The sequence below is a fragment of the Vidua macroura genome, chromosome 1 (assembly GCF_024509145.1).
Source record: "Vidua macroura isolate BioBank_ID:100142 chromosome 1, ASM2450914v1, whole genome shotgun sequence".
NCBI lineage: Eukaryota > Metazoa > Chordata > Aves > Passeriformes > Viduidae > Vidua > Vidua macroura.
Window position 1 is genome coordinate 49,709,080 of NC_071571.1, and position 60,948 is coordinate 49,770,027.

A 60,948-nucleotide genomic window follows, 5' to 3' on the forward strand; every position below is an offset into this window, starting at 1 on the left:
TAATTTCTGAAAGAACTTCATGGATACCTGGCCTAAAGAACATGGCATGGAGTGGCTGTATCATGTGGCCTATAATGCACCAGCCTCCAGGAAAATCTACTAATACACTGGACTGTTAAAGATGAAACATGGCAACGGATAGTGGGGCCTTCAAACATTGGGAGCCACTGATCACAGCTGGGAGATGTGCTGGGCATCAATCAAGAGGGGGTGAGCAAATATGCATCATTTGTTTTTCTTGGGTTTTATTCCCCACTCTCTCTCTCTCCTTTTCATTACTATATTATTATCACTATCATCATCATCATCACCACCACCATTATTATCAGCTTTATTTCAATTCTTTAATTGTTATTAACCCATGGGGTTAATCTTTTTTTTTTCCCAGTTCTCCTTTCCATCCCACCAGAGAGGCAGGGGAGAGTAAGTGGGTGGCTGTGTGGTAGTTAGCTGATGGCTGAGGTTAAACCATGGCATAACTTCATGAAGCAAATGCTCTTTGGTTAAACTCTAGGATCCATGGTAGACATCAACCCATGGCCGGAATGCAACCTTTTGGAGATCTGCAAGAATTACATGCAGACAAGCATTTGCTTGCTCTGTGATATAACATTGACCTTTCTTATCTGAAAAGTTGATCCAGCTGTGGGCAAGGTTTCTGTTTCCATGTATTTGGCCACCCAAAATAAATATGGAATGATTTAACTCCTACTTATCTCCCAATATTGTATTTCAATATTGCATTCAGATCATCCAATATAAAATGTACTTTGAAAAGAATTTAAATGTTTCACAAGTAAGTTTCCACTCTAACAATCATATCCTGAGATCTGAAGCCTCCTTTTCTCTTGGCATGAAAAGCACTTTATTAACATTCATTAATCCCATCCTTATTTTGAAAATGTGAGAATTAGCACATGCAAATGTAGTTGCAAAAAAACACAAAGTAAACTAAAGGAAGAGTAAATCACATCTGTTCCCTGGACCATCTACTCCTCACAACTCAAGTTCCCAGCAGTTAATCATAAACTGAAGAACTAGACTGAAATAACCTATAAACCCTGTTCTTTGAAACACAGTACATTTCATAGAAAGGTTATTCAGCCTTCTCTATTCAGTAGTACTGTTTGGAATTGTTAGAAGGAGACAGAGTCTCAGAAGAACATCAGCCAATTTTCAGTTCTTAATAAAGTGGCTGCTAACAGTAGCCTTAGATAGGAATACATGTTTTGAATGAAAAAGAATTTTAAAATATTTTAACCATCAGTTTAAAACAGAGACTGATAATTCACTGTTTTCTATAAACACTTCTGCCATTTAAAACTTTTTCAATAATTTTAACCTTTGTTTGTTCCTGAGTTTCTTTTGTCATGAGACCTGAATGAAATCCTACCCTAGTTTTACCACTGCCTGGATAACTAAGGCATACTTATGTGACTTCCATCAGAGCATAAGTCACAAATTTTTTACCTTTGGCATTGGGCTTGAACATACATCAGTGACAATTTTGCTGGTAAAGTCAGATAGCTTTTTTGGCTAGGAAAACCCACAAGAATCCTAAAACTGTTACTCTCTATAAAGCTAGCCATGTAGTCTAAGGCATTTAATTCAAGACCAAATACACTTGGAAAAGATGGCAGCATATGCAGAACATCAGCATTTTGCTAAATCACTTTGTTTGCCAAATCATGTCCTTCTCTGGAGGACTGCCATCTAAACCTGGAGGATGCAAAAAAGCAAAGGATTCATGCTTTTTAAAGAATGGCAAAATGTTGTCAGATCATAAGATATATGAAAAAATACTGCCAGCTGTTCAGTTTACTGAAACATTCTGAGAGAGTGTAGTGCAGATGAGAGGGCAGAAATTGGCTTAGGATCAGGAAATATCTTGTACGGGAACAATTGGCCAACATGCGAGAAAGAGTCTGAAAAAACTGCAGGATTAATTATGTAATATACATATGTTTCCCATAAACTTGACTTTCAAATTCAGAATAATTTACAATAAGTAAAAGCATTCTCCAACTCAGGTCAAGACATCAGAGCTGTTGAAAAGCTGGTAGCAACTAGTGCTTGATATATTTTCTTTGACCTTTTCTACTACTGGAATTTATGTTTTTTCTTTTTTTTTTTTTTTTAATTTTTTTTTTTTTTGAGAAAAATGGAAAGATAAGCAAGTCTTCAGGAAGAACAAAAAAGCCATAGGGGAAAAAAACACTAAGTCTTTCAAAATTCTAAACAACTTCTTTATATCACACCTATGATTTGATTGAATTTTAGCATAGTGTTGACTCACGTTCTCTTAATTGCAGGCAGCTATTGAATGAAAAGTGACAACAGAACATGATTTGTATATGACATAATAGAACTAGGTTTTTTTTCTGCTTCTGTTTGTGCTATTTGAAGGAATAAGCTTTTAGGGTGCCAAAATTATTGCTAGCCTTGTTAACTACTTTGGAAGCAAAATAGTTGACATAAGGATAGCCAAATCTGTTCTTTTATGAAAGTGTAGTAAGACAGAAAATCATTTCATTGTCACATAATGCTTCAGTTTATATGACACAATTAGATTTGCAATAAACTACAAACAGATTTGATAATGTCACTTACAACAATAATCCTGGAAGAAGCAATAGTGCAGCATTCAGCTCCCTGACACCGATGAGCTGGAAGCAACCTGCCAGGGAGCAGCTGATTACCCAATCCAGAGTTACATGTATGAAACTGAAAACAGAATTTGACAGGCTATAGATCATATTCTTTTAATTTGTCTCACAACTACATAACAAGTTTAGCTCTAGTCTACATGCATTAATATTCCAAACACTTGGCTCATTAGTCTAATCAAGGGATGGGAAGACCACACAAATGTATGGATTGTTCAGCAACCCTGACCTGCTCATTCACACACATGTAATAGCCCTGCCATTCACTCATGCATAGAAATGATCACAAAAGCAAACAATGCCGTGCTCACTCATTCACTTAATTAGTTAGTCACTGTTTCACTCACTTGGTTGACTCAGTCCTTCTTACTTACAGCCTTAGAATCTCATCTCACTTTCCCAGTGAGTAATACCAATTAAAATTCACTTAAGGCCCACATAGATTGAGAAAATCAGAATTACACCCTCAGTCTGACAGATACTAAACTTCATAAAGCAATCCTTCAATTTGACTTGGAGTATCTTAAGATCTTCAGTAGAAATTTAGTGCAGCACAGGCCTTGCCCAGCCTTCTCCTTTTCTCATCTTTAACTCTCATGCTTTGAAAGCAAAAGATGGGTTTCTGCCCTCAGTATTATTTAAGCACTATTGAGAGAAAAATCTGACTTTTTAAATGTAAATTATAGACAAGGTTTCAACACTTATGTAGTTGTGAGCCATCTAGCCTTCAAAAAACATTTCCCAACATCAGTCTGTGTAGACGCTCAGTGATTTCATAATTTTCTTGGCTAAGGTCCAGTTCCCTTAATTTCTCTTAATTGTATGTTTCATACCCATCATGAAGGCTTCAGAGAAGAAAGTGATATGTAACATTTTGAAATTGTTAAACCAATGACCTTTTTTATCCTATGATACAAGTTGGATACAAATTCAAATGGGTCATTCTCTCCATTAGATATCTGACCAGCATATTCAACTGACACATAAAATGTAATGTTGTCTGTCAGTCTCATGACCAAGTCTTGCATCACTGCATGACTGATTTTAATGTACAGGTCTCTCTGTATTTGTACATGCATATAAATCACTGCAATGGTGATCCTTTCATAAAGCATGGTCATAAAGCATAAAAAGTTTATCATCTTCTGATTCTAGAAAAAGATTATTTTCCCAGTAACAGCTTTCTCAGACCAGCAGCAGAGTATACTTTTTTTACCATTTTGATCTTCAGAGATGTATATATTGCAAAGAACTGCATATTTGGCAAAAAGTAATTAGAAATAATTGGAAATCCTTATACCTAGGAAGTAAACTCACTGACACAATGTCACAATAGTGAATGGGTCTGGGTAATCCCTTTTGTAAATTTGCATTGATTTGTGGATGTTTTTATTGAGGGCTAAGACGGGAAAAGAAAAAGCCTGGGATGCAAACGTGATAGATATTCTGTACTTTGTACATCTCCATAAACTTTTGTGAACATTTTATTTTTATGACTTGCATTAGTTTATTTAATAGGTAGATGAATATCATTATCTTTTTACTTTCACTGGAAAGTCTTTCCCATACATCTTCTTATACTGATTTTTGATGATATAACTTACCATTCCTGGCTAGATTTAGCAGTTTATCAAATCCACTTTCAAACTATAGGTATTCCTAGTTTTCTCCCATAAAGGCATTCAGTTTTTCATTCAGTTTAATCAAGTCTGTGTTGATAAATATTATTTTCATTTTTACATTTATGAATTTACTAACCTTGAATATGTCAGATCTTATGTGTATATACATAACATAATATGCATTATTTCAAAAGAGGCATGTAGTGTTGCCTTAAGTGCAAATACCTCCTACTATTTTAGATGTCAGGATTGTGTAATTCTAGGACAGAACAGGACAGGACAGTACCCTTACAAAGAAGGAGCTGAAAGTAGACGTGGCATAAATATCAAAGAGAAAATGAGGAGGGGTAAATGATTTCACAACTGCATTTGCTTTTGCAAACAGTCTGACTTATCACTACATGTATGTTGCCACGTGGCTGTCGGAAGAAGTACATTCTGCAGCCAAACATGAAGATTTGATTCTAGTCAGTGAACTCTGTCCATCTGCTAGGGTAATTTAGCCACTGCCTCTGGAGAACTTCAACATATCAGAAACACAATATTCAAATAGAGCTCAGGTTTTTAATCTCGGATTTGGCCTGATGGGAGACCATCATCCATCAACACTTATTGAATACCCACTTGAACCTTTAAATTTGCAGCAAAATTCTCCCCTGTGAGTGGTACACTCAGCAATATCATACAGCTACGCTGCCAAAACCACCTTGAAATGGGGCCAGGGCTTTGCAATTTAAGTTCTCAGGCATATGTCTTCATGGCAATTTTGTGATATTATACCACTTAGACCTTTAAGTGGTTTGAATATAAGCATAAATGCAGGTCAGGTAAGGAATAAAAAGAAAAGCAAAATGTAAGCAGAAAAGGAAGAGAAAGTATTTTTCTCACACAACTTACTTAAGCAGCTTCTGTGACCACAAAATAATCAAAAGTAGATTATTTAAGGTGAAAGAATTTCCTATAGCTAGTCTTAAAGACAAGTTCATTTCCAGTTGAAGGCAGGGGAAGTCAATTAACCCCTTTGAAAAATTGAAATGGATGATCATATGCAATAAGCTTCATCTCTGCGTGTTAAAAAAATTAACAGGAAATCACTTACAGTGCTTAAGTTGTTGCATAAAAACAACACTGGAACTTTCCTTTCAGCAACATTTCTCTTTAGCCAAAAGGATACTGTCCTGCATTTAATATAGAACCATAGTTTGTGTCAGCTGTTTGCATCACTCTTGCTCCCACCTTTATTTGTCTTGCATCCCCTATAAAACCTTGAACACAGTATGACAGACCTGAGGTGGCACAGCATAGAGAAAACACTTATACCCAGTAAAAAATATATTACATACCTTTATCGTGACACATGAGGCAAACACTCAGCGAAAGGACAGGTACCTTTCTGTTACTTGGGGATGTGTGAGAGGGCTGTATGGGTGGCATTGATGATGTATTTGCAGAGCTAGGAACCAGCTGCATGCATTACCATTCACAGCATCAGATGCAGGCAGCCCGTAAATGGCAGAGAAATCTGCATTTTCGTGTAACAGCACTGCATCAAATCCTGGCTATGTTTAGCAACGTACTCCCTGTTACACCTTTTTTTCCATGCATGCAGTCTGTTTAATTGTCATTGTTAGACAATATGCCCATACTTGCCACTGAACATGTTTGGCACTGAGAATTTCTCCTTTGGTTGGGTGAGTTTCCAGGTACTGGCTCTTGTGAAAAGTGCATCAAGTGAATTGGCAGCCACTCCTTTAGTTGCACAGCAGGCAAAGAGTCCACAGCAGGAGTAACTTCTGCTAGCAGGCACCCACAGAGCACAGTGTGGTGCTTCTTTCAGGGGCATGTCTTTGGTGATGGGTCTGTGCTGCTGTCCTTTCCAGGCCCCAGGCCCTGTGCCTTCAGGCCACAGGACCCTACTTTTGAGAGTGAGGGAAGCCAGGAAGGACAGTGCAGGACCCTCAAGCACCATTCCTGAGACATGGCAGGTCTGACAGATGCTGTTGTATATGTTATATCTTGCAATGACTTGTCTCCTCCTCATTTAGCCTAATGAGCACCATACCCACAGTAATGTTGGCCTATTTTCTGATTAATCAATTCAATTCTGCAGAGAAGCATATTGCAAATGGGGAAAAAAAGAGGTCAGAAAGGATGTGCAAAATCGCTCATAAGGTTGCATTTCTTTCAGGGAAATTGGTCCATAAGTACCAGTAAGATATTAATGTAAAACATTTTAAAATAGCTTATCTCAAAGTGGCTAGTTACAAAACATAGTCATTAATTGCTTGTTAAAAGTTAACAGAAACTTTTTTATAATAATGGTAGAAGAGACCAATACTTTAAAAAGGTCTCTGATATGCCTTTTTATGACATGCCACTTTATATGCTGATTTCTGTATAATTATTGCTGTGCATAAGAGTTAAATGCTATTACAGATTTAGACTGTACTTACTTTAGATTTTAGACTGTACTTACATTTCTACGTATGTAAACATTTTGTAAAATTTCATCAAATTCACATGGACCAAAATGCAGAATTTCAGACACACTACAAGCTAGGGTCTCTGGAAAAGTACAGGGTTAGGAAAACACAAAGAAACAAAGATCATGCTCCTAAACGTTCTATGGGATGAAATACTACTTGCAGTGCTACCGGCTTTGATTGTAGGGGTAGGTGTAACCAGGACAGGGCGTGCATCCCTCCCTTCCAGCTAGCAAGGGAGATCAAACACGAGCAGGCTGAACCTCTAGAGGCTGTGTGACCGATCCGTGGAGCCCGAGCTCTCGTTATAGCCCGAGCCATGGAGGAGAGCCAGCCCAAAGCCGCACACAGCTTTGTTAACGCTGCCATTCCGGAGCACAAAGGAAACGACGTTGCCATCAGCAAGTCACCAGCTTATCTACAAGAATTACAGATGCAGCTACCGGCGTGTCTGCTCCGGGCTGCCGGTGCTGGGGACAGCCTTGCTGTGCCTCGCCTGAAGAAAAACGGTGGGCAAGGGGAAAACTGGCCAGCATCTCTCATTATTCCAGGCCAAGGTAGTTCCCAGACAGGTCTTGCTTGGTTCCCCCAGCCTGATGGAAAAAAAATACCATGTGATTCTGACTACAAGGAAATCTTGGGATAATAGTGCATAAAGAATAACGTACGCTTTAGAAATAGCACCTTATTTGAGATATTAAAAACATCTAAAAGAAACTACTTAATTGTTAATTTTGCTTTGTAGCAGAATTTTGTTCGTACCTTCTTTTTCCTGGACTCAAACACCACTCTTTAAAGGGTGAAGAAAAGCACATAAGTATCCCCCCATGGAAGCAGTCATAGGAGCATCCTCTAATGCTGTCAAACAATTATTTTTATGTCTAATTGGTGCTGGTGATCTAGCAAATCCTTATTCTACATAATCATACATGCAATATGAACGTACATGTTACATTCATGTGTTGGGAACATAGAAAAAGCTCTTCTACAGTGTGTTAGCTATAAAAAAGGGCAAATGCTTTCAACAGTTGCAGAAGGATCTAAAACTGATACTTTTTTTTTGAGCCTGATTTTATTTCATTGTCATGTATACATTGTTGTGTATATTTCTTCAATGTTAGCCACTTTTCTCAAAAACACTGTCCCATGCTGCAACCAGAATTCACTCCTTTGAGAAGGGCTCCTCAAAATACCAGGTTTTGTAATTCCTTCAAAAATTGTTGCATTATTTTTGCCTAAAGATCCAATCTGAATGTCTCTGCATAATACATATCCTTGTTCAAATAGTTGCACTTTAATCACAGAAATATGGCAGAAACAGAAAACCACTTGGGTGGTTTATTCTGTGAAAACAGCAAGTCTGTATGGAGCTCGTTGCAACATTAAACTCCTGGTGTAGAGAATAAAACTGTTACTAAAATTCTCCAGGATGTTTGAGGCAGCCTGAACTATGGATCAAGAGATCAGCACTTCATGGAGTTTCTCAACAGAAGTTCATTGCTTTAAGAGCCTAGAATGGAGCCTTGGTGGAGAGGTTGTTTTGTACAGTGGAAAGGACAAAGAGTAACTCAGTTCAAAACATGTTTGGTTTTCTAGTAAGCATCAGTTTCAGGTATAGCAGATGAATAATCTGTGCAAGAGAGGAAAAGGATGTGATCAATGCTGAGGTTTAGTTCACAGGGTAGGTTCTATAATGCAAATCTTTCCACCTTGTGGCTAAGCGTATTTGCTGCATTAAGTTACCTCACCCTTATCTAGCAATTGTTATTTTTCTTTTTGACCAAAACCAGATCTCATGAAGTGCAACTTGAAGGATCAAAATAAATTACAAACCTAAATTGTGAAGGGACTGGGTAGCCATTTTGGTGTGGCAGCCATCTTGGGGCAGAGTAGATTCAAAATAGCTGTATTTCCAGAAATTACTAATATTTTTCAAATGTAATATTTAAAAGATAATCTTCCCAATTGTCAACAACTCCACCAGAATTAGAGGAAGGTTATAGCTATCTACCATGATATGACATGTAACTGTAATAGGAAATAATTTCTGCTGCATGTTTTTTGTTTGTAACTCATGAAACTACAGAGATTTACAAGAAAAGAAAAGAAAAGAAAAGAAAAGAAAAGAAAAGAAAAGAAAAGAAAAGAAAAGAAAAGAAAAGAAAAGAAAAGAAAAGAAAAGAAAAGAAAAGAAAAGAAAAGAAAAAAAAAAAGAGCTACTATTAGAAACTTCTTTTCAAGGCCATGAGGTAAATCAAGAACATACAGTGTAGGAATGCCCGCACTTGAGACCTCACTGCAAATTTAATACACAATGAAGTCTGGAAATTTTAAGTACTTTCACATAGAAAGAGACTATAAAAACACAAAAGGACATTGCTTTTAAGTAGGAGAACACTGAGCCTCACTTGGCACATAAGCCAACTGCATTATTTGGGGATGAAGGTCCATTTGTGATTTATTTCCCCGCAAGAGATTTTTATCACTCAGGACCTCATTACAGTGGTCATTTTTTGAACTTTGACCCTGAAGAAGCACTAAGGTAGCGCTAGGAAGCACAAGGAAGAGGGAAGCTGATCTTTGGTGAGGAAGGATGATGGAAACAAGGATGTGTCGATTGCTCCAGCGCACATCAGAAGTGGCAGTCGATGTGGGACGCACGGGAAAGGGATCGGGTCACAAGGGAGGTGGAGAATATCATTAGAAAACTTATCTTGGCAATTTTATTTTTCTCTGCTGAAACAGAGTAAAGGCTGGAGCGACCAGAGAGCAGGACGACAGCAGAGTAAAGGTCACGAACCCTCAAGGTTTAAATACAATCTCGGCTGCAAGATTGATGAGCACGGCTCGTGGATTAGAAACGAGGGAAAACGACAGCAACCTTAGAGACTGGAGACAGCACGTAGCCAGCAACAGGATGCGAGCCTGATGCAGAGAGAGCACTTTGCTGCCGCTGCTGCGATTTATGACATCCCCCCACGACAGGGGGAAACCGCGCTGGATGCGGAGCAGCGAGAGAGAGGAAGCTGCCGGCGCGCTGCACTAAGGGAGGGCTGGCGGCGGTAAAGTTTGGGCAAACAAAGGTCAAACAGGCGGACGCGAGGCAGCGGCGCTGCAAAGTGACTCAGCCGGCCGAGACATCCGCCGGGGAGCGGCGGGGCTGCCCCGCAGGCGTGGGCTGTCCCCAGCCTCCAAGGCTGATACATCTTCGTTTTCCCTACGTGTCAGATCTGTGAGACGCACGCCCACGGCATGATTTGGCAATGTGGGCGCGTTTGTGATTTATTTCCTCCGTGAGAGACTTTTCTTAGTCAGAATCCCCTTACAGTGGCCGCTGCTCATTTCTGCCCCTGAAGATGCGCTGAGGTAGCCACAAGGAAGAGGAGAGGTGATATTTGGTAAGGAAGGATGACGGGACTTGTATAAGTAAGGGTACGGCTCTAGTGTATCTCGGAAGTAACACCCGATGCGGGACGCATCGGAAAGGGATGCGGTCACAATGGGAGGGCTAAGTACCCGCTAGCAAAACTTATCTTGGCAATTTTATTTTTCCCTGCTGAAGATGGAGAAAGGCTGAGTGACCTCCAGCGGCTGAGCTCCCGCGCCGGGGGAGCAACAGGCGGAGCGGCGGCGGGGACGGAGGGCCCGCTCCGGACATTCCCGCCCCCCGGGACCGTTACGGCCGTTACACCTCTCCCGCTCTCGGACCGATTCAAACTCGGCAGCGGCGCCGAGAGGGAGCGGGCCCCTCCCGGTGCCCGCCAATCCTCTCGCCTGCCTCCCTCCCCTTTCCCCTCCCTCTCCCCCTTCTCCACGTGAGGCGGACGGAGAGTTTCAAGCCTCCCCGGCGCGGCGCAGCCCCGGGCCCGGCCCCGCCGCGCGGCGAGGGGGGGGGCGGGCGCGCGGGGGGCGGGGGGCGGCGGGAGCGGGGGGAGCGCGAGCCCCCCGTCTCCCCGCGCGGGCAGCGCGAGAACAAAGAGTTCTCCCCACCCCTCCCTGCCCCCCCCGCACGTGGGGAGCGAGGCCGCGCCCCTCGCCCCGCCCCTCGCCGCGCCCGATTGGCCCGGCGGGGCCCCGGCCGCGTCCGTCCGTCCAATGGGGGCGGCGCTCCGCGCTCGCCAATGAGCGCGATGGCGATTGGGCCGGCGTGTTTGGCGCTCGGTCCGGGAGGGTGAATCCGGCAGCCGGAGGCGGAGGGAGGCAGAGCGGGAGCGCCGAGCGGAGCTGGCGGCGGCACCGGCGGGAGCGGCGGCGGCGCGGAGCCGGGGCGGCGGGGGGGCGGGTGAGTGAGCGGGCGAGCGAGCGAGCGAGCGACACCTCGCGGGCTTGAGGCGGCGGCGGCGCCGGGAGCGGCTATTTATACCCGGGTCCTTTGTCATGGGGGAGGGGAGGAGAGGAGGGGGCGGCAGGGAGGGAAGGGAGGATGGGGGCGGCGGCGGCAGCAGCGGCGGCAGCTCCCGGGGAGCAGCCCTGTCCCCATCCCGCGGGGCTGCGGCGGGCAGACACGCGGGCTCCCGGCCGGTGACAGCTAGAGGGGGGAGACATGGAGTCTGGAGTGCCCTTTGTCTAAGTTGGCTCCGTCCAGCCCGCCCGGCGGCTCCGATCCCCGCCCGGCGGGGCGCAGACCCGGGCTGGGGGCGAGCTCGCCGTCACTCCTTCGAAGGGCGGGGGGTGGCGGGAGGGAGAACGGGGGCAGACCCGGTGGTTCCCTTCGCCTCCTCTCCGCTCCAGCCGGCGGCACGCGGCGGCGGCTCCGGCGCGGGCAGAGGGAGGTGTGCGTGCGTGTGTGAGCCCGGCGCACGCCGGGCAGGGGAAATCCGTGTGCCCGCCGGTGGGCAGCGCGGCACGCAGCTCGTCCCTCTCCTCCCGGGAGGCTGGGACAGGTCCGCCCGGGCTCCCGGAAGCCGGGGCCAGCCGGGCGGGGAGGCTGAGCGCGCCCGGGCCGCCCGCCCGCACCCGCGGGACGGCGGGGCTGGGCTGGGGGCTCCCGCCTCGGCTTTGGGGCGCTCCAGGCTCAGGGAAGGAGCTCAGAAGGGGCCAGGGGGGAGCTCGGTCTGGCGGCCGCTCCGGCGAACTTCCTAATCGTGGAGAACACCGTGCGATCCCGATCTTCCAGAGCGCCGGGAGAAAGTTCATAAATAGCTGAAAATTCTGGGGTTTTGGGTCTCATATCGCCAAGTACGGCGATACGGAGCACTGTTTAAAGCTAGGGTGTCTGGGGAGGTGCGAAGGAGAGTACTGAGCTGAGCCATCCGTGAGCAAGGAATGTGTGGTTGGATAAAGAAATCGGTGTGTTGTGGCATCATGCACATGTATTTAACATTACCAGGTCTTCGTGGTGATTCCAAATTTGTTATTTATACACGAAAGAAAAGCAATGCGTGCACAGATGTACGGCAGGAATGGGACAACACACTTGTGCATACTTTCTAACTTACAAAGCAACATACTGGTTTTATTGGAGCAAGAGAAAAGTTTTTTTCATTTTAAAGCTGGAAGTTCAGATTCTTATTCTCTCAGATGAGAAGCATGTAACAGTTTGGAGAAGGTAATTTAATTCTAGCAAGGATAGGTTTGTCTTTGCTTAAGTCTAGCAACACTAGTTTCAGCTATTGTGAGTTTGGTTCTTACTAATGGAGATTTCAGCAAAGAGTTTTTACCAGCACGTTTAGTGTAATCTTCACATCTAAGTGGGGATTTTTCTCAAAGATAGGTTAATTTTTTTTTAGGGGTTGGTACATTCAGATTCTTTATGCAATTTATAAAAATTTAAAGGTCATTCCTTGTTTGTCCCCAGTGTCTATATCAAATTGAGAGTCCCGGGAATGTTTATTTGTGGTAACAATAAAGCATCTGCAGAAGGGTGAGTATTACTTGTACATAGTGTACTATAACTAGGCTCACTAGTGATTATTAAAATGTGAATATTTGAAAGCTACTAAGTCTTTCAGAAAATGCACTTCCAGTATTTTAGGAGATTTAACTCAAAAGTTTTCTGTGATGTGTTGAATATTTTTAAGAGCTAGTACTTTTACAAAGTACTGAATAAAAAAGTCACATTTCTTGTTCTGGAGTTTCCTTTGCAAGAAGCAAAAAGGAAAAATATTTTTTTCCTTCCTCCGCCTCCTTGAGAAATGAAAGTAACAATTAAAGTTAAACAACCTGTGCAGAAATCTGTGACAGTATAATGTTCCATGAGATGCCAACTGTTATTTTTGTCTGGAACTTTGGAAGGATTCAAGACTTTAATTTAGGAGAAAAATTGGGAAGAGCTTATGAGTTCTTTCATAGATTTTTTAATATGTAATTTCACCTTCAAAAATGGCAGATGCTGGAACTCTGCACCTTCAAAAAGTCATAAAATGTCATAAAATGAGCTGAAGTGGTGGTGTGTGAACCTAGGCCAGAGACTTGAAATTCAACCTCAAATTTTTCCCCCTGCTCTGTTTTTTTCCTTTCTTGCTAAAACTGCCAACAAGCTGAAATATGGTGATTTCTTTGAAGACATGCTTTCAAACTGGTTTTTGTTTGTTCTGTAACATTGCAACCTTCATAGGTGACATGTAAATATTCCTGTGCTGCTTCTTACCTGCAAAGAAACTTTGGCTTAGGGAGAAGGGGATTTTTGTAGTGCATTATTGAATGCATGAGCTGTATTAGATACAGAGTGAGTGCAAGCCCCTTTCTGTGAATAAGCTACATCTAGAATCCAGTGCCGGACAACATTGCTCCCAGGAAAGTTGGTTCACTCTAAAATTCCTCTTGCAATTAGTCAAAAGAAGTGCTCTGTCACCATTTACAAGACAGTTCAGCTTCTGTAGCTGTATAGATCATGTATGTGTTTTAGTAAGTTCACAGCTGTAATGGTAAAACTGAATAACAATTTTAGATGAAGGTTCTATATTCATGTGATTGAACAGTGAGAGTTAATTTTTAAAAATGGCTGCAACACTGACAGAAGGCACATTTAATAAATGTCTACTTTGCATTGTGTTTGAGCAAAAGTGCTGTGGAAAAACTTTAGTGTTGGCTGTAATTTGGAAGTTCTGTAATTCTACTGTTAGTACTTACAGATGGATCTTAGCTGATTTGAGGAAAAGTATCTGTGAAGCTTTAGGGGGAATAATGTTTTCCCCAGCAGGGATGCTGAAAATCTCAGGAACAAAACCAGAACCTGGCCTTTGCTAAGCAAGGAAGTTCACTGAGTCGATAAAGTAATTTTGGCAGTATTACTTATCCAAGCAAAATTCACTTTACCAGATTTTTTTTAAAGAGTGAAGGAAATGAGCTGCGTACTGCAAATACAATTCTTAATGATTTGATGTAGGCGTTTGTGTAACACTTACATTAACAAACAAGACCACTGTTAAAAGAAGCTGTTGGACAGTAGCAGTAGGTTTATTTTAATGTTGAAGCTGCTTCCAGCCTTCTGTTCCTTCCGTCAGCAAGGTCCATGGAGAGTTGTGCTGGGCCTGTTGAAGTGGTGTCTGATTGAACACAGCATCTGTAAATGTATCTATCTATAAATGTATCTACACATTTAACACCTAAGTGTATGACTTGTACAACTGTTCTGAAGTGGCTAAGTCAGTCTTTAAATGAATGAGTTACTCTAGCACTGACATAGTTTAAGGAATAATTTTAGTTAAAGTAGCTATGTCTGCGAGGAGAACAGTGAGGCAAACTAAAATCTTGTATAAAATGTACCCAAACCAGCAAAATCTTGTATAAATTGTATGCAGAAGAGAGAGGGATGCTTCACAGGGGGAATGGTGACAACACTTGTTATAAGGTAGCCAAATGCTCAGGTTTATTTTTTAGCTGAGTATATGCCCAAGGGATATACTTTGTTGAGCTAAAGATTAAAAGGAAAACAATGTACAGAATTACTAAGTAGGTATTCTATCTGTTCTCACAAAGATCAGTTAAAGACTTTGGGATGATGGAGTGTAGGTCTATTTACAGATGAGGTGATGCTAAAAATTTATTGAGGACAGTTCTATTGTGCTCCAAGCAAGAAAAAGGGAAGTTTTCTAAAACATGCTGCTTTCTGTAACTGATAGTAGTAGGCAGTTTGATTATACACCTAGATTTCCACTAAGATGGATCAGACTGTGGACTTGGTTCTGAATTAAGAGGTAAAGTAACACTACTAAACTTGACTAGAGGCAACTATTAAGAAGAGTGAAATGTGTAATTTGCATATAAAATTGACAAATTGAGCTTTCTTAAAAATACTAAAAAAGAAAGGAATTTTAAAATATATAATAAATTATTTAGCCACAGGTTTGTAAATGGATTGAAATTTAAAAATATTGAGAGGGAAGAGGATGTCTATTAATGTCCTTGCTGTGTCCACAAAAAAAAAAAAAAACAAAACCAAAAAAACCACTCAAACAACACTCCCCCAAATTAGTGTGGATCATGCTCTCATTTAAGAAAGCTTTTGACTACCTGGCTGAAGCTTGGACATAGGATTTTTCATTTATTGTGCCTCTGCTCCGTTTGTAAAAATTGCTGTTGACTTGGAATGATTTATAATGCATTCTCTGCTTCCTATCTAGTGGTAAAATCAGTAGTACTCTTAAAGTAAGAAGGCCATTTGGACATTTAGGTACATACTGTGCGTGATCTGAATGCTGTGGATAAAAATAACAGTGTAATGGTGTGAGTGGATCAGCACAGTGTTGTCATTTGCTTGAAAATGTGATGTGGTACTTCCAAAGCTTCTAATTGGGATATATATGATTTAATTAGCAAATGAGGTAAAACTGGTGTCTTACTGTGTGCAAATAAAGACTTCCTTGATACACAATTACAGAATACTCCAGAATTTGCTATTAGTTTTCTTTTTTTGTATATACATATGGTGCCTGCTTGAATAACATTGTATGTGTAATTATGCTAGCAAAGTAATACAAATTGCAGTTCACATCCTAGGCTTTTTTGGTTATGAACTGAAAATAAATCTTTATAGGAGGGTATGATTTCTTTATATTTTTAAATTGTTTTTTGATCTAGAACCAGGCCTATTTCCCTTGTCAGTTATTTGTTGTATCTGGCTTCTTTCCATTCTGCCTTTTACATGGTTAGTTCGGTTTTTCCTGCCATGCATTCTCTATTCACAGCCTGCATGTTCAGTTTAAATCCCAAAGCCATCAGATGTAATTTAAAGAAACAAAGTATTTGAAAGGAAGGAAACTCAAATCTTATAACTCATATATAATTTTAATGTTTTTAATGTGTGCTGGTTTCCTTTTCATGTTTCTTAGCATGAGTGGATCTGGCAAGCTTTATATTTTTGGTGTGTAGTCCAATTTCGTTTTTACTAATAAGATAAAAAATTCTAGAGCTGGAATTAATTTTGCTGCTTCTGTAAGAAGTCGTATGGATGTGTGTTATAGATGCATGATTTACCTGTGGAACTGTACCATGGCAAATGGATTAAAGTGGGTATTATTGTCTCTTTTTTAGTGTTACAGTGTAAATTCTGTCCTTTGTGATAACTTGTTCCTGTTGTATGTCCACTAGTTTGTGCCATGTTTCTAGTGAGTATTTATTGCCAATGTGTTTAGTGCAAAGCTAAAGCCAGTAATTACTGGAAGAAGAGATCGACATACATTGTTTTAGTCTTAACATAGTTTAACCATTCCTGGGGGTTAAACTATGTTAAGAATAAAACAACGGATATACATGGTTGCTTTGAAGCGGGGAGACATAAGGTCCCAATACCTTATTTAGTATTTGCAGTTCTCTTGGGAGATGTTTTCTTTTTCACTGAAGGATTGTGGAGTTTTTGGGGGTTGCATGTTGGGGTTTTTTTCTCTTTTACCTTTTTCTTTGGTTTTTTCCAAGATAAACTGTTTGTAATTAGTTTTCTGTATTAAGTCAAGCTTCTGGAAAAGTAGTATCTGTGGGTTTTTTTTCATGTTTAAGCAACATCTAATATAACGTGCAGGTGGATTTATCACTGTATACCTTACACAATAAGGATGCCATACATTAGACCCAGTTATTTTGTGAAATTTTAAATGATTGTTTTTTAAGTAACTCTTACAGTTACTTTCATCATTTGAAGCTCATTTTGGAATCATTCAGGTAAATGGCAAATACCAGTTCAGCTTCAATTTGCCAGACTGCTCTACAGTAAATTCTGCATATGTGGAAGTGTATTGTCTTTCAAAGTTAAGCTTTTAGGCTATTTGTCTAAGCAGGGAAAGAGTATGGAATAACTATTGAACCTGAATTGTTGTGCATCAGGGTTTTTCCTGTGTGGAGTGTGTGTTGCTTTTGCAGGTATGGGTTGAACAGAAGAACCTGTGCCTATTTTAGTTTTTAGAATATAAAAAGTGTGTCCACAAAACAAGTTCAGGTGTTCTTCAAATTCACATCATAAATTATTTTTCCTGTGGAGACATGTCTGAAGTGTTTCTAGCAAGAGTTACTTTTTCTGCCAGATTTATCCGGGATATCAAAAAGCTAATTTTTTAAGATATGGAGGTGTTAGGCAACAGAGGTTAATTGGAATGTGTGTGGGAGTCATCTAATTCCTCTGGGTGTCTGTGAATGAGTGTGAAAAGAGAAATTCTGGAGGTATGCATTTGAGCAACTCAAAGGTGAAGCTCAAGGTTTATGCATAAAACTCTTTCTCCTGACAAATAGCCAGGCTTGGTTTGTTGTGAGGAACATGGAATGGTTTTAATTGTGACTTGTAAAAAGTATGATCAAATGCGAGCTTGAAACTTTTTGTTGCTGTGGTGTTGTGTGGAGTTTTAAAATGTTTTATTTGTTTTTTGAGCCAAATAATCTTACTCATCCATGCAAATGTTAGAAGTATTTATAGATGTGGATATCCAAGTGAAAAGTAAATAGTTGCATTACCTGGTGCATGGTGTACGGCTCACGTTGCCCAAAGTGAGATGTCAGTCAGTTTCAGTTACTGCCAATTTCATTACGTCTTTAATATAAAATATTTGGTTATGATCTCCCTGTTCTCTTTTTCTCCTCCCCCCACCCAAGTGGACAACTACTTGAGAACTTCTTGTTTTTATTTCCAAACTGGTATTTTTCTAAAAGTATCAAATGTTGAAATGTGCTGGAAGAAAGTGGTAATGTAGGGAAGTCAGAAGATTTTTTCTTTTAAATGGGTTGCTCTTACTCCTTAAGTGGTATTCAGTAATGATTTAATGTCTGTTTTTACTTCTCTAAATCCTGAAGTGGGGACACAGAAAGATTTTTTTTTAAGGGAAGAATAGCTTTGAAAGTTGCAGGCTTGCTTATACAGATAGAACACTCCAGTATGGATTTATCTTTTAAGGACTGTCTGTAAACAAATTATGTTCTGTTACTTTTTTGTAATCTATTGTTAGATTTGTGTAAGGAAATGTATTGAAAAACTAATTATTTATATTGAAATCTTGTTTTCTTATAAACAGACATAACATTTTTGTTTTTCTCTACTGAGGAGAATGAAACTGAGAAGCATCCATTAGAAATGTTCTAAATGAAGAACTCCCACAAAATGAGATAATGTCAAAATAAATCTGAAGGCAGTGTGCTATTAGGAAGAAAGAAGTCATCAAATTGATGCTCTCCTTCCTTGTCTCATAGAAAATCTGAAATAAGCTTGATTTCTGAAATAAGCACAACAGTGTTGTTGTGGGATCTTGCTCAGGTACTTCATGTTTAATCAACCTATAATTAGTTACACAAAGTTTTAAATGACTGGGGGGTTTTGTCATGACCACATGAGTTCTTGTGGGCTTTCTTAATGATTGTTACTTAAATTTCTGAAGCAGATTGTTTAAGATTATTTTAGGTGTTAAGGAACACAAATCTGATTATTTTCTGAAATGCTTCTGGGAGATCAAGAGTTGTAAACTCTGAGCTGCAAAGTTTTTAACATGCTGGCAGATAGAGTAAGGGGTGTTGAATACTGGCAGTTGCTTTGCTTTGTTAGTTTTCTAATGCAGAAAAATAGAAGATTCTCATTTAAAAAGAGCATGTTTTTCCAGGAAGCAAAAGAGAGTGAAGGACCATTTCTTTCTATTTAATATCCAAGAGCTTCTTGATGCCTCATTCTTTCCTTTCTTCCTTGCCCGAGGGAGATTATAGTATCTGCCTGGTCAGTATATAATAATGGTAGAAATACTTGAGAAGGATTTTAATGCAACATAGTGTTGAACTGTGTATGTGAATGAACTGTTAGGGGAGAAAGCAAGAAACACAATGCTGTGGGAAGCAAACTAATATTTATAATTAAAAAAAAAATCAGATGGGGAGCATGATTGAAGAAAACGTGAGCCCTCGAGCTGATATGTTTCCCTCCTGTCTTGTGTGTCAGTAAAACTGAACTGCTCTGACTTAATAAATGCATTTAAAAAAAAAAAGTGATATGAACTGAGCACACCCAGAAACTGATCTGCAGACGTAGGCACATTTAGTACTGTCACAAGGAGTTGAAAATTGGATTGCCTAAGGCCATGGGTCAGTGTCTTTAGGTGGGGCCAGACTGACTGGATGCTCACTTTCTTCAGTCAAAAGCAGCAAGATATTTTCAACCAGAGAATTTCCTTGCTTCTGTCAATGGCTGCAAAAATGCTCCTGCTGTCAGGAGGGAAATGGTAGCACAGGTGCAAGTAAAAGGGCTCCTTTTTGTAGCAATGCCAGCATAAAGTAGGGATGATGCTTGAAAATCAAAGCTGGCAGTTTTTGTCTGATATGCTTGGGCAGTAATGAGGAACTGTGTTTGGAGAGATTACTTTAACTGTTAAAAACAGACTGGAAACAGTAATTGATGAGTGAAAGCATGTGTTATGATCAAGGCAAGCCTAAGTCAGGAGTTAAATATGTGAAGGGCAAGTAGATGCTCCTACCAAATCTGGACCGAAGGTTAGAATTCCTAATATCTAAGATAGGAGCATTCCCTAGCAGCATCTAGGTGTAGAGTGCAGGATTGTAGCTGCTGTAAAATACTGTATGTAATTATGTTTCATACTGGAGCAGAGAGCAGTGACAGTGAGTCTTTGGAATGGTGATTGGCTGCAGTGGCATTGCTTGGGTAGGGGCTGCTCTCTGTTGACACATCAGTGTCTGCAGCCCTAAGTGGTGTTTCTCCGTTGTAATTTGCTTTTTAATGACATCTCCAATCTCTTAAGTTTTTTATTTTTCATAGAGCATATGTTCATGCTGAAGCTTTTTGTAAGGCCAGAGAACTTGTAATCTTTCATGAAACTGTTGGAGAACATATATGTAACTTAGTGGACAGTAAACCATGTCACATTTGGTTTATGTTTACCATTTGCATCAGAAGTTCCTGTAAAGTATGTATGCAGAAGGGTTCATCAGCCTTGTTATCACAAGAAGGCTAAAAATCAGCCATTTAGAGGAAATTCTGACACACTGCTTAGCTCAGATTCAAGGTATTGTCTATGTTATAATATTTTAATAACCACTCCAGTGGTAACTAGTTTTGGTTTGGGAAATAATTCTGCAAATAAAAATATAGTCATTATAGTTAATAAGTTAGTTTCAGAGTAGTACTACTACAAATAAGTAGTTTAATTGTATTAAATATGTAATGAAACTGTACTCTTAGTTCACTGAAATAGCCTCTCGTACATAGCTGTAAGAGAAAAGGCTGTGCACAGTCACTTTGTATATGATAGATCAAGGTAGTACATCATGACCAGGTGTGAAATTGCCACAAAATGGGGAATTTGTTTTTTTATATAAGCCTGTTTTAAAATTACCTGAAATTCTTACTCAAAAGATACAGGAAATCATCTTATTAGTATTGAGTATCCTGAAATATTAATTGGTGGCTATTAACTTAAAGAGCTAGTGGGGTAGTAACAAGGTCCAAAAAACCATTGTGCTTGGGAAGAAATAATTGAGGTGGCACATGTTTCAACACATTTTGGAGAAGCAAATCACAGAATAGTTGCTTATTGTGAATGCGACTTACACTTGACTCACTTAGTGATTTCTTCTAGAATATGTTTAAGTTAAAAAATAAAAAGTGGAAAAAAGCCAAACCAAACCCCGAACCAGATGACAACTAACCATTTAATATACCAGGGTAGAGATCAGCCTTCTAATCTTAAGTATGCCAAATGCAAGCTAAGGCTCTGGTCACTTAAATGGCAGAAAGTAAAAGGTCTGACAAAAGTGACACTTCAAACGCACAAAGGTTGGACTATAAGAGAAGCAGAACCCCATTAGGATATGAAGACAACTAATTTGAAAGTAACAGCCCTTTATATGTGGTCTTTTATTTATTTTAAACATAATGTTCAGTTTAAGCATTTTAGTTAGACTACTTTCTTAATTAGTGAAGAAATTTCCAATCTTTTTTAATTACAGTTTCTGAGAGAAAGAGCTGAAAGTTCTAACTGTACTGTTCAGATAAGGCATCTTTCAAATGAACCAATACATGGAATAGTAGTGGGAAGGAGTGTGTGAACTAACTAGTTGATGGAGTTGTTGAAGGAGACTAATGTTTCTACTGATTGTAAGAATCAGTGATTGTACATCAAATTCAAGAGTTTAGTCTGATTAAGCTCGTAAGCATTTTAATTCACAAATTATTGTTCCTTTAATGGTAGTGTTTTTCACATTGTGTCTGTAGCAGACTGAAATACTGAGAGTGTTAGTGCTCATTGTTTTCATCTTTTGAATATTAACTGAAATTTAAAAGGCAAACTCCTTGGCATGAGCTTTAGAAATAGTGTGGTCCTTGTTTTGAGATGGTGGGCCCAGCTGAAAGATATATTGACTTGTAGAATAGTTTTAGATCTAGAAATCCTCTGATCCAGTCTCCAACTTGGGTTAGGCCAACACTGAAATAATATTTTCCAGACCACTTTTAAAATGTTTTCAAGAGTGGAGATTCTGACACCTCTGTTAAATACATTCCTATGCTGGACCACACTCACTGTGAAGAATTTTCTTCCTATATTGAAATGAAATCCCTTACTGAGTCTTGTCTGTTGCCTCTTATATTTTCATTTTAGCATAGATTAGCATGTTTCAGTAGAAGAGCTAGAACAGTACTCAAATTCTGTGATTGTCTGGGTTTGGCTCTGATTTGTGTGGAAAAGCAAGCTATTCAGGGAGTTAATTCCATTATGGAGTGGTTGAAATTCTCGGAGTGACTCGTCCAGTTTTGATAAGGCCTAGAAACAGACGCTCAGGAGTTTGGGGAGCTTATGTGTGGTATTCTAAAAGAATATTTGTAGGAATAAATAGAACGTGCCTTGAAGCCATTGACTTTTGCTAATACTCGTTGAGTGGCTGTAGTGGGATGTGGAATGTATGTGGCAGAATGCAATTGAAGGAACCTACACACTAGTTTTTCATCTGTCTTGCACTGACAAGTGATGTAGACAAGGTTGCTGCTATTGTTTGCCACTGACTACATCTTTTCAGAGCAATCTTTGGTTGATGAAGAGATAGCAGGAAGCAGCTTCTTGAAAGCTACTCCTGCAGAAGTAGTTAATGCATTAACTGCATTGATAACACATTGATTGTGCTGTAAAGAACAAAAAACTACGCAGTGTGAATGATATGTTTTACATGGTGTGGAAGATAAATGTTCTAGTCTCAGACAAGTGGATCATATGCTGGATTGGTTTGCTTGCATTGAAGAGGAGAGGTTTTTTTCTGCTTTCCCTTGACTCTGGTGTCATGGTTCTGCTTCTTCCTTGCCAGTTTGGATATTTATGGTGCCAGCATGAGCAGCTTTGGTCCATTTAGAAAACTATGCTTTTGAGTGCAGAAGATATGTAATTTGAAGTAACTGATCAGCACAATCAAATGTACCATGTTCGCTGTGCAAAGTCAGTCTGAGGTGCTGAGGTAGTGTAGACAGACAATGAAGAGAGGAAATAAATGCCATTTTAAGTTCCCACTTCCTTTCCTGGTTCTAGTTGAGCAGTACACTAGGATGTATTTGTTATCAGCTTCCAAAAGCAAACAGGTAAGTGAATGTGCTGTTTAGTTTTGGTTGAAATGTTGTTCTACAAAGTGAAATTCTGTTAGGTAATTACTAATTAGCTAGTAACCATTGTTTATATCAGGAAGGAGAAAGTACACTGGGCTTGGATTTAACAGCAGTTCCAGTGGAGGCAAAATCTTCAGGTTGATGGTACATAACCCCAACAATATTGTAGTGACAGGGTAGTGTAAAAGGGATTCTACTAATTGAAGTGTATTTTAGTGTTGCAAATACTAATTACAAATAAGTAGCTGTCACAATAATAGGAGCTTCCTTGTAATGAGACTGCTTATAATAAAAGCATGACTATTTGTAGCATCAGACCTTTTGCTTTTGGAGCTGCCATATTACCTGGAAAGCCTATAGCCAGCATCAGACTGTGTTGGTGTGAGTGCTGACAATAAAGTGTCTTGGATGAAGTTGTTACCCATGCCGCAGAACAGGTTTTTAATTATTCTTGCAAGCCAGGGGTTTTCTGCTAACTTGAGGAGGAAAAACAGGAAATATTCTGAATTTTTACACACAGTCATTGCTTCTCAGTTTGGGATTGGCATTGGTACATCTGAGGCTGTTGATAGTTCTCCTCCTTCCATCAGATTAGTTAGTTAATAGTTTTGTCTTTGATAATAGCCTGTAAAAGTTTCCATCTCCTGAGTGATCAAGAACATTCTTGCAGAACATGTAATCTTGTCAGAACTGATTGTGAGTATTTTGTTAACCTACATCATCCACAACCACTGATGCCTGTCAGAGTGAGGAAGACCAGATGAAATATTGGGAGTTACCTGCTTAGATCAGTTAACTGATCATTTTCTTTTAGATACTCCCAAAGAGAACCTGGTACTGGTTAAGCCTTTGTAGGCAAATACAAGCTGCTGGCCTTTACCTGCCCAAAGAGTGGCACAGCTGGCATGGATGGCTTAATAAATGCTTCCTGTTTCTGTTTTTTAAGAATAATTTTTCTGTACCAGTAAAACTGAGTATCAGACGGATGGCATGGTTTCACAAATGCTTGTGTTGAAGCCTGAGCTGTTGCCCTCTCCTGTTTTAGTTCTTTGCCTCTTGTTTCTGCCCCAGTGTCGCCCCTCTGTCCCTCATGTGAATTGAAGAATTCATGGCTTGAACACACTGAACAAACCTGTGGCTGCTGAACAAACTGGCATGTGGAGCTGATATTGTTGAAAAAATGTATTTAAAAACCAAGTATGTTCATTTTCTGGGCTGTTCAGACAGATTTTTTTTTTTTGCTTGCCTGACCTAGTTTGATTACAGAATCATAAGCACTTAAGCACTCACAGTAGAGAAGGCTGTGTAGAAGTAGAAATGAGTGACCACTGATACAGTGGACTGATGATGTCTTTTCCAGGTCAAACTGACACCAAATAGCATTTGAGGAAGGTAGTTGAACTGATGGTAGCATTTGATGTAAGTTATTTCTTGAAATTAAACTGCTTTTAATGATACAGTACTTCAGCATATGGAATAACAACATGATATAATTTAATATATAAGTATTTTTAGGCATTTCTTGCTTAAAAATAGGTTGAACTGTACTATAAACTTAAAATATCACATTTCTGTGATATAAAATAGTAAAAACACACTACACTTTATTCCCATCTATTTCTCTAATTACTTATGTAAAAGATTAAATGTGCTGTTGTTGTTTTTGTGAAGTATTATTAAGAAACTATATTAATCTTTCCTATGTTGTATTTCAGAGATAGAGATTTTTGTTAGTTGGTCTAGTTTGGGCTCTGAAATACCCAAGCTGACAGTGGCCTTGGGAATATTTTTATTCCCATGGAAATGAGAATGTGGTATTTTGCATAGATAAGTTTGAAAGAAAACCATATTTTGTTTTGCTTTCGAAAATCCAGAAAGCAGAGTGGCAACTATAAAACTTCTGGTCATATCTTTTTGTGTGTTTGCTGTAATAGCACAGGTAAAAAGCCCTGCGAGATTCTGTGAGTGTCATTTCCCCCCCACCCACCTACAGCTTGCATAACTTAATGTGGAAAGACTTAGCAGCTCTGAAATCACAACTGAACAGTTTTTCTTACTTTATTAAAAAAAAAAAGACTATTGGGGTTTGAACATATTTTTTTCTATGAATCTCTCTGTGTTATTAAAAAGTCTGATATAAATGTAGAAGACAGATCTGTTAGATTAAAGCATTAATTTATAATTTATTTTCAAGTTAGTGTTTTTTGAAGTCTGGATGAATGTATGTGTTTTATTGGTTTGTTTTGGTTTTTTTTTTTTTTTTTCAGGTGCTTGATAGTTGTAGTAAGAGTGCTGGAAACTGCTTACTCTGGAAAGATTTAGGCTAGTTTCATGGACTGTATTATCTTGTTTTGGCATTTAGGGTGCTTGAAACAGAATACTAAAAGGAAATATCTAAGAGTTTCTAAGCAGTTTAGTTTAACTTATCTGAAAAATAGTTAGCTGCAGTTAATCGTTTTATTGTATTGTGCTCTGTAAAATCCTGTCACAAAAAAGATTATTTTAGTTCTTTATGAGATAGTTTGGTAAAGTTAACAACTTCAGGTCTAAGCTTAACTCATTGAATTTTGATACTTGAAATGCATTCTTAATGGGAGTATTTGGTTTTTTTCTTGTTTTCTAGCAAGTACTGAATGTTTTTGCAGGCTAGTGGAAAAATGTTGTTAATCCTTTCTGTTGCTAAAATTCTGCATTTTTGGGTTGAATGTGAAAATTGTCTTAAATTCTGCTGCCTAAATAAATTTTTTTTTGGTTTGTGAAAAAACAGAAGGGTGTGGTGGGGTGTGGTTGGCTTTCTTTGGTTTGTTTTTTTTTTTTCCTCTTTAACTTCTGTAGATGCTTGAAAGTGCTCTGTGTTGACTTCAGGTAGGGTTTATTATATAATAATTTGTCCATGAGTAAGATTGCATAAGCTTAGGCTGAAAGACTTGTATGCTGTCTGGATCTGATAACAGCTTACAGCTAAAGAGCATGCCTGCCACTCCAGAGCACACTGATGTATGAAACCAGTGCCTGTTTGTGGTTTCACTGCCTGCACTAGTTTTTCTGTAGTGTTGGCCTGATTTTCTATAAAATTCTTCCTGCTTTATAGTTGTGCAGAGGATGCCACAGCTGTGGATGGGATTGTGAAACTCATCTGTGTGTCCGAAAACAATTGCAGTTGTGAGTTTTTATTTATCATTGGTCAATTGTATGTATTTAATGAGCTGTACTGGGGTGAAAATGAAGAGTTGGGAAAGGTGGGATGATAGTAAAGTGCCATTGATGCTGAGGAAGTTACTTTGGTGAGTATCTTCATGATGTGGTGTTGACTCTAATTTAGTAAAGGTATAGTATTTGAAATGACAGCTCCTGCAGCCAGCTCAGGTGGCTTTGAGCTTTGAGCTTTCCAGTCAGTGGCAGTAGGTCACTGTAGGGCTGTGGGCAGTGCTGAAGGTGAGCTGGAAGGGAGATCAAGCAGCACTGTGCTATCGTCATTGAGCTGGGTCCTGAAGTTAAATACATTCCTTTGGTCCTCCAGCTTCTGAGAAGCACTTGTGAAAACATTTGGCTTTCTAGGACATAGAAGCAGTACTTCTCCCCTCCCTGGCCATGCCCCATCTCAATTATTTTATACCTTCATTACTCTCCCACTGCTCTAGGCATCAAAAAACTTCATGATTACTTATTTCATTGTTCTATTTGCATCAGATTTCAAATGCAGTTTCTCTACTGGGTTTTATATTCTCCTCCAACCTCACTGTCTCCTCACTCCCTGCGCTGAAACTGGTGGTTAAGAGTGCTCTGAAGTACTGTATTAGATTAGCATATATTTAAAGTATGTGAATAACCTTATGAGTGTAGATTAATTCACAAAAAAAGACCTTATAAATTATACTATACTGTACAAAATATGTTTCTGTTCATAAATATCTCCAAATAGGGATCCTGAGTAGTGGGAAAATAATGTAATATTTCTACAGTTTAAAATACTGTGCGATATTAAGCACAATTGCAAACTAATAGTGTTCTTTTAAAAAGGCAGGCCCCCTCATTTGTTCTCCCATGCTTCTTAGTTGAAAATTTTCATTAATTTATCTTTTTTCCTGAAATTTGGCATGGTAGCCAGAGGAGTTTAAATATAGTTTTTGACAGCTGTATGACTGTTTGAATAGGCTGCCTAATTTAGAGAATGATCTGTGTGCTTGTCTGTCACTGATGGATATTGCCAAAATGATCAAAGAAAAATAGGACGTTGTCTTTAAATAAGGCTATTTCTATGTTCTGTAGGCAAAACAGGAGCAATATGAGCTGAAATTGTTCTACACTTCATTGTCTCATTGTGAGTCCTAGATGTATTGTACACAATTTGTCTGCTGAAAGTAAAGATTGCCTGATTTAAGCTTATAGGCTTAAATTGAATGAATAGGCTTAAATATGAATTTTCTTAAAAACTTACTCTAAAGCTGTTGGTCTTGTACAGAATTATGAAATGCTCAGCAGGGTTTCTTTAAAAAACAAATGTATATGCTTTAGGACACTGACATTTTTTGATTTTCATTTCCAACTATGCAAGTATGAGTAGAAACTGAAAAGAACAGCTATGTCTTCATTTCTATTTTCTTGTATGTTTTTCTTTTAAATTTGTGTTTAGGTGGCTTTATTATGTCTCATTCCTATACCCTCTTATTGTTCTCCTTAAGAGGGGTTAGTTTTATCATTTTTTCGTACTTGGTGGGGGTCTGGGATACCATTGGTCCTCTCATTAGTATAATAATTTCCTTTCTTTGTCATGGTATTTGAGTGATTGCCCAGTGTGGAATGAGACAGCCCACAGTGTTCCCTCTTCTGCAAAGAGGGTCCAGGGAGTTATGGCAAGGTTTCCCTCCTTACTGTGATGCCAGGTGAGATCTGTCTGTTTTAGCTGAGGTTGTGCATGGAAGTCATAGTGCATTTTGGGAGAAGAGCTTTCTCTAGAAACAGTATCACTGCTTTGGAGTTATGCTTGCTTTCTTTGTATCTTTTCTGGATAGGCAATACTCTGCCCATAAATAACTTAATAACTTACTTGGCTGCTACATAGTGTTTTTTTTTTGTTTTTTTTTGTTTTTTTTTTTTTTTTTTTGACTAGAGCTTCTCAGGACTTGGCTCTTTGGCAGTTAGATGGTTTCTCTAGACCATTTTGATCAAAAAGATTAAAAAAATGGGAAAGAATAAGATTTTAAAACAATACCAACAACTGGTGGGATTCAGAAGGGGAAGTGGGAACAGGGAAGAGGGACAAGGCCTAACGGCTCTTGAAATCAGACCATTGTGCTAAGATAATCAGTATCATGTTTTATTTATTAAATGGAAACTGTTTCAAACTGTGCTGTCTTAAGACAGACTTAACTATTCTCAGACAGATGGGATTTAGCTTTGGCCAGTTCGGCTCGTATAGGGAGTATTCTGAAACTTTATATGAAAAGTTGGCTACTTCTGACAAATTGATTTTAACATTCACTAGCTTCTCTGCTCTGCAGTCCTAGCTGTGACTCCCATACAATGTACTTTAAGGAAAATGTGCAAGTTTTTTGTTCTGTCTAGCAAGGTGGGATTTGTGTAGTCTGTTACAGTTCAGAGTACTTTGAGCAGTTCTACTCTTTACGTGCACAAGAAAGTGATTTGAGAGAGGTTTGTCTTACACATAGGTTCTAGGCAAGTAGACCACTAGGAGGCTTGAGACAGCATCTACGACCCTGAACTTGCCCCAGAGATTGTTGATGTTTCCCTGAAGTCTTTTAATTCTCTAAATTACTTTTGCTTTCAGGAATGGGAAATAGTGTACAGCACCCTACTTTCATAGTTCTTGTTTTTTGCTCCCCAACACTGGCCATCCTTGCCTGTGAAACTTCTTATCCCTGTTTCTCAGGTCTAGCTTCTTAAATGTAAAATTTTGGTGACAACCTTTGAACTGACATGAGAAATCATCAATGGCATTTGTCTGTAGTCCTAATGTGGAGATGATAGATCAATTGCAGTATGAGAATTAACTCTGTGAATATGCCCTTCCTGCCCTGCCCTCTGCCTTGGTTTATTTTTATTCTGTACTTTCTTCTGAGATTGGGGACATGTGTTAGCAATACAGTAATTCTACTTTGGTTACATTAGAGTGCCTAAAGACATACAAACACAGTTCACTTGGCTCTGCTGCTCACAGACCAGTAATATATTAATTTTGGCAATCTCTGAAAAGTTTTTACAAGCATGCATCCAAGACACTTTTTTTTCCCTAGGTATAATTTTTCTATACTCTCTGTGCATATGCTTCCTTTCCACTAAGTGCTTTTTCTCTTAATATGGACTTACCATTTAAGATGTAGTTTCTAATTTGTTTTATCACATTGGACTTAATGTATGATGTATATCCCACTGACTGTTGCATATTAACATTTTGGCTTTATGTAGGAGAACTTTTTCTTGCCCTAACTTGATGTAAGCAACAGTGTGGATTTAAAAATTTTCTATCATATATTATTTGGTGCCTTGACTATTAAGTTGTCTGTGCAACAAGTAGCAATGTTGTTCATTACTGGGAAAATGAATAGACTGGATTTTTTTTTTTTTTAATGGGGTTGTATTTCTCTCAAGTCTTCTTGGGACTGTACTTAAGTTGCGTAAAAGAAAGATGGAAATTCTCTTGGGTTTGTGTGTTGTTTTTAATCCAATTATATGTGATTTCTGTATAGATCTGTTTCTGATGAGCAAGGCTTATCTGGCAATTTAATTTCAGTCAAGAAAGCTTTTTTTAAAGCCAGAATAATTTGTTATTATCCAGGAACTAGAATAAAAAGAGCTGTGGTTGGGGCAGTATTAGAGTAAGTAAATGTAATTTGTGTTTCAGTTTTATGGGCTATATTATTTCAGTATCATCAGCTGAGCTTTCATTTATCTTTTGAGTTCATTGACTTTTTTCCATGTCTTTTGGCTGAATCATAACTGAAGCAATTTTGATGTTCTGTACTGTTGCAAATTGAGGTTGTCTGTTATTTAATGGTACTTATTCTATATCTAATTTATTTCCAGTTAACGGGTTGTTTTTCAATATTTTTACTTTGCCTAGTTTAGCATATGATACAGTATCCTTTCTATACTTCATAATGCTTTTAATCAGTATCATAGTGTACTTTGAATCACTGATTATCTTGTCTGTGTTCAAACATGAATGGTCTAGGATTATTTTTTAATTATCATTTTATGTTTTATCTTTTGTAACTGCTAGGGTTGTGGTGAATGAGATACAAATGGGTTTTACTTGCTGTCTTGTGCATGGAAGCAGGGTAACTGTGTTTGATGCTTTGTTCTAGATTTATCTCCCCACGGTAACTTTCTGTCCTTACCCTCTGTCTAGTCAGGTGCATTACGTAGTTATTTGTATCCTGTGTCTTTTTTCCTCAAAGGATGTTTGAGGAAAAATGACTTGGGTTGGAAATTCTACTATTTGTTTGTCGATTATTTTTTCATCCTAAATCTAAAAGTCCAACATTTTTTCTTGCAAAATATTATTTTAAATCTTATTAAGTCTTGCATGAAAATGGGTTCAGGCTTTTATAGACTTACTACCTTTTTGTTCACTGTAATGAATGCATAGTCTTGAGAATAAATAAATTCTGTATTGATTTTTTCCCTCTCATCATCATCATGATAGAACTGAAATCTGACCTCTACAGAACTGCTGAAAATAGAGCAGTAAGCTTCCAGTAACTTGGATAAAGCTGTACTTATGACTGTTAAGGGAGCTGTAGTGTGGAGCCGTGAAGGTAGTACTGGGCATTGGATTTGAGGCCAAAGATAACACCTCTGTTCATGTTGACCTGTCTTGATAATTAGAAGGGCGGGAGTTGTTTCTGCTCAAACTGATTATCCTTGTTTGAGAATGTATTAACCCTGCGCAACTGGATGTTTCAGCCTTTCAGTCCATGTGAATGGTATTTTGAGCTATTCAGTGAAATATTGTAGGCTTTACAATGCAGCTTTTGAGAAGAAGCCAGTCTTTGATGTAGTGGTTTAGTTTCAGGATGCTGTCAAAATAGTCATTGCCAGCATAGCTGTAGCATACGGTCCTTGATTTTGAAAAATACAGAGCAGATTGGCATATTCTAGCAATTTGGATTATAGCATAAAAATACAAATTCATTGCCAACAGTCCTGTAACGTAAAAATGAACCACTTGGCACTTGGAGGGTGATCAGTAAAGTGGAATCAGTGGGCAGTTTGTGGTCTTATAGAATACTTGAGAAAAGAGCAAAGTCTCTTATTACGGCTGTTTTAAAACTCACTGCCTGAATTTCTACAAATTTTTCATGCTTGAGTGGCTGTTGGGGGGCTGAGTATTCCTTGGGGTACCTCTGTACTTGAGGTCAACTCCAGAAGGCTGTTGTAGGAGTTGGTATCTTAGTGAAGATGACCCTTCCTGCAAGGAGGAAAAGGTTTGTCTGCTATGTTCTGGAGAACATAGTTCTCCAGAAGTTAATTTACAAGGCTACTTGCAATGATTCCAGTGTGTATCTTTGCAGTGGCAATCTTGATTTGTTCCTCTTCAGCCCTTTAAATTCCATCAGATTCCTTTTTGTATAGAGGCATTAGAAGTGCAAATGTGAAGGGTCTGCTGATTTGCTATTAAAATTACTGTTTTCTGGTGCCTATCACTTAAATATGTTTTCCCTTTTTTTCTGTTGAATTGGGATGGTATTGCAAGTGTGTGATTGAAATGAATTAAAGGAATTGGATATGAAAGATATTAAAGGAATGTTGCTTTCCTATCTAACTTCTGTAAGCAGTGGTGTCAGATTTGGTAATACAAACATGACATTGTCTCTTGTAGGATAATCATGGGTCAAACTGGAAAAAAATCTGAGAAGGGACCAATTTGTTGGAGAAAACGTGTAAAATCGGAATATATGAGACTGAGGCAGCTCAAGAGGTTCCGACGTGCTGATGAAGTAAAGGTACTTTATCTTTTGGTTCTATTGCTTATAAAATTTTACAAGTATTGATTATTTTCTGAAGTATGTGTACTACAGTTCACACTTGCTATAACAATTTCATTTAATACTTTGTCAACCTACTGAGAACTTCTCTTAACTCTGTGGTCTTATAAACATATATGATACATTTATATGTGATTGGGTTGAGAATGTCAAGTATCAGAAGAGGTTGTGGAGAGCTAATATAGAAACTTCTTTAGCTGCATTCTCTTTCAAATTTAATTTAGAATTTAGTTCCAGTGACTCTCTAAATGTGAGAACATGGTATAAATTGAAGAAAGAGATAATGAACTGTATTGAACCTCATTGACGTTTAAACTGAATTTGTATGTTTTGAGTTTTGAGCACTTTTTTTTTGTTATAATGTATCTGGTTAAATGTTAGAATGCCTTAAGATATTAGCAGATGAATTTATAGCCTTTCATTTATTTATAATGTTATGGTTAATTTTTAGAGTATGTTTAATTCTAATCGTCAGAAGATACTGGAAAGAACTGAAATCTTAAATCAAGAATGGAAACAACGTAGGATACAGCCTGTTCACATCATGACTTCTGTGAGCTCATTGCGCGGGACCAGGGAGGTTGGTTAACATGTGTTGTGGTAATTCCACTTACAAGGTTGTTAGCACGTTTTCATTTTATTACTGGAAAGTTGGCTGTTCTTTATATTTTTTTTTCAGCATGATATGACTTGGCAGCTCAATGTGTTTTGTATGAGTGTCTTAAAGAATTTATTTATTGTGTACTTTGATCGTATGACTTCTTCAAAGCAATAAATATGTACCAGGCTACCTGGCTTTGAATGACACACAAAAGTAAAACTTCTTTATTTCTGATAATGATTGGATCATACGTCAGCATCCTTTAACAAAACTGTTCTGTCTCTGTGGTACTGGGAGTTTACTCTTGCTCCTGTTGGAGTTAGATTAATGAATCCTTGTGTTGCACAAGCAGACTGGATGCTAAATTTGTGAAGAACACTTTGATAAGTTGTGGCATAATTTGAGCGCCTAAAATGGTTTCCACATAATTGGTAAGGTTGAAAGGGACCACTGGATGTCATCTAGTGCAGCTTTCCTGCTCAAGCAGGGTTGTCCTAGAGCACGTTACTCTGGATTGTGTTCTATGTCATGGTAACTTCAACAGTGATTTAAGCCCATTCCAGCTTTCTATATTCATCCCAGCTTAATTTACCTTATTTTTAAGTTGCTCTTTAGGCACTTTTTCACATTTAATAAGTTTGAAGATGTTTATCTGAAATAATCTGAAAAGCAAACTCTTTTCAGTCGGGTGAGAATGAAAAGACTTTACTGTGATTAGGTTAAAAAAAGCAAACCAAAGTACTTTATCTGCAAATAAATTTGCAGAGTTTGTTCCTTAAAATTTTAGTGGAGAACTGGGGAGTGGGAGTGTGTCACCGAGGTGCATTTGTGTACATGCATGTTCAAATGCAAGAAGGAGAGGACCTTCGTGTGTTATCTTTTAAATGTTCTTGAATATGCAGTTACTCATGTACAGCTCTATAGCTATTGTGTGGGATCAGAGCTGATAATAATTGACACAGGTACACATCTAATTTTCACTTTTTTTTTTGTTAGTAGAAGATTGTTCCTCTTTCTTTTTTCTTTTCCTTCAAGCGTGGTGTTCACGATTCTTTATGTTAATTTCCTGCCTGTATTGATAGAGCACACTAATTACAACATTCAATCCAGTCTGTGTCTCATGAATCAGAACTCTAATGCTTGATTTAAGGTTGCCATAATTTATAGTGAGAGAAGTGAGATGAAGAAATGATGGGGACTTTAAAAGATTACTTTAAAATAGTATTTTCATAATATTCTGAATTTCTTCAGAGTTGCATAAGACTCTGGCTAGAAATAGAAAGGTTTTGTGAGAGTCTTCCTGTGTTTGGTGAAGAGTGCAGGGCATTGCTGGTGACAGTCAGCATCAAGTGGAGACCATAGCATGCCCTTTGCAGACCTACCAGACATCAACCTGAGTTCCATACCAGAACAACAGAGCAGCATAACTGAGGCTGAATACCAAACACTGAGTCACTTTGACGTAGCCCGAGACTTCTAGTTCCAAAGATAAAAGTAATTAATTCTTTTACTTTTGTATTTTACTTTAAAAACACATGAAAAATATGCTAGGTGGCTGCTAGCTAGAAAATTAAACATTAACCTGAAATGGGAATGAAGCAGTAGCATAGGATGATGTCTAGAATATTAATATACACAACAGAAGTCTAATTTCATTTGCTGCAGATTAAAAAGAAAAGAAATAAATCTGGCTTGTGTCATTCTGCCGGGTTACTGTCTCTGTATATTGTTTGTTACATTACTTTGTGTATTTCTTTAGAAATGTGAAGCTCTGTTCATCTTTCCCTTCTGGAAAGGAGAAAGATCTTTTGTCTCCACTTCCTTTTTTCCTTTCAGGTAGCTATGATAGCTGTTCTAAACTTTGTTTTACCTACATCCAAATCTTCTCTGTTGTACTTCCCCTAGCTTTGTATGTTCCTGTCTGCTTTTGCTTGTAACTTTTTTCCCCAGAGTTCTTCATACTGCAGTCCAAGTATTTGAGAAAAGTTGATTTATGTTTGTTAACCGTTGATTATTAGATTCAAGAATAACTTAATTGTTGTCTGTATTTCTATGGATTGTTTATCCTTTGAAGGCTACATAAATCTCTGAATATCCAAAACAGAAATCCTGTAGCTGAAAAATTCATTGATGTATCCAGAGTTACATATTAAGAATTATTTTTGTTTTTTCTTTGCAAACAGTAAGCATAATGAAAGGCTTGAGGATAGGATAAATAGAAAATAATTGAGAAACAAGGCGGGAATTAAAAAGACATATGGAGTTTTTACTTATATAAGGTGTCTTGCTGTCATTAAAGTAAAATTTTATTTATTTTTATAACATAAATAATACATGATTTCTGCAGTGTATTGATCTGAATCCAGGGGAATTCACTTGCCCCTCAGATGGTCTGAGTGAATACACTAACATCAGTGTAGCAGCAGCAACAGGTACTAAATCTGTTTTGAGATACCAAACTTAATTTGTATTGTAGGTTGAATAGTCTGAGTAAAATAATAATCACAGCCACTTAATAATAAGTGGAAAAATGCTGTCATGATCTATTAGTGAATATATTGACATATAAATAATTCTTGCGGTTCTTTTCTCTTGCTTAAAACTATTTTTCCTATTATGCCTTAAAAAACTGGTGTATTTTTCAAAGGTTGATATGGTTACTTTTGAGAAACTCTTTGAATTTTGTACATTGTAGAGTGTTCTGTGGTTTCTGTTTGTTTTTTTCATGATGTTGCTATGTAAGTGTAACTTCAACTTCTTATTTCAGTGCTCTGTTACCAGCGACATTGATTTTCCAAAACAAGTCATCCCACTGAAGACCCTCAATGCTGTTGCTTCTGTGCCTATAATGTATTCTTGGTCTCCCCTTCAACAGAATTTTATGGTAAGGTTAAACAAGTGTAGGGAGGAGAAAGGTATGGAGAAAAGGGAGGTGTTAATTTTAGAAGTAGGCCAGCAAAATCTATTGCCAATTACCCTCCCTACTTTAGGTATTGGTAATAGGGCAGTAATAATCAGAAATAAGCTCCCCCAAATAAAATAAATAGAAAGGTAACTTTGCAAACTGAATCTCTGTCCTCAATGTACCTAAGTATCTCCAAAATCTTGCTGTAAAGTTTATTTAATTCGGGTGACCTATTGTCTTTTGTAGCCGTTAACAAATATAGTTTTATTTGAAAGTATCTAATTAGTGTAGTGAGAAATGTTTTCTGAGGGATATGAATGCTTTAATGTAAGGCAATGAACCAACATATCTGTAACAGAATAGTAATTCTTGTGGAATAAAGGGAACTAACTCCTAAAATAGACTCCCCACATAATGGTCATTCTCATATCTGAGTATGCCTTTTTTTTTTCAGATTATTGCTATGGCTTCTGCACACAGTGAAGTTAGATTTCTGATATAGGTATTTGACTTTTTGAAAAGCTTAGCTTATTGCAAATCTTTGTCACATCATTTTGTATATGACCACCTTTGCTGACTAGTTATTTTGATGATAATTGTTATGAAATGATTTAAACAACAGGTTTTTTATCAGTATACATATACAGTTTTTTCACACCTTTTTCTCCTTGCTTTCAATTCAACAGTGTTTGGATATATTGGATGGGTACAGAATCATGATCAGCAGGAAAGTTTATTTTTTTAACAGTAGAAGGTTCTTTTGTAGTATTGGAAGATGCAGCTGAGTATCAAGGTCCGTAAATTCTATTGATGGGAGTATTAATGCATTTAGTCTGTATGCAGTCAAAAAAAAGGGACAGTGGAGTTCAGACTTAATTTTCAGGCATGTTTCTCTGTTTGCTCTTTAGACAACTTTAATTTAGAGTCTTTTTGTAGCATATTTTCTTATCTCTGGCCAAACAATGAAAGGGTGGTTCCCATTGTGCTTTCCTACGTTACTGTAAGAGAGAACCCCCAAGAGGGGACGAATGAATTTAGCAAGTGCAAGCTTCCCAAAGCCAGATAACTTAATGAGTTTCCATATTAGAAACTTCGTGGAAATGCTCTGCTAACCTTAAGATTAGGAGCTAGTGTTAATATTTTGAGCCAGCCACCAAGAATGCAAAAAATTGTTGAAAGTCATTGAAGGTTTTGTTTTTCTAGTTAATGGTAAATGTGCTAAAGCAGTGAAGCTAGTTAATTTACTGTTGCAGGCAGAGTCCTGTAGATAGTGAAAAACAATGCAGAAATAGTCACTTGACAACACAATTTAAAATGGTTTGATTATCACTGTTGTTCCTAGGTAGAGGATGAAACTGTTTTACATAACATTCCGTATATGGGAGATGAAGTGCTTGACCAGGATGGTACCTTTATTGAAGAACTGATCAAGAACTATGATGGGAAAGTGCATGGAGACAGAGGTGAGCCCAAACACTCAGGTATACTAATCATTTCTTCCTATATAAATTACTGTTGTAGTGTTGCTTAAGGCTTAAGGTGTGATTGTTACAGTAGTATCTCTACAACTTCTACATTGTGTAAACATTGGGTATAACAGGCTTCCTTATTTAAATGTATTGTTCTGCATTTTCATTAGGCTGCAAAGTTTTAAGCAGTACTGTGGAGAAATTAAGCACATTAACTTTTTCTTTATAACATACAGTGATTCAGTTTTGTGCTCAGAACTTTGGAATATGATATTGTGATGTGTGTGTGTGTCCTGCCTAGCAGAAAGTGGCAGGATGATTATGCAAAATTCTGATAATGACAACATTTGCAAATGTGATTCAACAGAATAACCTCTTGTAGGTTTGTGGGGTTTTCTTCCCTTCCTTTCTTTAAGGAACTTGCTAGCTATTTAAAAACCCCCTCTCTGTAAATCAGCTTACAGAGCAAAGTTGTATCCTTCTATTGGTACAGAAGTATTACATATATTTATTCTGAGGTGTAGTTTACCTGTTCTCCTGTGTGGGAGATGGACTACCTGCAATGTAATCTGTCCCTCACTTTGCTAAAGTCTCAGTGAGGTGGAGACCTTTCACTTACTCTGGGCTCCCTCAAAACTGGCTTATACTAGCCTCGAATTCATTTGTAGAGGTTTCTCTTGACTGCTGTGAGTCCCCCTTCTCAGAGATACTACCCACACACTCCACCCCATCCCTCAAACAGAGAATAGCTTCTTAAAATTAATCATATTCCTGTTAATGCTGACATGTCTGAGAAAGAGAACCACATTTTTTGAGTTCGTATACCATTTATGAAGGTTAAGCCTGTGATTCAATAATAAATGCTACTCAGCCCTACTAGACATGTTAATGTCCTCAGTATAGCTGGTGCCTTTGTATTTCATAAGAGACATGGAATGTTTTGTGGGCTTTGGCCTTTGGATACTTTTACACATTTACTGATTTCCCTGTCAGAAAACTGGTTATGTCAAAATGATAACATTACTACTAAATGTCTTCTATTATTGATTTAATTTATTATTAAAGGAGTTTAGCTTTAAAATTAATCTTGTTTGAGCATTTTGAGATGTAAGTTTATGATGGCAATTACTATTATTATGAGTTCTCCATTAAATATAAAATATTTAAGTAAGAAGAAGTAAGTATTTAAGAAGTAGAAAGACTTTTTTAGTCTCCCAATAACTTGTATTGTATGACTGTAAATAAATGTAAATACTGTGGGAATCTGTAATCCAGAGGCATTCCCATGTAAGAGTCAGAATTCTAAACTAGCTCTGTAATTGCACTTTTGGGAGACAATTTGTACTAATCTGTGTGTGTATATTAAGAGTTTGTTTAAAACATCTGTGTGATATTTTCATTGTCTACATAGTGATAAAATTTATTTTCTGTCAAGTAATTTTGACATGCAAACCCAGTCCAGGTTCAAAAGGACAGCAATAAGCACTACAGTTCCCACACAGCTCATGATACATGCAGCATTGTAACTTTCAGTTTTCTGAATTTCTGAATTTTTTGTATATAACTGCATTATTTTTTTATTACTCAGCCAGTGGGGGGTCTATTGTGGGAAGTGGATTCTAAGGAGCTACCTTAGCAAAAATCTCTCTGGAGATTCCTTAGCTGCCTAAGGATTAGTTTATGAACTGTTAGTATGCATTTCCAGATTGGCTTAAGCCCAGCCATGTTGGAACTGGGATTCTGGCATAAAATCTCTTAAATAATGTAGCTGGTAGTATTTTTTATCTTACAAGGAAGAGAGATTTATATATGTATTTAGCACAGGGAGTTGAGAAAAAAAATGTGGGAATTTTTCTTCTTCCATTCCCTGTTGTTAGTCTAAGAAATGAATAATGAGCTTTTTTAACTGGTCTTGGTTTATACACTGCTATTTAGGAGGGAGAAACTACAAAATTGTTTTTCATAAATGACAGCATTTGCCCTAGTTTAATTAAAATGTAAGGAGGATTAAAAATACCTCATAAACACCTTGTGTTTTTTTTGTTCACTCCCAATTTTGCTGGATTTCAGAATGTGGATTTATCAATGATGAAATATTTGTTGAGTTGGTCAATGCCCTTGGTCAATATAGTGATGATGAAGATGATGATGATGGAGATGACAATCCTGATGAAAGAGATGACAAGCAAAAAGATCGGGAAGGTAACAGGATGGGTACGTCTATCTGCAGATTTTAAAAATTAAACCCAAAATGTTTTATTTAACCACTCAATATATTTGTTCAAACCCATCTTCCTATGTGATAGTTTTCAGGTCTAAAGTAGCATAATTTTCATAATTTCCTTTGTCATTTAGTTCAAGATTTCTATTGAGAACACTGTGAGAGGCACTTTTGCCAATTTTTGTTCATTGGCATACTGAGGCAGTCAAATGCACCAAAAATCAGTCAGGTATTTGTCTAATAAATGTTTTGGTATTCCTCAGAAAACATTGTATCATTATTCTAAAGCAGGCAGAGTTCTGAATTTCCATCTCCATCTGCTGGTGAAATAATGGTTTCTCCGAATTTTAGTAGTAGATTTTTCTCATGAGGAAAAATCACTTAACACAGTTAAAATTATAAGTGATTTGGAAATAAAAATCTTTACTTCTTTTTTGCATTAGAATTTTGGCGAACACCCCCTTTCTCTGAACAGCTTCTTGAGATAGTAAAGGAGCAGAAATAATTTTTTTTTTTGTTTTCCATTTTTTTTTTGCTTCCTTGACAGAGAAAGAAACCCACCCACCTCGGAGATTTCCTTCTGACAAGATATTTGAAGCCATTTCCTCAATGTTTCCAGACAAGGGTACAGCAGAAGAATTGAAAGAGAAGTAAGAACATATTTCTTAAGAGTGTATTGCTGTGTTCCTTTATAAAACAAAGATTCCTCTATAAAATAAATCCTTCATTAAATAGTTGTTGATTAGGAATGTTCCCCTTGCAACTAGTTCTGTGGCATTTGTGTAACTTCTGCAAGTGAAACTGAAAGGGATTTGGCTCTCTCCCCCAAGTCAAACAATACAGAAGTCTTTATTAGCCTTCCCTTTAAACTATTGAAAAGTGGGTGCTTGTATGTCTCTAATAATCTTTAATTTTTTGAGGTGGTAAAATAAAAGCTACTGCTAAAAAATAAAAAAATCTTCTTTTTGGAGTTAGAGATACTATGTATGAGGTTGTGATGGTCTTGAAAACAAATGCATTATTTCCTAGTCAATTTGTATTAATGAGTATGGAATTAATAACTTGTCATGTCACTAACAGATTGGCCTTTTTAGCTAACACATATTTCTTAGGGTTTTTTTTAAGTTGTCATTGAAAACAGAATGGTATTGGAATAAAAACCACTTCTATTAAAAAAAAATATATTAAATAAATAACTTCTATTATTTTGCTTTAAAGATACAAAGAACTCACTGAGCAGCAGCTTCCTGGAGCTCTTCCTCCTGAGTGCACACCGAATATAGATGGACCAAATGCTAAGTCTGTTCAGAGGGAGCAAAGCCTGCACTCCTTTCACACACTCTTCTGTAGACGCTGTTTTAAATACGATTGCTTCTTACATCGTAAGTAAAATTAAAGGGTGCTCGTAAATGTCTTACTTTTTTTTTTGTAAGTCAGGAGACTTAAAAGTACCATAAGATCCAATGCAGAAGGAAGGAAAGAGAATAAAAAATAAAAGCAGGAACATCTCTGAAGTTTGTGAAAACGGCTTGTACATGTTGACATTATTTTGCAGTGGAAACTATACCTCAGAAAAACGAATGCACCTGTGTGGGTAGTTTGTTATTCTTTTTGCATTTGGGACTTTGTATAGAATTCCTGACTTGGACCAATCTGTAACACCACTTCTCTTTTTATATAGTCTGCAAGAAAACTACATTGTTTTCTTCTACTGTTGTTTATGTGTTACACTTTCTCAGTTTGTGCATGGAGAATGGGATGTATTTTTCCATAAAAATCCTGATTATTCATCAGACTTGCTTTATTTTCCACTAGGGAGAATGAACACTCATGAACAGTTTTCTCTTTTATTCTGCCATGTTACTTTCTAGCCACATTAGTTGTACTTGGTTATTTGAAGAATTGTTTCAGAGAGTTGAGTTTTAGAAATTGTGATGTCCTTTCCCCTGATCTGCTTTTATGTTGCCCCATTGTTTTGGGCCAACAATCTGACAAGAGCTTAGCAGTGATGTTGGCTTTCACTTGCAAAGTGTGAAGAGATTCTGAAGTGCTACTTGAGACAATTATTCTGGACAGAGTTGAATGTAAAGGAGAAACTAACAGCCAAATATGAAGTGGTTTTAACTTCTAGCAGTATGCTGTGATGCCCTCTATACCAAATTAATTTTCGCTTTTGACTTAGCTGTTCATTTGCATGTTCCACTGTGAGTGCGAATGCATGTTCATTTGGGAATCCTTGTGCTTTGTCAGCAGCTCCTCATCCAGCACATATGCAATCTGCCTGTGTTTGCACACCACACTGAAGGCTTTGCACAGTGCTGCTGCTTTTTCATATCCCTTGATTACCTTTCAGTTTGAGGAGGAATTGGAGTTGTTGTCAGGTGGTGGGGAGGGGGGAAGCTTTTCATGTGCCTTGTTCCTTTAGTACTTGAGGATTTTGGAATTAAGTCTTTTAGTTTCACTTTCTCCTTATATTCTGTTGGCAGGCCTTGCTAGAAAATGCAAAATAAAAAATAAAAGGAAGCTGTTACTTCTGCATAATGTTCAGGAACAGTAAGTCTCTGGAGTAAGCTGTTGCCTTGACCAGCCGGCTTCAACACAATGTGAAGCTGTGGGTCTTGTGGTGTCTTAGTTGCCTGGACACTCATTCCAAGAAGTGCTGTGTACAGCCCTAGTCTGTAGGACAGGGAAGTGAAGCTGTATGCTGATAGTTAGCAACCTGTTTGTCTGGCAGGGGTTTTAGGAGTTCTTGACACTCTCAATAGTCTAGCAGAGAGATTGGGTGCCAATTTTGATTAAGACAAAAAAGCATTGTCTGGACGTAGTGAGGACAGGCTTACTCTATTTGCACCTCTGAAGACTTGAGATATTTCTGCTGCAATGATTTTAGGCATTTTTCTCAATGATTTTATAAACTTTTAGTTTTTCAGTGGAGATGGTTTCTCCTCTCAAACACACATATATTTCACTGCTCTATTTTGTTAGTCTATGTAGATTTGCCTTTCATGGTAATTTTTGCAGACTGATAGAAGTACAACTGAAAGGTTTTGCTGCCTACCTGTTGGGTACCTGCTACTTTACCAGACCACAGTTTTGAGGCACCAATTCTGAGAGACTTCTTTTATAAAAGTGCTATGAAGAATGAGTTCTTGGCCTTTTTGTTATGTTCTTGGGTGCCAGGTTCAGTCCATGAGAATGTCCAGAGCTATGTCACTGCTTGAAGGACCTCAGTTCTCATACCAGCAGTGTCCTTTAAGCCAAAAGCACTGTGCCTCCTTTCTCTGTGTTCATAATCTTGAGATAAAAGACAAAGTGTTTATACTAAAAGATTGCCTAAGTTCTTGTTGCTGGTGACTTTTGGGATGTGCCTTAAGCAAGTTGGTGTTCTTTCCAAAGTGGTGTATGTCCAAGGCTTTATTTAAACTGTGCCTCGTACTTAAAAGTGCCCAAACTTTAAATCAGCCTTTCAGGATTTCAGGGCCATGATAGAAAGAGGGATGCATAGCACTTTCACTGTGGAAGCTTTCAGGACTTACCTTTGTGTCAGATGGAGGGTGAAATGACTGGTTATGACAGTGCTCTTTGTGACAGCCTGTGCAGCAAAGTCGTTGTCACTGATGGTAACGTATTTGATACGTAATCTCTGCAAAGAGATCTCTTGACCTTCACTGTGTGGGCTCAACACTGGACCCTGAATGTAGTAAACTGATGCTTCAGTTCCCACTCCCTGAAAACATACCCAAATTCCATTGCAACAATGACTGCTCACTGCTTTGGATGCATTGCTTCCTTTTCCTTTTGTCTGTAGTTACACCAAGGAAAGAGGATTGTTTTCTGTCTGCGTGTCTGTCTGTCTGCGTGTCTGTCTAGAGCACAGAATTTTTTTGTTAAAAACTGAGAGAGTCAGTTATTTGGCCTCTTTGTTTTCTATGAAATCTTAAGACTGTTGGTCAAAATTCACCTGGCTCATAGCTTGGAAAAGTAACTCATCAAAAAAAAAAAAAGCTTTGGTTATTGGAAGTCTGCAGTAGCAATTTTCAGTGTCTCTGCAACAATTTAACAATTTGACTTTTATTACATTTCTACAGTTGCCTCTATGTTCTGTTTCACGCACTTGCCAAGTGCTGTGCGATGATGTCCTGGCTTCTGCAGAAGACATTTTTGATGAATTACTTTGGTAATGTGGTGGGCTACAGTGACCACATTGGTACTTTGAAAGGTGTAAATCTCTGGAGAAGGGATAGAGAACTAAAAAAAATACAGGAATTCTATTAGGTCTGGTTCTGCTTTTTTTATTTCCCCCTCTTAGATTCCATTTTTGTTAAGATTAGTTAACAATTAGTTATTTTGTAGAGTTTCCAATTTTTGTTCTAGAACATTTGAGTTAAATATAGGAAAAGTTATCATTAGATTTTTAACGTGTCAAGTCCCCTTGACGACCTGGCAATCCCTTTATGTGCAGGTGATGACATAACTGAAAAAACTTGTGTACCGACTTCATTTGCTGACAGCAAGGAATTATGCCTAAATGTCTGGACTAACAAAGAATTTAGAAGAAGGAAAAATATCAGGTAGGGAGAATTTCCCAAATAGTTAACTATGAAGCAAATTTACATTTCAGGCTAAACTGTTGCCTGTGTACTTTCATATTATTGAAAATGAGAGTTGAGCCCATTGGGGATGAAACAGAAAGTAAATCTTGAAGACAGAAAATATGCTCAGGGACACCATTTTAGAATGATTTCTCTTAAGGAAATCATTAAAGAAATACAGACTTCAGATGTTTAGGAAATTTACAAAGCTTTCTGTGATTTTTTTTTTTTTTTGGAAAAAGATTACTACTGATATTCTAAAAATGCATAATACAGTTATACAAATAGTTTTATTCTTATCCTGGGTTGTTTCTTTATAACAAGCCTCCCCAAAAAATACCTCTCAATAGAGGTGGTAGATTTTGACTGTAGTTGTCTTTACTGTACCATGTTGGGTGTTTTTTAAATACTTGAACACAAGATGATCCTAATTTTAAGTATCAGATGTAGCCTATTTTTGAGGTCTCATGAGTTTAAAAATAACACAAGTTGATTTGTTTCATTATATTACAAGTTAATTTCTTAATTTTCTAAAGGAAAACAGTTTGTTTTTTTTTTAAATACTCATTTTAGGACCTTGCACAAATGAATTTGTGAGAGAAATTATTGCATCTGCAAGTGACATGTAAAAAGAATAGCTTTGATTTTTGTACATTGCAGCAGTCTGGTATAGATCATGGCTCACAAATGTTCTAGTGTTCTTCTGCATTGCTAAAAAATTATTTTCCTTGTGGTATGAAGAGAAGGTAAAACAGTTAAATGGAAAAAAAACTTGAAGGAAATGGTATACTTTGCAAATTTGAAGATGCAATGTTGAAAAACATGGGAATCCCCCCCCCCCCCCCCCCCCCCGTTTTTGGGTAAAGGGCTCCTATCATTTCATTATTTCTTAAAAGATGGAAAAAGGTGAAATAACTTGGCATTAAATAGCATGGTTTCTTTGTTATTGTAACAAAGTGTAACATATTTTACCTACAGAATATATGAACACTTGAAGGATATGTGAAACATGAGAAGTGGAGTAGCAATGAAAGATTTTAACTGGAATCTGGGGGAAGAAAGACCACTAATGGCAACAATATACATAAATTACATTCCTATACTAGCTTGTAAATAATTTTTATATATCTATATGCCCATATAAAGCAAACGAAAGCTTTTTTGTGTTTCCAGATTTTTAAAATATAGCATATTTGTCTGGAGAAAGGGATGTAATATTTACTTATTGTTACTTTTATTTTGTTTATACCATTTTAAGAAAGCCTTGGAAGAGTATTTTGCTTTCCTGGGGGGTTCCCATGTGCTGCTATCATTAATACAGGCACAATATTATAGAGTTTATTATTTGATTTTTCAAGTCACCCTCCTTTATGGGAGGGAAACACAAAGTGTTTCCAAGGTTCCAAGATGGAACTGGTCACCCTCCCCACTGCTGCCAAAACAGGTGTTTGCAGAGCTATGCTGCAAGCCAGACCACTGAAATGAAGTTTGCTTTTTAAAGCCTTGTCTGGGAAGATGTGAGCTCTACCCACATGCTTTAACAGGGAGGGAAGTGCATTTAACAAGTTGGGTCTTTAAAACATAGTGGACATAGAGAGAGAAGCCTCAAGCATGATCTGGAAATAAAATGAATAGGAAATGGCTTAATGAATGAGATGTGTGAAGTGTTAGTGTGGAACAGCCCTTTTAGATTAATATGGGTAGGAGGGGAGGGATTTCTTCTTTAATTTTGAACATATTAGCACTTTTTATTCACTGAATTTTTATAAACTTCACTGTAAGTTACAGTTACCCAACTGCAGCTGCAGTAAAACTGCAGCATAAGTGCTTCTGCATAGTTTGGAAATTGCACATTTTAAGCTGAGCATCTCTTCTGGGCCTTCATGGAGCATTAGCAAACAGATAGGTTTACACTGAGTACTGTCTTCTTTTTTAAATTTCAGTCCATCCTTCATTTTTTTTCCTTGCAGTTCTGTATGCCACTGTTTACACATTTAGAGGGAAAAAGTATTTATTGATATCTCTCTAAAAAACAAAGTATTTTTTCCTTGAGCACAGATGAGTTGTTTTTAAAAAGACAATTGCATAAAACTAATGAGAGTATCTTGAAAAGCTCATACATTGATGCTCCCACATTATATTAGGAGTTTTGGTGAGAGTCTAGTGGCAGGTTTTCCAGGCTTCAGAAAAGCTCTGTAAGGGGTACAGAGGAGTTGCCAAGACTTCCAGAAAACTGTGAAAAGTCAGTTTCCCTGAAAACACCCTGCTAGGAGACAGGGATTACCCAGGAGGAGAGCTGGCTCTGGCAAAGAGAGTGGGTAGGAAACTCTGCTATCCTGTTATCAAGGTGCTCGTGTTGCATGCGTAACATACCCAGTTCTGCGCCTTTCTGAGTCACTGTTCTGCAGCTTTTACAGAGTGTACAGAGTCCCTCAGATACAGGACCAGACACTTCTCTGCAAGGTGCAGACTTGGCTCACTTATCCAGAGTGACTATACAATGCTAACTTGTTTTTACCCTGCAGCTGGGAACTGAATTCTTAAATCCTGTCAGCTTAGCTGGAGTGCTGATAAACTAATAGAGCAAAAATGCTTATGTGTCCTTCTCACCGATGAAAATGTAAAGTGGGTCCTGTTACCTTTCCAAAGTGTGCATGGGGTTGGATTTTTGGCAAGATAGAAATTTAACAACTGAATCTTACACATTGAAAATATGATCATTAATAGGAGAAGCCCTGAATAATTCTGTTTAATATGACAACAAAGTAAAGTCTGTTTTGTTGGAAAGGGAGACACATGAAATCTTCCTTGATACACGAAACAAATGTGGTGATTATCGATGTAAATGGGCATATTGGCTTTCAAGTGGAAGAGGATAGGTTTACATTTGATGTAAGGAAGACATTCTTCACTATGAGAGAAGTGAGACACTAGAACTGGTTGCCCAGAGAAGCTGTGGTTGCCTCATTCCTGACAGTGTTCAAGGCCAGGCTAGATGGGGTTTAAATCAGCCAGGTGTCCCTGCCCATGGCAGAGAGGAGTTGATTTTTAAGGTCCCTTCCAACCCAAACCATTCCAAGATATGTGAAACTTACCTATGTGCTGTGTCTGTATTTAAGTGGTAAGTCATATGTCACTATATGGGGTTTATTTTATTATTTATTTATTTATTCAATTTGTTGGTATTTTATTCTGGTTTTAGTAAAGTCTTGGCAACCTTGTGTTTTGGGTACAGTTTGAGGTTACATATTCAATGTATTTTTATATGAAAACTTAAAAATGTGATGTTTTGATTCAACAGCATTCCATGCAACTCCCAATACTTATAAGCGAAAGAATACAGAAACAGCATTAGATAATAAGCCTTGTGGACCTCACTGTTATCAACATTTGGTAAGATAATTTTATATGTCACAATTCACTGAGTGCTGGCCGCAGTATAGCAGGATACTTAACTAAGGGCATGCTGGATCTAGGATAGTGCATCTGCTTGTGGGTCATTTGCAGTCAACTATGTTACCATCAGCTGCTGCGAGAGAAAATGTTTAGCTTTCAATCATCTTAAGTAGGAATATTGTAGATGTAGCCTGAGGTATTTATAGGGAAGAAATATTACTATCACCTAATAATGGTGTTGCTGCTATTCTGTCCAATCTAGTCAGGGAACTGCAGACTTTGCTCTCTGGTAAATTATATCACAACTAAAAATTATAAAGGTTTTTTTAGTTTGCCAAAGGCTGATTCCATCTGGGACTTGTGCTCTTAAGAAGCAGTAGGGTGGAAATTAATAAAGTGAAATCTTGAGTACTAATAATTTTAATTCTCTCTCATAATTCCCCTAAATTTTTTAGTATGAGAAACTATGCAATTTTCCCATCTGAAAACTTGCTACTCTATATCATACCCCTTTCCACTAGAAAACAAGTTACCAATGCTTGCATCTTAAAAAATGCAGAACACATATTTTATAAGTGCCATATGCAAGAAAAGTTCTTGTATTTTTATGGGTGTTCTCTGTGGGAAATTCTGATTTTTTTCTGTCATCTGGGAAAATAGAAATTTACCACTGAATTATTTTTCACTTGGCAGCCAAAGTAAAAGGTGAACCGAAGCACTGACATGACTACTTTGTAAGTGTAGATTTTTTTCATGGTAGCATTAAAAGTACTTGTGTTCACGGTTGGAGTGCCTTTAACTGGAACTTTGGTGCACGCCATTATTTTGTAGAACAGTGGGAAGTTACTCAGGACGCAAGTAGACGTTCTCCCACAAGTGGATCCACTTCTCGGTTCGTTTGCTGTAAATGGTGATGTTTTTTGTTCAGGAAGGTGCAAAGGAGTTTGCGGCTGCCCTGACCGCGGAGCGCATCAAGACCCCACCGAAGCGCCCTGGCGGCCGCCGGCGGGGGCGGCTCCCCAACAACACCAGCAGGCCCAGCACGCCCACCATAAACGTTCTGGAGTCAAAGGACACGGACAGCGATCGAGAGGCCGGCACTGAAACCGGCGGGGAAAACAACGATAAAGAGGAAGAGGAAAAGAAAGATGAAACATCCAGTTCCTCTGGTAAGGCTGCTTCATTCAATGAGCTGCAGTGCTTGAGAGGATGGAACAAAACCAAAACTATAAAAAAACCAAGGCAACAAAAACAACAGAAAGCCAGAACAAGTCAAGCCATGCAATCCTTGAAAATGTGTGTTTAGAATGTATGGAACTGAGTGAAAAGACAGAATAATAGTATGAGTTTAACCAAACTGTAAGAGAACATCTGTATTGTCTCAGTTTATGTGTAGGTCATTAATTTGAGTAGCTACTGTTAGCTTCTGTAAGAGGCATGTGAAAAGTGCTTGTTTTTTCTGGCACTTAGGAAACAACAACAAAAAACCTGGGGTATTTTTTAACTACAGTTAATGATTTGACATTGTGAAGGGCAATGTAAATTTTGATACGTAGCCTTACTCTCAAATATTTATTATAGAAGCAAATTCTAGGTGTCAAACACCAATAAAGATGAAGCCAAATATTGAGCCTCCAGAGAACGTGGAATGGAGTGGTGCAGAAGCTTCAATGTTTAGAGTTCTTATTGGCACCTACTATGACAACTTCTGTGCAATTGCCAGACTGATTGGGACCAAAACGTGCAGACAGGTAAGAAGGGAAGCTACTTGCTAAGAGTCATAGCAATTTACTTTTAAAGCTAAAGTATACAAATACTAGTATTGATTACTAAAAGGGAAAAGTAATTAATTTTCTTGGTTTTCCCAAGAACGCTATGGTCCAGAATTCATACCACAAATACATAAAAGTTAGTTTTAAAACTGTTTTTAAGTTAAATTTACAGGAGGTTTTAATTAGAGTATCAGTTCTTAAATGACAAAAATAATCAACTTTAAATTTATTGAAAAGAGACTATGACTGGATATAATCTGTAAGTTGTTGGTTGGAGGAAATCATACTAACTTAGAATATGAGCAACTTTGTACTAGTGAGAGATTTATCGTGGATGTGTTATGGTATCTCTTGTTAGGTGTATGAGTTTAGAGTAAAGGAATCTAGTATTATTGCACCAGTCCCTGCTGAAGATGTTGATACTCCTCCCAGAAAGAAGAAAAGGAAACACAGGTAAATCTGTTACTAAATACCCTTAGCATAACAATAAATTGGAGATACAGGGGATCAGAACAGAAAGTGTTTTGGAGGAAAAGTTGCACAGCTCTTCTTTTGCTTCCAAAACCAAAAGTTGCAGCAATAAAACAAAATGGTGGTTTAGTTTCAGACAAAATCTTACTGCATTGGCAACTATAACCTTCCTCTTCTCTTTCCCTTTCCTTTCTTTTTAATCTCTTTTAACAGCCAGTTCTTGTAGGTGTATTGATGCAAGTAGTCAAAATTCTGTTTAGATTAGAAATCACCTATGCAGCTTGTTACAACATTCAAGATAGTGTGGTATAATTATTTTTTACAGCGATAAACATTAAATTCCTAAGTGCTTCAACAGGATTGAGTAATGATTATATGGTATTTTAAAATTAAAACTTATGTTTTTTTAATGATGAAGTGTATTCTAGCAAGCTTCAGATAGCAAGCTAGTAGGGATTGCCTTCTTTTTTTAGGAGAGACTATTCCTTTGTAGCACCCCAGTTTCATTAGCACCTAGAACACCAACTAAAAAAACAGGTTAACAAGTTGTTATTTAAAGTCAAGCTGCAATGAAGAGCAGAATTACGCTTTTCTGGAGCCACACTGATTATTTGACACAATTTCTGTTGAAATTGCAAAACTCGGTGGCTGCTGTCTGTCAGTGAAATGCATTTTTCTTTGAGAATTCTGCGGTTTGGAGAATGCAGCTCTGCATTGATTATTTTTATTCTGAGAGATAAGAACATAGGAGATTAAAAGCTGACTGAAAATTAGCAAAAACATTTCTTTAGCAAGAAATAAGTATGCTTTTCCCGATATAATTTCCTATTTCTCCCTTTAACTTCCCTTATTTTCCCTCAAGTTTGTCCTTCCAGTTCTTCTCCTATCAATTCTTCTTGCTTCTGTCTTAGCTTGTTTATTTATTATTTCCAGGCCTAGTAAAATTCCTGAACTGGTTCAAAGATCCTGTTGACGTGGAGTGGACTATTTTTGCTTTGTAGCATAGAGGCAGGCAGTGTGAGCTGGGAAAAGATTGAGTGAGCATCTGGAAAAGATTTTGTTCTCAGCAAAAGCTATTGATTTTAATGCTCTTGGCACAGTTTTCAAGTGTTTGGGCATTTGGTGGGCTTGGCTGTTTAAATTTAGGTTGTTAGCCATGGTGCAAGTTTGGAATATAAAGCTGAGAATTAACTTGCTGTCAGATTCATACAAATTGCTGTAAAAATGGTGCCACTACATCTATTTAAAAGAGCATCTAAAATGCTCAAACACATTTTTGCAGCTGAAATGGTCTATATGTTTACCAAACTGACATTGTTTTGGAGGAATTCTCAGACTTTTTTTTGTTTAGGAGTTGTTTTTTTTTTTTCCCCAAGTAAATGAAAGCGCACTCCATTGCATGGGGTTTCTTGACTTTATTTGCTTTTTTATTAGTTGCCAATATAAAAACTTCATTGGTAGCAATTAAGTTTTGAAATGCCCTTTACTTCTTTAAACTCTCATTGAAGGAAGGAGATAATTTTACAAATATAATGTCCCAGGATATGTGTCAATCCAACTATCTCCATTCTTCTATGGCAGTAGCCTTTTTAAAAAGGAAAGCAGTTTAGCCTGCCTACATCCTGCTGTAACTTGAGAACTCTGAAGATCTCCCACAACCAGCAATTGGGACAATCATCTGGAAATCTTCCTCTGCTTCTTACCTTTCTTTTAGTTGAGTTTACTCACTCTTAGAGTAAATCCAGTCCTAGAGCCAGGAAGGCTCTTCCTTGCCTTTTGCCCTTTTCCACTGCAGGGCTCTTAGCTGTCTGCAGGTTTTCCACGTGTGTGTGTGGCTTTGAGCTAAAGTAGCGTCACCAGAGGGAAAAGCTGCAGCAGAAGGCTGCTTTTGCTGGCCTCTTGTAACTGATTTGAGAGCAGATCAACTCTTTTCTTGCAAGACTTTGCCTATTTCCCATATCATCTTGGTGCCCTATGGGCGTACTGAGCTGGCAAGACTGCGCCCCTCTTGGATAATGAAATGTTTTGTGTCCCTCCTTCCTGTGTAATTTTTGTTAAGAGAGCTGTAATAAGGCTGACCAGTGGGAGAAGACAACTTCTAATATAGTTGTGTTTTGGAGAACCAGTAAGTGTCAGAGCCTGGCCTGCGTATCAGATTAACCTGTTATTTTGAGAAAACTCTGCCTTGATGAGAAGTGAGTACTTTGCATAGAAGCTAGTAAAAAACATTAATGAAGAAAGAATTCTGAAAAGCATGAGTGTATGCTGGAGGGAGAATGTACTTCAGTACTGTTCATTCTTTTGTGTGTTTTTTTTTTCTTCCTTTGCTAGGAGCTGAGTTGAATTTGCTTTAACTAATCAGCACTCCTTTCTCTGTTTTGGTACTGATTTTAAGGCCATGTAAAGCTGCTTCTTTATTATTTTGATTTTCTCCCTCATCCCCTATTCAGAGGCCACTTAGTAATCTTATTTGAAAGTATTTTATTTTTTCCCCCCACTTTCTCATTTTCCTCCTGTACCTACCTTCTGCTGGACTGCACGTGTTTGAATAGCTTATGTAGTTCTGACAAGAGTTCAGGATGCCTTTTTGTAGGGATTTAAAGTCTCACTGTTATCAGGCAAAAGGTGCAGCTGGGGCATTGGCACAGATGCGATGTGCTACCTGGTTGGAAGGCTGAGTCTTGGAGTGGTGGGGAGACTGTGGATAAGATGGTCTGGGAGACTGAAGTCTTTGAGTGATGCCAGAAAATCAAACACTGCAAAGACTCAACTACATATTTGACGTAATTGGCATGTATTTTGAGTTTTTAGTGCTCTTTCTGATAGCAGAATATCCTTGTGCAAAGCAAGAAATGCTGGAGCAGCTTCTTCCAAAGAGTGTTTTTAGTGCCGGGTTGGCTGACACTGCTGCTGCCTAAAACCACTGGCAAAGTTTAGAAGTCTAGTAGGTTGTTAGGAGAGAAGAACAGTATCTTTGACAGCTGCTGTCATAATGCTTCTGGAAACACTTGTTTTCTAAGCTGGCTCTCCTGCAGATGTCAGCAAGCAGATGCACAAATCCACCAGCTTGCTTGGAAACTTTCTATGCAGTTTCCAGTTGGCTTTTTTAATGAAGCTTCAAGTTGCTTTCTCAACTTCATCTTTTCCTTGCCTTTGTTTCCTGCTGCATGGGACCAGGTCTTGCCTTTTGCTTCTGTTTGAGATGGCAGATTTATATAGGGCAGATACAAAAATGACTCTGCCTTTAGTATGGTGCTTGCTCAGGCTCCAGCTTTGTGCACTAACCAGGAGAACTTGAGCATTTTGTGGCAGCTTTTGAAAGTTACAAGGCAGTGAATGTACTTTTGGATTGTGCCAGTCAAAACTCCTGTTGAGTTGGTCAGTGCTGGCAGCCTGCTTCCTGTTGTCTTGTCATTCCCCACAGTTCCTGCTGCCACTGTGTGTCTCCAGCCCCTCTCCGTCCTGTGACACCAGTCTCTCCAGAAGAGGGGCAGAACAGATGGATGCCTTTCCCATTATGACCACCACCTGTAGTTTTCCTTCTGCTTTGACTTGTTACTATTAATGCTTTGTTGATGTGTATGCACATTTGTGTGCATTTAAAGTATTAGGCTAGTGCTTACCTTAGGAGAAAAAGTGAAGCTGCTAATTGCTAGTGAAAGAGTATTTTAAAAAGTCTGGCCACAGAATGCTTTTAAGGGTTTGCTATGCTAGTAGGTTCTTATTATCTTGGGGTGACAGACAAGTTTCTGTGAAAGACTTGTTCAAAAATATGGTATGTTACATTTTCCAAACACCAGGTAGACAAGAAAGAAAGAAAGTAGTTTGGTGTGCATTAGAGTAATTTAAGTCAAAATTGCACTCCTTTCAGGCATGTGGGAAGTGTCTTATTGCAGAGTCAGTGTCTCATAATTCATAAATATAGGTTGGTAGCCTTTTCTTCTAGAGTGAATCACTGTTAATAGGAATGTCATCTATTTATTACAGTACTCTGTGATGCTAGGCCTCTTCTTTCCTCTCAGTCTTAGTTACTTGGACAAATCTGCCTTTGTGGGTTTCTGACTTGTATGGGCTCCTTCAGTGCTTGTAAGAAAATTGGTTGTTGAGTTAAATCTTATAGTAATGCTTTAGAAGGGCAATTTTATAGATAATCTTATTTATCTGAATCTGTTGGAGGGCGCTGCACAACATTTGGTTGAAGTAAAAGCTGCTATGCTTTTATGAAAGAAGTAGCAGCTAAAAAATCCTATTTAAGTAGTTTCAGTGGGAGATATTTCTTCAGAGTGCAAACTTCTGAGAAGTGTTGCATTCACTGAAAGGCAGAATAGCTTTTGTAGGTATTCTGTGCTGGGGATCTTTTAGTACCTGTGCTCATGAGTGTTTTAGGCATCTCAGTATATCTGGAGAGAAAGTGAGGTTGTTGATACAGCTGGCAATGTATTTTTTGGCCAGGGAATGAAGCTTCTCCCATATTGTCTTCATGTTGTTACATGATATACTAAGGAAGTCCAAGAAGTATAAACTTTGAAAATCCTTAGTCTAATTTTTTTGTTACGTGTGTTCACTATATACAAGTGGTTACTAAAATGCACAGAATTGAAGAAAAAATAAAGCAACTGATTTCTCCTTTAATTTTAAGGCTACTGAAATGAAAAGTCTAGTTTTTCTTTTGTTACTAAATGTCCAGGCAGGTGTTTTTGCTTGATTGTTTCTGATATACTGTTTATGGAATAGCTGACATTCCCTGGCCAAAGAGCTTGGAATCTGAAATGGATGCAAAATGAAGGGGTAAATGTAACTTGCAAGAACTTTCAAGTATAGTGAATGCTAACCAAAAAGCATGTTACTCTTAAAAAAAACCACAGCAAAGCAACAAACACAAATAATTAAATCCACCACTCAACAAGAACACCACTTCTGGCAAAGGGTGTGCTTGGCTGAGCTAGCTGAGAAAGGGGACACTGAAGGAAAACTGTTAGGACATCAGAGAAAGGAGCGTAGGCTTTGAAGCCGAATGGGAAAGGCTCAGTGCAGTACCACCAGCCAGGACAACTGGGGAAAAGTGTCCAGCCAGAAGAAATACTACTCCATCAGGCAGGCACTGTCTCCTTTCAAGTACGTGGAGCTTCTCAGGTGAAGGGGTAGGACCTGGCTATGATCTGTAGGTGACAGCCAGAGTGGCGCTGGGGCCAAGTCCTGTGCAGCAAACAGCTGTCCCATTTCCACCCCCTGTTTAGGAGGCATGACCCTCCCGATCTGCAACTTTGTATACTTCTTTTGCTGCTGCTCCTGCCTGCCAGCTGCCTGTTCTTGGCAGGGTTTCCTTCAAGGGCATCTGAATTTAAGCGTCTCTAGACTGGGCTGGGTGGGGACTGCTCATCTGTGCAATCCTGGGACTAGAGGAATGGTGTGGGGACCGGGGGGAGCAGCCTGCAGAGCTCTGATCTTGTCAAGCCCTAGAGTAGGACAGGGTGGTTCTGCTGCAGCCCCTCTGACTCGTGTGCAGTTAGCAGGTGTTCATGTCTCCAGATACTTTCCCATCTTAAGTCAAGTGTGGGTGCAAGATGCAGCTGCCTTTCCCAGCCCACTGCAGGAGGAGTTCCTGTCAACCTTCTTGTTTGTTTTGTGTTTTTGCAGGTTGTGGGCTGCTCATTGCAGAAAGATACAGCTGAAAAAGGGTTAGCATCTTTCCATTCAATTTATGTCCTGAACTTTTAAGATTCTACTATTGCTTTTTTTTGTTTTGGTTGTTGGGGGGGGGGGGGGGGGGCTGGTTATTTGGTTTTTTTTAATATTAGGCCATTATGTATGTTCTGTGGGGAGCTAGAAATTTTAGGAGAATAAAAATTAAAAACATAAACTCGCTTACACATATTGTAGGGACAAAAGGTACTCTTTGGTTTACATAGCTGGAAGAGCTCTGTATAATTCCATAAAAAAGAAAGAAGGCTGAGTTTACTGTCTTACCAGTCTGGCTTCATTGAAGCACAGGTAAAAATGGTATTAAGGATAGGAGCTGCAGTAAAAAGTGCCTTTTTTTTTTTTTTTTGTAAGCCAGCTTAATTTAGAAATAGTTCTCTGAAAGTTGTTGAGTTGTTGAGAATAGTTGGGACTTATAGCAACATAAATAATTGATCAGTTTGTTTATAATTTTTTGTTGCTGATTGCTAACTTGAGCATTTTTAAAAATTTACAAATTCATGCAAACCCAAAACAAGCTCAGGAGTATTAATAGCAAATATAAGTTATATAGCACCAAATTCTCCTAGCTACTGTAGAGATAAAGTTCTAGACTTGTCCCTGGTAGTTCCTTTCTTGCCTGGAAGACTTTAGCATTGTCTGTACTGGAAAATTGACTTGGGAAAGCACAGTGGTATAGTAATAATAATAATAATATTGGGATTACATTGCCAGTGTTACCTGTTTCAAAGTTGACTGTTGTTCCACATTAAAAATTGCTTTCAGTATTTAAGCAAATTTACTTTGCTGAATAATATCAGTGCTATTCCAAAACATGTTCAGACAGGAAATTATACCATTGTAGTTTCGTTTCTCAGTTTTCCACATAAACAGCTTTCAGCTCTGAATACTCAAAGCAGCTGAGCAATGGCAGAATGAGGTGCACTAGGAAGGCAGCTAATGGTGTAGAACACCTCACTACTGTTATAGTTCTGGTTTTGTGTCTTTTGGGTTTTTAACCCCACTTGTTGTGGGTTTGGATTTTTTGTTCGTGTTTGGGCTTTCTTAGTTAAATGACTAAAAGGGAATTTCTGCCTTAGACTAAGAGGACCTGTATATTGTTTGTTTGCAACTTTCAACTTTACAAAATGTTGCTATTTTTATTCAGATGGGTCATCGAATCACGTTTACAACTATCAGCCATGTGATCACCCACGTCAGCCTTGTGATAGTTCATGCCCATGTGTAATTGCTCAAAACTTCTGTGAGAAGTTTTGTCAGTGCAGCTCAGAGTGTAAGTAAAACATTTAAAACACTTAAAAGTTACCTATAAACGTCTCTCACTGTCCCACCATCTGTACAACCAGTCTGTCTGTGCTGCAGGCAGTTACAGGAGCAGCAAATTGTGTCCAACAGTGTGAGCATGTTCAGTTTAATTTGGCCCTTGTAATTAGCCATTGCATGAAATCAGAAACAGCCTTTAGACCTAAAATTGAGGAAGAGTTATTAAAATCAGGGAAGGAAAGAATTTGCAGTACTCCTGAATGTCCTATGCAGGTATCAGTGGCTGTTACCAATATTCTGATATGCTGTAATCTGCACAGTCTTAATTTTACACTGCATTCTCTCATACTTGCTGTTTTTCTTTTCCATACATTCTTTTGTAGGCCAAAATCGTTTTCCTGGGTGTCGTTGTAAAGCACAATGCAACACCAAGCAGTGCCCCTGTTACCTGGCTGTCCGTGAATGTGATCCTGACCTCTGCCTGACTTGTGGAGCAGCTGACCACTGGGACAGCAAAAATGTTTCTTGCAAGAACTGCAGCATTCAGAGAGGATCCAAAAAAGTATGTCCAGAGTTATACAACTGCGTGTCTGTTGCCTGGGTTTTGAGGTGTCCTTATATTTTCAAGCCAGAGAATAGAATTTCTTTGCCTTCATGCTGTCAAACTGGAAAAGAAAACAAAAAAAAAACCCAAACCAAACAATACAGCAAGGAAAGGAGTTGCCACTTGTTAGCTTGCTCATGTGCTGCTGTTAAGTCGTATGTTTTGTCATGTACCAATTAGTGTTTTCTGTGCAGCACGGCAGCAGAATATCTCCTTTTCCCTGTTCAGGCTTTGCTTCTTAATTGCAAATAGGCTGCTGTTTTTAAGACCTCAGAAGTCTTTCCCCAGATCAGCATAAAGAAGTTTATCCCAGAGTCTAGAAGCTGTTTCTTTCTTCAGTTGTTGATTTTAAGGTATAAATTTGTATACAGTCTGCTAAAGTCTTGAAAGGCCATTCAGTTCTGGCAAATAAATCAATAAGCCAAAGTTTATTTCTACTCTGGAATATCTTCTCACAAAATTACTGAGCTAATGAGTAGTGGCCTTCTGTCTGCAGACCTTTCGAGGTTGAAATCTTTAGTAAATGAATTTTTATGAAACCTCATTTCAAGGTGTCTTGGGGTGATTAAAATTTTTAGTAGTTTTCAAATACTTGGTCATTTTTCTTTTATATACATCTTCTGATTCACAAGCTGTAATTTTAGTGTGTGTTTGATCATTAGAAGACTCTGGATTTGTCTGCACTCCTGGAGTCCCAACCTACACATTTCACTAAGTGATACAACTAAGTGATATAAAACACAATGGAAAAAAAAAACTGAACTCAAGTCTAAGCCAAGCATATCAAAACTTCTTGTTTTTTATATACCACAGCACTTACTATTGGCACCTTCAGATGTGGCAGGCTGGGGAATTTTTATCAAAGATCCTGTACAGAAGAATGAATTCATCTCTGAATACTGTGGTGAGGTAAGGATGGAGAAGACTGCATATGAGCTTAATTGGTAAAGTTATGCATTGACAGGGTCCGACCATGGGATGCCATCGTCTGTAACCTGGTATCACGTTCAGACAGAGCCATGTGGCTGACGAAGTGTCACAGGCTGCAACTGCTGTCACAGGCTCAGACCCCAGGAGCTACACAATTGAAATGTCACAAAAATTTTGAAACAGGTTCTTGTGAGGAGTAGAGGCTGGAATGTCCTTTTTATCTTAGATGGAATTTCAGTTCAGACATGCTTGGAATTTGGTGGCAAATTATTTAGTATAGTACTGAAAGTCAGTAGGAGCTTTCCCTAAGCTGTATTCTGTAGTAATAAAATCCTGAGCCCGGTACGCAGTCCTGATTTTGAAAGGAGAAGCAATTCTTGCTTTTCTTCTGCTTTGAAAGAGTTTATTTATGCTAAAAGCAAAGCATGGATGCTTGGTAAGTGCAGAATGCTTGCTGAAAACAATACTTTGTCTGGGAATACTTTGAATCCCAGAGAATAAAAAACTCCCACCTGTCTTTCAAAAGGCTGGGGGGGTTGACATTAAGTTGCTGTGGTTACACAATGGAGGAGTGCTTCTCTCTTTTACAAGTGGTGTTTCTTTCAGATTATTTCTCAGGATGAGGCAGACAGAAGAGGAAAAGTGTATGACAAATACATGTGCAGCTTTCTGTTTAACTTGAATAATGGTATGTATGCATTAGTTGCAACCCTTGGCAGCATAAGTAAAGTATGTATGCTTAGCATTTTTTTTCAGCCCTGTTCTTCTGCAGACAGCAGGTAACAATGAGAATTTTTTTCTACACATCTTTCCCTATCAGTGTGTGGATTCATCCTGTTGATAGTTAGTCTTTGGGGTTTTTTCTTTAAATATTAGTCAGCTAGATGTAGTGATGGAGCCTGTTGCACAAGCAACTGTACAAGAGGAGTAGAACTTCATGGAGTAAAATTATGTGCAGACATTAAGTAGACTAAAGAATGTAAAAGGCTTGCCAGGTGTTGTCTAAGTAATTTTACTGAATTAAATCAGCAGTAAGTTATGATGGTAATTGTGTTGGGGGGGAAAAAAACCCACATATCTGTATGTGGTATTTGGCTGCTGCCATTGGAAGAGAAAAATACAGACTGCACTATGTCAAGCATAAAATACTAGAAAATAGTTGAAATCAGGAAAAAAACCCTGCTGCTTTATGATAGTGTTGACTTAGCATATTTATGTAGCTTGTCCTTGTGGAATAAAGGTAGAGAAGCTTCAATGAGAATCTAAGTTGCCACTGTGGTAGGAGGTAAAGGAAAAGCACAGTGTGGAACAGCAGAGTTCAGCTGTTGTAGGGTGGTGGGCCAGCTCTTCCATGGGGGAAGCTGTGCAGTTATCTTCTTCAGCTGCTAAGATCCAAGCACACTAGGTATTAAACTCAAAAATGTGTTTGTAGGTGACCCATCCATCATTTGTGGGTTTTGTTGTTTTTTCTGTTCCCTAGATTTTGTGGTTGATGCAACACGCAAGGGCAACAAAATTAGATTTGCAAACCATTCAGTAAATCCCAACTGCTATGCAAAAGGTAAGTTTCACATTTACTTGATGGTCATCAATATATGAAATACCGTGAGATATTTCTTTAGCATGCATGTTATCAGTATTTGTACTAACATACCTATTTTTTTTAAAACAGTTATGATGGTTAATGGTGATCACAGAATAGGAATATTTGCTAAAAGAGCCATTCAGACTGGTGAAGAACTGTTCTTTGACTACAGGTGGGTAGATGTATTTCAGATGGGATTAGCTTTCAGTATCTGTGCAGCTCAGAGTTAACTCCTGTGCCTGCCTAAGGAGGCCCCTGCAGCCTCAGGTCTCAGCAGCTGAGAAGCAGCACTCCCCACACTGGTTTTGTTAAGCCAGATGCCATAGCAAGACTGATTTGAGCAATGCAGCTGGTTAAGAGACTGCAAACTTGGAAAAGCAGCTCACATAAAGTAAAGTGTAGTGACAATGGGGACAGACTTTCTCTGGTTGGGTTACCTAGGTACCAGTACAAGTTAAACTCCCCCATCATTCAGAAATAGGCAAGCATTTCAGAGAATGAAATTTCAGAATTACTACAAACAAGTGCTTGCTAAGAATGTGTCCTTATTTCCTCTACAATCATCTCACTTGGCAAAAAGCAAGCTGTCCAGTGGCAATACTGTGTAGGTCAACCTGGAGAAATGCAGTTGCTTTCCAGTCCTGAAAATGAACTTCAGGACTGGGAGATTCAAGGTGAAAACGTATGGAATTTTAGTGATTCGTCTCCTCTTGACCAAACACCTCTGAAAGTAGTTTCTTGAATGGGTCAGCAGTGTTATGCACCTGCAAATTCACACAAGGAGGAAACACCCAGCTGTTGAAGAAACTATGGGAAATCTGAGTATTCCAGGCTGTGATGTCATTCTGTCAGAATAATGAAGCTGAAATGTTCCATGACACTACTTTTTTGTGATTTTTTTTTTTTTTTAATTCAGATATAGCCAAGCTGATGCCCTTAAGTATGTGGGCATTGAAAGAGAAATGGAAATCCCTTGACACCAGCTACCTCTTCTTTTAAACAAACAGCTGCCTTATCTTCAGGAATTTCTAGTACTGTGGGCAATTTTAGAAAAATAAAAATGATGCAATTTGAAATTCTGTATTTGCAAAGTACTGTAACAGTAATTTATAGTAACATTTTAAAAAAACCAACTTTTTATTGCCTTCTCACCAGCTGCAAAGTGTTTTGTACCTATGAACTTTTGCAATAATGTGGTGTGGTACATTTTTCAACCTTGAATAAAGGATACTTGAAATTCTTCATTTTTACTGGAATTGAGTTGGAATTTTGTGTCAGCCCCTTGAGAAAGCAATGTGAATTTAAACTATAACTTCTGTGCAAAGGCAGCTCCATTCTTGTCTCCTTCTGTAACTTGGGGTCACCTTTAAGATCAGTGTAAAGATGGAAACAGTGTAGATGGCAGTCAGAGGATTGTGGTGCTGCAGTGCCTAAGTGAGACAAGTGTGGTCTTGCAGCTTCTCAGCTCCCTCAGCATGCAGTGACATCCCTGTTCTCTGGGGTAATGGCTGCAGCCCAGAAACTCCTACAAGTGCCAGAATAGCTGTGATTTCTGTGACAAACGCTTTCAAGGCGAAGCTGTGATAAAAGGTGCCCTCGCTGTGGCTTCTCTGAAGCACCAAACTGACTGATGATTACAACAGTGCCGACACATATA

The 60,948-nt window shown here is 38.3% G+C and overlaps 1 protein-coding gene across 9 annotated transcripts; it reads left to right on the forward strand.

The window, feature by feature from the left end:
- The first annotated feature begins 9,871 nt into the window (after nt 1-9,871).
- Nucleotides 9,872-60,547, forward strand: EZH2 (enhancer of zeste 2 polycomb repressive complex 2 subunit). 9 transcript variants are annotated; one of them, XM_053989850.1, is made up of 20 exons: nt 9,872-10,169; nt 31,617-31,740; nt 32,234-32,362; nt 35,151-35,267; nt 36,631-36,769; nt 38,828-38,971; nt 39,526-39,628; nt 40,197-40,360; nt 46,872-46,963; nt 47,895-48,135; nt 48,548-48,717; nt 49,097-49,191; nt 54,847-54,887; nt 56,057-56,182; nt 56,556-56,734; nt 57,590-57,685; nt 58,313-58,394; nt 59,187-59,267; nt 59,379-59,463; nt 60,208-60,547. In XM_053989850.1, exons 2-20 carry the CDS (start codon nt 31,624-31,626, stop codon nt 60,266-60,268), a joined length of 2,262 nt encoding a protein of 753 aa, XP_053845825.1. In that variant the 5' UTR covers nt 9,872-10,169; nt 31,617-31,623; the 3' UTR covers nt 60,269-60,547. The 9 variants fall into 9 exon arrangements, with proteins under 9 accessions (XP_053845825.1, XP_053845834.1, XP_053845820.1 ...); XM_053989859.1 differs by lacking the exon at nt 9,872-10,169 and adding an exon at nt 11,039-11,053; XM_053989845.1 differs by lacking the exon at nt 9,872-10,169 and adding an exon at nt 12,606-12,634.
- The last annotated feature ends 401 nt before the right edge of the window (nt 60,548-60,948 follow it).

Excerpts from the sequence above, each read along its gene's own strand:
- EZH2 (XM_053989850.1), top strand. The coding sequence starts at position 31,624 with ATGGGTCAAACTGGAAAAAAATCTGAGAAGGGACCAATTTGTTGGAGA. Across the intron at positions 38,972-39,525 it reads TCGGGAAGGTAACAGGATGG|AGAAAGAAACCCACCCACCT; the intron begins GTACGTCTATCT and ends CTTCCTTGACAG. Across the intron at positions 57,686-58,312 it reads TCTCTGAATACTGTGGTGAG|ATTATTTCTCAGGATGAGGC; the intron begins GTAAGGATGGAG and ends TGTTTCTTTCAG.